The sequence below is a fragment of the Eurypyga helias genome, unplaced genomic scaffold (assembly GCF_000690775.1).
Source record: "Eurypyga helias isolate BGI_N326 unplaced genomic scaffold, ASM69077v1 scaffold8863, whole genome shotgun sequence".
Taxonomy (NCBI): domain Eukaryota; kingdom Metazoa; phylum Chordata; class Aves; order Eurypygiformes; family Eurypygidae; genus Eurypyga; species Eurypyga helias.
The window spans coordinates 1-59,767 of NW_010241930.1; the positions used below are offsets into that span (position 1 = coordinate 1).

Consider the following 59,767-nt stretch of genomic DNA (forward strand, 5'->3'; position numbering starts at 1 on the left):
TTCTATAATTCTATGATTCTATTTCCTATTTTTCTGCCTTCCTGCCCAAGGACTGGATCAACCATTTGGCTACAGAGCTGTATTGACCCCATCATGTTCAACTGATTCCTGAAGACTCCAGGACACTCCTTCACAATCACTACTTTGCAAGATACAGCCCCAGACCCTTTAAGCGTTGCCCATTTTCTTAATTCACAGATGAAATACTTAACATCTGGCTCTTCTGGAATGAAAACAGTTACACTTCATTTATCAAACGGTAACTCAGCAATTCTCTGTCACTACCTTGTCCTCTTCATTATTTTACAATCCCTAATTAGTTTTTTTCCAAAAATATTTGACAGGAAACTAGAGCCTAAATAAACTACGTTTGGAGAACTGTAAAGTTGAAGAGTTTGCAATGTAAATTTTCCAAACCTGCCACACTCATTATGAATGCAGAACTCCAGCCACTCTGCCTATACCTATATTATAAAATACAGGAGCATCAGGGACTTTTCAGACCAGCCAGCAAAGCCTTATTACCTTTATTTCACACTGCACTTGACTCCAGATTTCTTCTGCACCCTGACAAGGTGTCCAGAAGTCCAAGGACAGAATATTATTCTGTGTCTGCTTCAATTCAAAGTATCTATAGTGATGCTGGGGCTACCTTACCAGAATCACATCTTCATAGCATGAAATTGAGGGTATATGTTGAATTCAATTGATATGTGGCTTAAAAATACACAATGGCTTCTGCATGTGCAAGGCTTCCTGGCATAGTCCTCAAGAACTACCCAGACGAGGATATCCAAATCTGGTCTGTCCATCTGGGAAGTTTCTCTGACTTGATATTACAATGTCAGTCTCAGTTATAATGGTGAAAGCCAGAACTTCCCAATATCTAGGGCTATTCATGGGGTGTATATCAGGAAGAACTAAAGCCCAAAGGTTGCTGCTGACTACAGGCAATTTAATACAGCTATATCAGTTTCAAGTGAAATATTACTTTTTTTTTTTGGAAAAAGACATTATTAGAAACAGTGAACACAAGACTTCTTGAAAATAAAGTTTATGAAGTTGGGAATGAATTCTTTCCATGAAAAACTAAGGAATATAAGGGTTTGCTTGAGCAACCTAAAGCTAATTGTGCTTTGATGAATTGGGAAATTTGCAATAAATTAGGGGGAATAAATAATACTACGCATTGTAACCTTTGCTCACAGACATGGCAGTAATACAACCGATAAAGACTCTTGGCTGAAAAACTCAGGACTAGTTAGCTTTTCATGCCCCTCTGAGAGGTCTCATGTCAAGCTGCCAGCTCAGGCTGAATATGGGTAAACTGGAATTCCTCACTCACCACCTATTCTAAATCCTCCATCTGTTCATCACGAACCTTGTGGCCACCACCACCATCTAGGTGTACAACATGGGTGTCACCTCTGAGACTGGATGTTCTCTATCTTCACACTTGGACTGCAGCTGTATTTTATCTTTTTGTTTCCAGGTAACGACCCGAGTAGCACTGCCTTCCTTACCCTTTGTACAGATTCTGAGCTTCTCACTGAGGAAGTTACAGAAACATTAATGAATCTAGCTTTGAAAAAATCAAACAAACAAAACCAAACAAACCATTTTCTAGTTTGCACCAAGACATAAGGCTCCTGACAAACTCATTTATCTCGCCCATCACTTTGAATTGTCGTCTCTGCTGCATGCATTAGAAGCTACTTTTCATCTTCCTACGTGATGTATCCTCGTCCCATGCAGCAGCCATCTACCATCAAATGTCAGATTCCAACCTGGATCAGTGCATTTGCCACTCTTTGCTGTGCACACACCAAACGTTCAAGCCAGCACATCTTCTGCATCATCTTCTTGGTCGGAACAAGCAAACAGCAGACTAACTTCATCACTCACTGTCACTTAATTCTTAAAATTCTTCTGTGCTATGAAGCTACAGAAAAAATTGGGTGATTTTACGGGCTTCCTTATTTCTTTTTCCTCCAATTGGTCCCCTCCACTGGAGGAGGGGGGGGGGGGATTTGTGAGAGCAGCTTCGTGGTGTTTTGCTACCTGGAATTAAACCACGACATTTATATACTGAGACCACTTCCTCACAAGCTAAACAACACTATCTCCATTTTACTCTCCTGTTTTATTTTATCAAATCTTGTCATTGGTCTTCTATATATATTGTAAAATCTATTGGGCTATCATTAACTTCTGTTCTGCTTTTGTGTATTACCAGTAATATACAAAAATATACAGAGAGGTCCTGGATCTTGACTAATGCTCTTACATTGAAAAGCACAAGTAACAGGATTTTTTTCCCTTTTCCATGGGAAAAAAAAAAAAAAGAGCCCAAGTGCTTCACCACCACCAAAATTAACCTAGTGAAATTAATGGGTCTCACTTCCCAGCTGTTTGTATTGCAGTAATTCTGCATGGAGACTGCTTGCTTCCAGCAGTTTTATCACCTTCTGCAGTAAAATTAACACATGGAGATCTCTGAAGAGTCTTATTTCTTTTCCTGTTGTCTCAATTCCTTACCATCAAAAATGACAATCCTGTCAGCACATCACCACATGCAAAGACTGACCTGTGCCAGTACACAGCCTGAAATCTTGCATTAGTACAATTTCCCCAGGCTGAATACCAGCCTCTTCCCTACCTACCTAACCTGCCAGTGTTAGCAACCCTATGCAAACATTAATTGTGTGATTTTTGCATTTTTCTTTCTTTTTAGTCTTATTCTTTATTATCATCATCATTATAATTATCATAATCTCTTATTCTATTAGCATTATTGAAATTCATATTATGTAAAATTAGAGGCATACAATTCTTAGGCAGAGCTCCTAGCTGTGGAATTAATTCCAAATTGATAAAACAGAATAGGAAAATTTTTAACCACTCTGGTCTATTCCAGATTTCAGAGTCATTCAGCAGTTGAAGCCTGCAGCAAACCACCTATTTGACACACATTCTCAGAGCTCTGAAGAATAGCTGAGGATCCTTCTAAAAGGCCAATACATTACATTTCTATCCATGTGCATATTAACTAACATAAATGTTTACAGAGACATGGAAGAGTGTCTCACCTAGGAAAAATCCTCCTCATATCTTGTCTCCTGTAACTAAGTGACATGGAGGAAAGGGTGTAACTTCTGCCAATAAATATCTAAAGAGAATAATCTAATATCACTGAGAATGGAACTGAATTATCCAGGGTGATATAATGAGGAGTAAGAAGCTCTTGGTTTAAAAGGAAGAAAACCATCCTGATGGTGAAATTTTGTCACTGTGGAACAGTAGATACAGATGAACATGAAAGCCCTGGCTGCAGCTTAGTCGTAAACTGGACACCACAGCCACATGTACAAGCTCCGTACTCACAGCCCTAAAAACATGACTGGTACCTGATTAAATTTTTCAGTTTTTAGAGTCTGATATTCCTTTCAAGAATTTCTCTTCATTTCATGATTTTTCTCTAGTTCTTCTACCAATGCAACATCTACCCCCGGCTGTATCCTATTTTAGTTTAAATCCTTTGAGCATATTCCAAAACTTTCCAGTGAGGCAAATGTTACAAGGCCAGAAGAAGGATTTGATCCTAATTTCAGTCCATTTTATGTTTATTGCCCGCACTTTTTAAGGACCCTTAGCTATCTTCTCTTGTCTGGCACCTACTTTTACAGTACACACAGATACGTGATTTGCACTTCCACAGCTGAGCAGTTTCCATGCTCATTTTCAGAAATAGAACACAGAAAAAAGAAACAAATCTCAAATTTCAGTCCACCTCTTGCTTACCCTATTCTCTCTCCACTGAATATATTTTTTAAACATTTTAACTTCCATCCCAGCAGCAGAAATGACAGGACCTTGTCATCCTCATCAAATCTACTACTGGTGCCTTTAAGGTCACCATCACTGACAAAAGAACTACTGTAACCTAAATGTTCAGAGAAACCAAGATGCCAGGAAGAATCACTTCATGTACAAATAAAAAATAATACAGTTTTTCACATGGCAAGGAGCATTTTCTTAGCTTTGTATACTAATAAACATTTAGATATAGATGCATCTATAAACTATAAACATATTTCTCTGCATCTGTTTATATTTCTGAAAATCCTTTCTTCCTACAAGCATCTGACTCCATCTTTTTCTCCCACGTGCAATAACTTTTTAAAAAAGAACGTTGAAATAATAGATGAATGAAAATATATATTACTAATAATGCTGAAAGTCGCAATTTAGCATGTGCTTTTGTGAGATGAAGGTATAGTTTAAAAATTAAGCCGATGATTGCTTTGCTAAACTGAGGTTTACACAACCTTGAAGTTAAAGTCAGGAAGCTGGAATAATGCAAAACCTCAAGGAAGGGAAGAAATATAAAAACCCCAAACTGAAATTCATAAAATGGGTTCAGTTGCCTCAAGCCAGGTGTTTTTGTCTGGTTGAGCTGGAGGACGATCTGCAAGCGCTACCAAGTGTGCAGTCAGGCTCCCTGAAATGGGCCTTGTTTGGAGAAAATGAGAACTTAGGTCTTCAAGAGATTTTCTAGGAACCCTATAGCAGTGCTGCCTACAAGTGTATCAGACAGGGGGAGAACAAGCATCATTGCCTTGGGGGAGAGGACCAGGGACACAAACCAGAGGAAATCAAACATTATTTATACCACTGCTCGCTGAAAAACTTTTTGCTGTTAGTGGTATCAAAGAACTAAATGAGCACTGACACCTCACTGTGTGGGGCATGAGAAATGAACAGAAACAAAACACAAAGTCCCTGCTTAAACTTCAGAAATCCTGTCTTCTGTAGGCAACACATAGCTCAAAAGCACCCAAGTTGGCGTAGGACTTCATGAAGAAAAGAATAGGCAATTAGAATGGAAAATAATGGATAATGTCTTATTAAAAAATATTTCCACACAGTCCTGGTGTTCCCAGATTATTATTTGTTCCTATCCAGACTTACCCTATTATTCTAGAGGTTTTACATTCTTTCTTTGCAAAGTGACAGGTCAGTGATGTCAGAGATGTCCACAGGTACAGGTTCTACCCAAGTTCGATACCACAGGACAAGTCTGTCAAGCGGCAGTGGCAGAAACACCATCTAAAGTGGAGATCCTGTTCACGAGTAATTAATTTTCATGCAATTTTCTTCAACCATAGATTAATTCCAACTCAAACAGTTACGTTACATGATCCTAAAGTTCTCATAATGTTTCATCTAGACAGCTCACATCCTGTCCTACAAAGCTGCGCAGCACTGCTGCAGCCTTCCACAGCTGCTGCATTTCACATCAGAGCAGGCTCAGCCCAACGTGTAGGTGACCTGACAAATATAAGCAGCTTTAGTTCAGAAAGCACTTTTAAGTCTTTGAGGGAGAAAAATATGAATGAATGCTCATTTTCAAGAGGAACGTGAAAGAAGTGCACAGCACACAACTACAACAACTCATCTTGCATTATATAATGGCATAAGAACATAATATTGCCCAAAATCTAACACTCACAAAACCATGAAACCTGTGAGGAGCTGCACTATTCTCTGTAATGACAAGTAAGAGAAAACCCACAATGTTCTTAAGATTCTTCAGTGCAGTTCTTAAGATGCTTCAATTATCAAGTTTCTGTTTATTAACCTTTGTACCAAAATGTACATGCTACGTGGTTGCAATGTCCCAATCTTTACAAATACTTACAAAATTTAATATCAATTAATGAAGATGGGATTGTTCATATATCCTTCCTTTGTGTAATATCTCAGAACACTTAATTAAGTGACCTTTTTTTCCCTAGTATCTGCTGTGGAATTATATTTGCTCACCTTTCCCTTGAAATACATATTTATGTAGCTGTATTGCATGTTAGATTGCCTTGAGCAAAGTACCAGAAGTCAGATTCCCGTTTATACTAAGGTCTTTTAAGCCTCTCAGGAGGCATATAAGAACATACACTTCATTTAAAAAGTAATGTATTCTTACCCTCAGATCCTTTTACAGCAGTACAACTGTGTGTAAAATGTCTCTAGCATATAGTTCAATCTGGCCATAGAATTAGAAAAAAATAATTATATAAGGCTTGTGGGATTAGGAGTTGCTTTGTTTTATAGGAGAGAGTCATTTGATTGCAAACTTCATGGCTTACTCATCATCTTCTCACTAACAGAGCTAGTAAATTTATTTGCTAAATCAGATTTTTTTCATTATTAGAGATCAAAATTAATAAAATCTTACACTGCAAGCTCCTACATTTAGCAAGAGGCACGTGTTTCATTTAGTACTTCCAGTTCTAACATGCTTGAACAGGCAGCAACACAATGGAGTAGCAACTCTCCACGCGGTTGTGCAAACTACACGAGCAGAGTCATTTCATGCCAGTATCTCCTACCTCAACAGAACCACATCTATGCTGCCTGAAAGCCTTGCGCGCTGCTTGCAACAATTCATGTACTGTGCTGTGTAGTAAGACACTGATGTATGGGCAATCCAAGAATTTTAAATGTCCCCACAGGATATCAAATACTATCCAGACCGTTTGTAAATACTTTCCCAGCGCTCTGCAGAAAATGAGCCAGTTCTTTTCAAATCTCCTTAAATGACATTTTTGTCTTATCAAAAAATCTATGTTCCTGTTTAATAAAATCATCTGGGCAACTTAGTGTTTCATCAGTACTGCATGCTTATGCCTTCATTAATAAATTCTCTTTGAGCGTTAAGATTACCCCCAGTAGGGACAGCTGGGAAACTGCAATATAAAGTCAAGCAGCACATTTAATGAGCAATGAACTTCTGGAAACTTAGTCCAAAATGATACATCATTGTGTCAGACACTCTTAAGCAATATGCAGCTTGGTCTCCCTCTTTAGAAACATGAAACCCCCTGAAACCGCTACCACAAATTGTGAACCTTTTAAATTACTGCCAAGCCACCTGCTTTTCTCCAGGAAACTTCATAAAACTCTCCAAATTAGTAATGTCATTAAGTAAAGCTTACAGAACTGTTGTTATTCTGAAGGAGTATTAGCTGTTTAGTTTAAGGAAACCGATGGGGATTTTTATCATGGAAAGAACTGTCATGAATACTGTAAAATCTATTACAAATGAAACGCTTTGAAATATTCGTAAATATACTATTCTTTCAGGTTTTAGTCTTTCTGGGAGAAAACCATACAACCAGATTCTCAGGATTAAACTCATATAACGAAGAAGTGCAGTTCAGGAGAGGGCATGAGGAAGATTCTCAAACAGTCTATGTGTCTTCAGATGGTATTAAGAGCTGTATAAATCAATGTCCAATTTTGCATTCTTGAATAGCACTAGAAGAAACAGTGCTCAGATCGAAGAGAGAGCCTGATTTCCCCTGTCCATTCTCCTTTTTGAATGGTTCCACACAGAGCGGGCGAGGATGGATTATAGGAATGCCTTCTGTCGAGGAGTCGGCCAAAACCGTACCATCTCATCTTGGAGTAATTTATCCAATCAGATGATTTAGAGGACAGTTCAGTGGCACCATTTTTGGAAGGCAAAAGCAGAGGGGAAGGAATATAAATCAAAGGTGACTGGCAGGTAAAGGATATATGCAGCAATCAGCCAAACCATGTGCACACTGGCACAAATTCAACAAGATCATTTATAAAAATTTTAAGTCAGGAGTATACAAAAGGGGGTCTGGTGCTAACTAAATCCACAGATAGATTACACGCCACTGAAATAAACACTTCCAGATGCTGGCATACAAAAACCTTTTACAGAAAGAAATGTTTTCTTTCATAAATCTGAAAGGAGGAACCTTGGGTTGGGGGTTGGGAGAGAAGGGAACAAGATTTCCAAACTGAGATTTGACTTCCTACTGGTTTTATAGAATAATAACTCATATTTTTCAAACGCCCAGTGTTAACACTGTAGAATGATAAATAACTACAGACAATAGCTTGAAGTATAGACAAAGACGTCCTAAGTATATAGCTGTTTAATGAAATAAAATGCCTTTTTTGCTTTAAGAAACATTAAAAATGTCAATTTGACATTTTCTATATCAGATAGTGAATGCATAACTGAAGGAAATGTTTTCAAATGCCTTTTGACATACATATACTCCACTTCTGAAAACTGATTAATAATGAAATCCTGACTTTACAAAATCAGTATCAATTGATTTTTGAATATCACTAAGGGCATTATAAAATATACAGAACTCTAAATATCAGAGATTTTTATTTTGTTTCTATGTACTTAATTTCTTTCAGAAAGAGCATTCAAAATTTTTTATCATTGAAGTACTTCAAAAAAATCAGATGTAAAGTATCCACATGGTATATATTGAAGAAATTATTGAAGATTGTGTTCCAGAACTACTTCTCACTACTATTTTATTCTGAAATATGCAGAAAGAAATTTCTTTCAGTGAAGATGCTGATCAAATAGGAAGCTGAACTTTTCTTGAGGTTTAAGACATCTAAAACAAAAATTGCTTTTCAAAATGTTCTGTTGTGGTGATCTCCAAAAACATCACACTGCTGCACTATCCTTTACATTGTCAAAGGTTCCCTCTCTTCTTTCTACCCCCACAGTTTGCTATTTTAGTCTCACACAGGCTCAACTTTGCCAGGTCTTCAGCTACTATTCCTCAAATTCTGTTTTCTAGAGGAAATCAGTAGGGTCAATATGATCTTTATTAAATTGAAATTACTAAAGGTTTGTGTCAAACTTCAGTATTTTTTGCAACAGAAATGGACTTTAGCATTCACATAAAAGCTGAGCTCAATCAGGATTGATACTGAGAACTTGAAGAACATCAGAAATGAGAGATCTTGTCTAAATTTTCTGTTTGATTATAAAACTCTATTATTTACATGCACACGTAACATGTTGAAGTCTACATGGACTACTTGCATTAATTGTTTAAGAACCTATAAGACTATAGGCAGGGCTGTCTAAGGCCCAAATAACGCAAGTCTCTGCCAAAGAGCAGTTACACGTTCTTTGTGCAGAGAATGTCACAAGCAGCATCATACACATGGTTTTGTAAATATGCATTGTTTTCTGATGCTTAGGAAATTTTATGGGACTGAAATGTTTAACAAGAGAAGGTTTAGACTAGCAAGTCTTTTCATACTGAAATTACTGAGAGCCTGAAGCAGCATTCTCCCCAGAAAGTAACTTCCCAAACAAAAGTTGGTTATACCCTCTGTTCACTCAATATGCGCCATTTACACACGCATATGCTGCTGAATAATGGCCACTGTCTTCCAGAGGTCTGTGCAGTATTAGGATTTATATTTATAAACTCAGTTTATCTTTAACTAAAGACCTAAAACATTTAATTTCAGAAATGGCCTAAACTAGAGTGGAGAAAGAATCTGTCCTGGAATCAATTTTTTTACTCTTTCATGTGTAGCCTTCCACTGTTGCAGCTGACCACTTTGGTTTTAATTTCAGAGTAAAGGATGCTATCCGTACTTCTTACTAGAGTTCTCTCATGGTCACAAGTACTACTTACAACTGTTTGTACCACGGTTTCAGGTAATCACTGTATATTGATCACAGAAGAAATATTTAAAGAATTATTTAGTGTTGGCTACTCCAACTGTTAGAAATACAATCAATTCACTTAAATAGTTTCTTTAGAGACATTATGCTTCTATTCCTGGTAAGAAATACCCATCTGATATTTTTGTGAACACCTTGGCATACTCGATATTATTATTTAGAATAATACGCGGATGAATGTTGAGTTTATACCTATAGGCCCAGTCAATAATGCGTATCATTTTCACTGTACACTTTACAGAGATGAGGTTATTAGATTAATCTAAGTGTAATATATCATTATCACTTTAGTTTTTTGGCCAGTCTGTGGTAAGATGAAACTGTGAATCTGTGAATGTCTCACTTAAATGCACAGAAAAATAGATTCAGTACAGTATGTGGAATTACATTATCCCTCATGATGAAGAGTTACATATTTCCCATTCCTGTCTTGCAAAATTATATGGTGTGAGTTTTAAAATAAATTATCTATATCTCTGCTCCATGAAATTCTGGGCCATGCTTTAAAGTAGGTAATAGTGAGTGCCACTCAGTACTGTCAGGAGAGAATATATGGACAAAATGTATGTCTAGACTACCTTAGACATGATACAATGCAGAAGAATCTAGAGTACACTTGCTGCTTTCCATTGTGGCTTGCACTCGGAGACAAAACCTAAATGCTCTAATTATGTTAGTCATTTTGACATAGCTATTAAGGTCAAAATAAATGCAAACGGATCATTTTCACTAGTTTAATGTTAGTTCTCATTTACCATATGATTATAAAATTTTCAAAGTGCTCTTTTTGTCCAAACCAACATCCATCAAATGCTGCTAAAGAATAAATTACACAGCTTAACTCTTCTCCCAAAACTGCCTTATTAGGAACATGTATCACCAAATCAGATGGAAGAGAGGGCCAATAGTGATGAAACAGCAAAAAAGTGATAGATGTCAGAAAATCACTGTTCATGCTTTACAAATACATATTAACCATCCTAAGAAAATAGGGCCAAAAGAATATGTACTTTTAAAATAAAGTATTTTCCTATATTTGCTTTTTAAACAGAAATAAAATCTGAATTCTCTGTATGGGACTGAGTTTTTCAACAGCAAAACATAAAACTTGTACTTACATTCAGGTTCTCCATTATAGAAGTAACACTAGTATTTTGAAATGTGCTACAAAACAGAAGGTCTGTACATGATTTCATTCAGAAATCTGGTCATTTTGGAGAGAAAGCATGCTTGCATCTCGCAACTAGAACTGATGAGATTCATTCCCAGTTTCTCCAAGGTTCAACCAGTCAAACCCAGGGAAATTCAGTGAAATCAAAATTGAAACCTGAATCACATCAGTACAGCTCAGCATTAGCAGGTTTGTAGCATGCATGGCTCAAACTGCAGCAGAATGCACTTCCAGCTCTTGGGAACATTGTGAATATAGGTCAGCCAAGGTCAACACATTATCAAAGCTGAAAGAATGAAGCTAGCTAGTCCTGTCAGGATTAAGACCCTGGACTTTATGGTGGAGAACCTAGGAACTGAATCTCCACATTGGGCATAACGTCCAAATTCCTTTTTATATACCCAGACACCTGGACTCAGGGAATATCCGTTGCCCTGTAACATGCTTTGGTTTCCTCACTACAAGAATCAGTCAGCATGACCCGCCAGCTGGCACGCATGTCCATGAGCCACAGGTTCTGGAATGAATTCTGTAAGGCAACGGTTTCTCACAGGCAGTAAGCATCCTGGGATGCAAATTCAAAGAAATTTTGCTTTGTTTCTGCTCTTCCCTTTCCCTCTATGATACCACATCCTGGTGTCATAGATCTAAGATACAGTATGCTGCAATTCTTTCAGAGAAAATTGCCCATGACAGCATGTCAGATATTAGCCCATTCATAGCAAGAGAATGTTTCAATGGACGTTACCAGCAAAAAGTTTACAGTTTGAGATGTCCATAACAAAGGTGTTATAAAAATGCGAGTGACATGGCAATTATAATTGCTACTAGTGCTGTTCACCTCCATTATTGGCTTAGTGCTTGAAAATACCCAGTATCCCTATATTGGTAAAAAACATCCATCTAACAAAACTAACAGTTACCTAACAGTCTTGAAATATTTATTTATTCACTTAGAACTATTTATATTGATTCTCAGATAGTGACATAACTGGATCTAGTCTAAACGGCCACCAGCCCACTACAACTGCATTTAAGAAACACACCTCAATACTTTTGGGAAACCTTTTCACACAAGGAAGCAAAGCACATCAGGACACTAACCCAGTAAGTGTAGTCTTAGATTCATACCCAGTTAAACACCAGATAATGAGTACAAATGACTCTTGGTGTATGCAGGAGTAGCTCCTTCCTGAAGTACTGAGAAGCAGTCAAGTGGATTCTTAGCTCATTATTTTTTGCATTAGCCAAGCTGCCACAAAATCCCTTTATTTCCCTCTACCTGGGAGTCTGAAAAGAATGAGAAAAGATGGGTAGATGGGAAAATATGAAAAAAAACCAAAACAACAAAAACCCCCAAATCCATTTACCTTCTCCTTCTTCAAGGCGTTACTTCCATGAATATTCAAGCGTCATGACTCCAATGACACAACTCTCTATCCTGACAGACAAGCATACCTTGGGGTTTTCATTCAGTAACAATCACCACTGAATCTTAATTTGGTAAAAATGTAGATGGAGCACTGAGTATCCCTCTGCAATCTATATTAAAAAAGATTTCCAAACAAACATACTTCAGTAATGAAGAGGTCTGGTGGCAGGTGTCTAACCAAACAGGCAGGAGATACATTAACAATCCAATGGCAGATTGTATATAATCAGGTATGGACATTTCCCCAGATCCCAGCAATACGAGCTGTTTGACGTACACTGTTTCTTTTCTAGGTAATGCAAAATCTTGATATAACTTTAGACAGAAGTCTGAGCTATTCTCTATAGTGCCTGAGGGGAAAAAATACACTAGAAGGATCTGAACCCTTCCCCACTCTGTTTGAGGCCACTAAAAGGCTTACTTTTACGGATCGATGTAATAACCAACAGCCTGGCAGTTGTCAAGGGCTGAGACAGACTTGAGGAACAAAAAAGGTCAGTCTAATGAGTAGAAAAAATAAACTCACTTCCTACAATCCATTGGAGCAGTAATGTGTAAGAGATGGAGATAATCAATGAGAACCTAAAGGAACACAAAGCGAGGTCTGCATCAGACAGTTTCACCAGAGGAACATATCTGAGATGGATTGTGCATATGAACTACTTCTTTCTTTGAGAGAGTACTTATTTCTTTCTAAAATGGGAAGATTGACTTAACACATTCCTGGTATGAAACCAACCTATGGGATCCATTCACTCTGTCTCCTCCATCAACCTTCAACAGGAGACTGATGGTTCTGAGGGAAGAACTCTGGCTGCCTATGGGTGAACCTCATGTTGAATGCATCCATCCCAAAGTCAGTCCCCTATCCATGGAAGTTTCTTGATGCAAACACCCCTTTGCTACCAAGACAAGATTAGAGCCAATACCTACATGTGTAAAGTTCTCATGGCGCTGTGAGCTGGTGTACCTGGAGAAGGAAGGTAGGGTTTTTCACATTTTTGGAGTGTCATGTTGAATCTGGAGAAAACTAAGATGGTTTCCCAGCTGGAAATCTACTCAAATATCTGTATTTTCATCTGTCTACAACTATGTATGGGTCTTGCCACTACTGAGAGTGAGATTCCAGACAGTGTAGAAATTTGCTTTAGTCTAAGAACTGAGAAGTTCTGGCTCACCAGAGGTGAGAAACGATAAGAAGGTGAGAAAATAAAGATTAAAAACTAAACCACACTGTAACTTTTTAAAAAGAAAGAAGACAACTGGCAAAATATGTATTTTAATATCAAGGCCAGTTAGAATATTCTTGTCTGGTTTTGGTTTAAAATTGAATTATCTGCATGGGATTTTTCATATAGAGACCACTGACTCACCCCACCTGGAGTGCTGCGTCCAGCTGTGGAGACCTCAACATAAGAAGGATACTGACCAGTTGGAGCAAGTCCAGAGGAGGCCACGAAGATGCTCAGAGGGCTGGAGCCCCTCTGCTATGATGAAAGGCTGAGAGAGTTGGGCTTGTTCAGCCTGGAGAAGAGAAGGCTCCGGGGAGACCTTATTGCAGCCTTCCAGTACCTGAAGGGGCTACAAGGAAGCTGGGGGGGACTTTTTACAAGGGCCTGTAGTGACAGGACAAGGGGTAACGGGTTTAAATTGAAAGCGGGGAGATTTAAACTAGGTATCGGGAAGAAATTCCTCCTGGAGAGGGTGGGGAGGCACTGGCACAGGTTGCCCAGAGAAGCTGTGGATGCCCCATCCCTGGAAGTGTTCAAGGCCAGGCTGGATGAGCCTCGGAGCAATCTGCTCTAGTGTAAGGTGTCCCTGCCCGTGGCAGGGGGGTTGGAACTAGATGATCTTTAAAGTCCCTTCCAACCCAAACCATTCTATGAATCTATGATTTTATAGTAACTCACAATTTTAAATGATGAAATATTATCAGATATTTTGCAAGTGCAGTTTTTATTAATTTCTCCAGATGTACTGCTGATTTAAGATACATGATAAAGTCTTTAAAAACCCAATGTTGTTATATGATAAACATTCAAAATGATACACAGTGAATTTTGGGGACATTTCTGAATGCCTCACACTAGGCAGCATGGCAAAAAGCCAAAAGGCAAGTCTAGCTAAATAAAAAATAATCTCCCAAGAAAAAAGAAAATGTTTGCTTTCTGCCTCATATGACCAGCTAGAATTATCTATTATTAAAGATTGAAACTACTTAAATTATTTAAAATGAAAAAATTGTCCAGATCTGTCCATTAGTCCTCACTAATTTACAGCAAGGGTGAAATTCTTCTGTAAATTCTCCTACTGCTCAATAGTCACACATCCAAAACCAATTCTGAATAGCACAGGACTATGAAATTAAAATAATTTATTAAATCCCAATAGCTGTACTGTACTGAAGTTCACATACTATCACTTTGGAAGACTGGAAAGTGTTTAAAGTGATTCCTTTTTCTTATCCCAATCTTTTCTCAATGGTCGGCACTCAAGGGCAGTAATGTGCTCTTGTTTTCAAAAAAACTGTCGTTGAATACTTTGGATAATGTATTTTGCTTGTTATTCCCAGTGTGAGATTTCCTGTGTGCTCCTGATAGATGCCATGTTATTTGGGATAGACAAGTGCACAGATAGGTTTTTAGGATTGACTCTCCATTCTTCCTGTACAAGTACCATAAACTTACACTATAGCATTTTGGCATTAACACTCTTGCAGTTTTTTCTTCTTCTTGTAAGGATGTAGAACTATCTCTTTTTCTTAAAGTTCAGCCTAATCTATACATTTTAGGGACTGAACATGTTATGTAGCTTGCAAAAATGTTTTTTTCCTCAGTGACCTATACACATTGCTTTCCACACTTCTGTGGTACGACTGCTAACATGAATGGCAAACTGCCATCAGAAAACAGCGTTAAAACATCTGGACATGCAGAAAAATCCTTCCTCCTGTCCTACAGCAGACTCTGCGAGCGCACCTATGGACTATAAATCACATCTGATGTAGAAGAATGGTCAACAGCCTTAAGAGAAATAGAAGAGACGATGTGCAAATGTATATTCCAAAGTTCTCTACATGACCTTTAGGTTAGTTTTAAGGGTGGAAACGGCTGAAAACATGACTTCACTGAATATAATGAGAGATACACATTCAGTATTTCTATCTCTGCCGTTTTTTAAGTGTCACTACAGAATCATAAGAAGCACATTGAGCAAAGCCACCTTTCCTCCTGGTTTTGTCATCCTGTGCAGGAGGTCATGCAGATACACAAAGAAACTATTGTGAAGGAAAGGGCAGAAGAGAAAGCAAAGTTATTCACAAGAAGTGTTGGCGCAGTACTGTTCAAAATGCTTAGAGAGAGTACTTTTAATACAACAGTATGAGAGTCTGGCAATATGAAAAGCTTGGGTTGAAGAAAGTATCAATCTACCTACACACTTTCTGCATCTGTAAGGAAGTTACAAGAAGTTTGGTGTACTTTCTTTTGGACGACTCATAGCAGTGTTCATCCCCAAACTTGACAATAAGGGCACTGTCAGGAAAAGTGGGCAGATTGGCAGACCTAAATGCATCATTCTCTGTAATATCTCTCAAAATGCTTTTCCTGACCTTTCTCATTTAAAAAAGAATCGTGTTACAGCTCTACAACATCTGTATGCCTCAAGAAGATGACCCAAGATTACCTTTCTCTTTCTTGGCTTGTTTAGAGGGAAAAAGATCTGCTCATCTCAACAACCACACTGGCAGTAGGTAATGTCAACAAATTAAATGTTTCAGTTAGTTGTATGTTTGGAAAGTTCACAGGATTGCAGGACATAAAAAAAAAAAAAAAAGAAAAATTTAAAAAATAAACCCAGAGTATTTTATTCTATCTTGTGGTTGCCAAGAAACTTCAAACTTCAGTTAATAATTAACCAAACCATCTTTAGTGAGGGTCAGGGAAGGAAGACTTACCTCTCTCTAATCACTCATGTGAGCTCTTTACTTCTTTATAATACAATTAAACACATTCTCTCGTTTCAGAAGCTACTGCCTTAGCCACAGCCTTACTGCCTTAGTGTTATTAGCCACAGCTCTTAGAATACTTCTTCTAAAGACAATTCTCTATTTTGGAGTAGATTAATTTCCTCCAAATTCGGAATAATTTTCCTTTCCTACAATCCCTCCAAAATGGACAATTTTGTCCTGATTTTTAGGAGCTGGTTTTGGGGTTTTTGTTTTCTTTACGCTATAATGATTTCTTTGACATTCACTCTTTTCTAAATGTAGATATTTTGCAAGCAAGGATATATGCCACATAAAACAGCAGATCAGAAGAAAATGACCCCCATTTATGACACTGGAGACAGACTACTTTCACATTTTTATCAGCTGAGAAAATTAAATAAAGAATTCGTTTGGCTGCTCTGAACAATGGCTTTGCAATTTGCATAGGAAAAATGATGGCGAAACCTCATAACCCATCAGTGTTTTACCACAAGCTCAGTTCTATTACATTTTAGTGGAGGTTCAAAGTTGTCTATAGAAACCATTCTCTTCTTTCTCCAACCATAAATGTGTCACTTGAGAGTTCAGCTTCCAAGAGGAGCAGTATCTGACACACAACTAATTTTAGAATATAAAGTGCTCCTCACCATATTGGAATACATATAATTTAAAATAACTGTAAACCTAAACTTTGCAAAAACAGAAAATTCAAGCACTAACAAAAAAGCATGATTTGTAATTGAAAGAAAATAATATTTAAAAGAAAAAAAAAACTTTTTTGTCTTTCCAAAAAGGGACAGAAATTACTAAGTTTTATTTCCCAAGAGAATTATGCCACTTTTATAAAGAAAATTACAGTCACCACAAATTGCTCTCAACAATTCCAAAGCTTCTTCATTTGACCACTTGAAAATCAAAGTTCTTTAAGATTATAAATATAACTTTTTATAACTCTGTTATTACGTACTGTGAATGGGGAAAGGGGGCCAATCTTGTGGCCGTAGCGTCGAATGGCCTCTCTGATGTGGCTGGGCTGGATGGCATCACTTTGAGCCTCTATACCACAGGCTGCAGTGCTCTGCAACAGAAAAACACATAAATTGTTACTAAATCAAAAACACACAACAGACCTACAGTGCATAAAGTATGAAAATAAACCTTTATAAAATGGACCATTTTTTTTTCCTGAGGATACACATCATTGCTGCCACAGACTACATTAGAGAAAAAAAGCTATTAACAAATCAAAAAGGACTTTTACATGAACTTTGCTTAAGAGACCCAAAGAACACCATATTTGTCCTCTTAAATCTTTCACCTAGTGCTGCTGTATGGTGCAATTGAAAAGAGCAGAAAATGTTCAAACTAAAATGAAAGGGTCATACAAGTTATACTGCAATAACTACAGTAACTATTTTTAAAATGTTTCAGGCTCTCATTATGATGTCAAGGGGTGGGGAAAATATTTAACAAGTACCCAAAGTGGAAGGCAATTTGACACCAAAATCACCATTGAGTAATATCAGATTGAAATGTGAAGATGAAACATATGACATAATGGTATTAGAGGGATGCAAAAATGTTTTAATTACCTCAAACTGGAAAATTTTCAAATTTCAAATGCTTTTTTGGGTTAAGAACCCTAAATAGGAAAACTAAGAAATCACTGCTACTGGTCTGTTGATTTTACTAGAAATAGTCCCAGGATTTTAAACGAAAAAGTTACTTTTTCTCCTTGCTAGTCAAACTGAAATGTTGGCTTAGGCTCCATCTAGACACAGCTGCCTGCCAGAACGCAGATGACTTATCAGAATGATGACTGCTTGGTCATAAATTCATGAAAACGGTATTAACGAATGTACTAAGGATGACAAAACCTTAAATTATGCACTGAAATTTAATGTACACACAGACCTGACGCCTCATGCATTCACACTATATACTAATGCTTTCAAACTTGGGATATTTTTTACAAAATGTTTTATTTTCAACAGTGCTGAGTCCACTGGAGCCTGTGTGTGTACACAGGGAATTATTCATAATATGATGGCAGATTCTTCCCTCGCTGATTGACGTTCATAAAGGGAATATGAAACTCAAATATTTTCAGCTGGACTGGGCCTTCCAGGACTAAGAATAACATCCTTCACAAGTTAACTCGTTTGTCTCAATGACTCAGTTATAGCCAGTCTATACCCAACCAAACTGGATGTCAGGCAAACATTTAATTAAAACATTGTAGAATATAATTATTTCAAAAGGCATTAAGTCAAATATTAAGAATTTAAGAATTGAAAATAAAATCACAACACCAGTGAAATACAATGTACCAAAACCTACATCTCCAGGTAAATTCTTGTTCCTAGGATTTCTAATGGAAATTAGCCACAGAAACAAAACATAAGCAAATGTAATATAAAAGGAAGAGGAAAAAGCAGAAGTCTCCAGAGACTTCACAGGATTCCCTAAAGGCTTTCTAAGTGGAGCATAGTAAGGGCAGAGAAGAAGTTGAACGCATTAGGAGTACCTACAGCACTGATGACACTGCAAGGAGAAAACACAACTTTTTATATCTGTCACTGTAAAAATCGCTAGTGGAACTCTATGAAAAATAGGTGGTAGGAAAACAACACGGATGAGAAAATCACAAGTCACTCACTGCTGCTTTGCAGCAAAATGAGTACTGCAAGGCCTAAGTGACTAACACCGTGCTTCCTAGCCAGGTTACTTAATCAAATCTATTTCCCTCGTGGTTTTAAGGTACATATATTCCTCTCAGATAGAATACAAAGGCTCAACAACAGAAAACAGGAATTGCAATATTTACATTTCACACTCTGAATATGAGAAATCCATATTTTATGCAAAGTAAACCAATATGTAGATTGAATGCAACCAACTGGCATAAAAAGGTCAGGCAAAGTTGTTATAGGCAAAGAAAGCCATTGCCTAAGGCTGCTGAGACCAGGAAAATCACAACCAACTCTTTGCCTCCTTTGTTTGTGCTCTGACCCTCAAAACCTACGCTAGCTGTCACTGTCAGAAAAGGGGATGATTATTTGGGATGGTGTCTACTGCTGCAGCTGTAGAGGAACTGCTCATAGAAGGAGCAGTTTTTACCTCAACAAAATTCAGTTTGCAGGCATTACTGAGTAGCTTTAGCCTAGTTCTGATAGAAAGAACACCAAACCAAACATTTAGCCCTACAATAACATTGGTAATTAACATGTGATATAGGTTAAAATTAATATTTAAAATGAGACACATTATTTCCTGAAGATGTTTTGGTTTATTTTTCTTTTTTCTTTTTTTTTTTCAGTCTTGTGCACCAGATACCTTTTTTCTTTTCCTTTGTTTGGATTTGGTAGAGTCCTGTCCAATTCCACCATTCCCCAGGGCTCCTGATGGGGTTTTCCCAAGATGTTGCTGTCCTGCTGATGCTGGGGGTGTGGGTGTAGGAGGTGGTGTGTTTTCAGGAGAGTCAAGACTGGTCTTCACACTTGCAGATTGCCCTAAGAGGTGTGGCTATAAAAGCAAGGTGTCAAACAGCCATTAGATAGTCAAATCACAAAAGAATTTTATTGCCTACTTAGATTTACTGTTAGCAGAGGTGCAATACAAAATTAAATTTGCTCGTTCTAGAGGCCACAGCAATGCATGCAAAACAGCACTTACTGCACTTGCCACTGCTGACAACTTTAATCTCCAAATCTGAAACAGAGAGAGCCTTCAACACAGACAGAAGGAATTCCCACCCCAGAAAAGAGGATTTCCATTTCTCTACGCTGCTAAGAATGTAACATTTGGAGCTATAATGGTGTTTTCCATCTAAATCCATAACTTCAGTGTTCATAAACAGCGTAACAGCAGTTATCTTTATCAATCTGATATATCAATACTAGATTCAATAGCATGCGCTTTGAAAGCAACAAACTACCAAATACATGTAAAAGTAAAATATAAAATTGAGTAATACGTGAAAAAGCAAGATTTACCTCCGTAGAGTTGTGGTACTGTATGAAGGTGGCGGATATGGCATGACTGAACGGGTCACCAGCTTTGGGAGTCATGTCCTGCTTAACCAAAAGAGCCAAGTCCACCAACTGGAGGGGCAAAAACAGCCGATAAAGAGGTAGGTTTACTGACACGGCACTTACTACAAATGCCATCGTAACACTGAAGAGAGAGAGGAGCTGTGGGTTGAGGCAGGTTATTCTTATTGTTTCTCAGTTGAAAAGAAAATTATTCAGAGATATTTCAGCCTAAGGAACCTTTCTTTTCCACTTCTGTAAATATATGGAGAAATCTATCTACCCAAGAGGGCTCGGCTTGGCACTAAGGTAACGTTTTGTTTTCCAGGAAATCCTGCTTTTTAATCCAATTGTGCAATGGGGTTGAATGAGCCTCAGCGCGCTGCCAAAGGTCACATAGCGAAGTATGTGGTTTTAGTTTGGACTTGAATAAAGTTCGTGCTGGACGCCACTCTCCTCTGCAACCATTATAAACCATTTCTGTTTGTGTATCAGATGGATGAATACGGTCTAGTACCCATCTGTCACACAGTAAATTGAAAGACAGACAGGAATACAGTTAGCTTGGGTAGGTGAAGGGGCTACAAGGAAGCTGGGGGGAACTGTTTACAAGGGCCTGCAGTGACAGGACAAGGGGTAACGGGTTTAAACTGAAAGTGGGGAGGTTTAGATTAGATATCAGGAAGAAGTTCTTCCTGGAGAGGGTGGGGAGGCACTGGGACAGGTTGTCCAGAGAAGCTGTGGATGCCCCATCCCTGGAAGTGTTCAAGGCCAGGCTGGATGAGGCTTGGAGCAACCTGGTCTAGTGGAAGGTGTCCCTGCCCATGGCAGGGGGGTTGGAACTAGATGATCTTTAAGGTCCCTTCCAACCCAAACCATTCTATGATTCTAAGTAGTGACTGCATGCTTTTGAAGGGGCTTACAACACAGCCACCTTAGGCTGAAGTACGTCCAAGAGTAATTAATCATTTTAACAAGAGTTCAGTCAGCATACTCCCTTACCTGTGCCACAGTCTCATACGCTAAGTATGCCAAAATCTCCATTGCAACTGCATTTGGCTTTATTTCCATACTGCTACAATCCAACCAGTCACGAAACTTGGACGCTTTCTTTGCTGTTGGTTAAAATCATGAAGGGAAAAGGAAAAGTTAACAGCAGGTAGGCCAAAATAATGCCTTTATCCCAGTCAGAAAATACTGCAAATGTGAAACATGGAGTGTGAATGGGATTTGATTGGCCAAGGAAGGAATTAGTAAAGTGGAATCTGTGGTGAAAAGACTGTTATTTCATACACAACATTTTGGAGACCCATAAGCAGCATGAAGTAGAGAAAAACACATAGTTAAGTAATCAGACAGTTTTCAGAAAAAGGAAGGGTATACCTCAGAGGACCATAGACAGGACAAACCTGATTTTGAAGATGTTATTGTAAAAGAAATAATACGATTGCATCACACCTTTGAGGAGTAAGAGTAAGCACTAGAAGGAATCAACACAAATCTGAGTCTAGATAAAATGACAGAACTGTATTAACAATAGTGAAGACAAATGAAGGAGGACAGAACTGGGAAGTCCTTGTGTTAACCACACAGGGACCAGGTGCTGACAAGCCAGCCAACATGATTTGTAGATGAGTGCTTTTAAAATGTGCTTTGAATGTAAAGAAATAAGGATAGATGTAGATCTGCAAATGATCAACATTCATATGAGAATTTCACACTGCTAATGGATGAGATCACTTCAGAGAAAGTACAGGGAAAAATATGGGACAAAGAAACATGATTATTTGCTGATAGAGTAAAAGGAGGAAAAAAAGGATCATCTTACTTAGGTCCGTGTTGGACAAGGTGATCACAGACAGCTGTAGAGACTTGGACAGAAAGGAGCTAGTAATACAGAGTTCTTAATGAGGGTTGTTTGTGAAGATAGGACAACCAAAACAAAGTAAATACAAAGCGGGAGAATAATTTGAAAGAGCTCTTTCAAAGAGTTCTTCAACAAGGACTAAAAAGCTAAAGAGAAGTCCAGTATTAAATAGAAACCAGGTGGAAATAAGGGTTATTTTGTAGGGAATGAAAAAACTGCACAGGATTGCTGAAGACAAAAATAAAATTAAAAAAGCAAGAGAAAAAGTTTGAAGGTGACAACAAAATGTTCCCTAGAATTTACATTTGTAATCCTGCAGTACCTGATCTTTTGATGAAGTCTTTAAAACTGCACAGAAAAATGTGGAGCTGTAATTATGAATATATATTGTTTAAACAGGTTTCTTGAAGTCTCTTCCAGGTTTATTCTCTTGTGACACATTTTTCATGGGTTTATATGACAGTAAAAAAGAGTTTACTGCTTTAAACATAGTAATATATTCAATTTTTATTAAAACATAAGGTAAAAAATAGCCCATGCATTAGTTTTGAACAAATATTCTGCATGGCCTTTAGTATGTTCTACCTAGTTGAGTTCATATTATGCAACAGAATTTGTGCATGAGTCTGTCTCGGTATTATTTTCTAAGCACTGTAGTTCTCTTATTCTTACTTTCTACATCAAATGTCAGTGAAAAAGAACTGTATAGACGTGGTCATTTAAAAACACTGTGAAAATACCACTGAGATATTTTTATAGATCACAATTCCCTGGTCAGCAACATTCATTTTTATTTCGCAATTTTAAGATTTCTATTTGTTCTGTCTCCAGATGATAATTTTGGGGTTTAAAAAATGACTTTATCACAAACCTCTCATTTGCTGAAGTCACCCTAATCTGAAGTATCATTTATCTAATGGCTCACAGATGTGTGATGCCAAATTATAAATAAGCTTAAAAAACATACTGAATTAGGAAGAGAAATGCTTACAAAACATGTTTTCCTACATTTGCTGACATTCGCTGATACAGAACAGTATTTCAAATGTGTCATTTATTTGCCATAAATGAGTCACTCTTTCTTCGAATTTAAAAGGAATAGAGATAAAAAGAATAGAGACCAAGATAAGGTCTCTCATTTAAAGACACCATTGTGTTCAAGTCTGTGTTGTAGGATCATGTGCTGTTTTGTCATAATTTTTACTGACTCCTTCACCTCACTTTCTCTGACATTTAACCTAAAAACTTAGTCATCATTTAACCGCTTCTGTAATGATGTTTTGCTACATGATCAAGCCCATTAATTTACAGCTCATTATAGCTGTGGCCCACAAGTACTTCTAGTAAGCTGGTTTTCAGTGCTAGTAAAGCCCTAATTCTGTCATCATGTTATTAGTGTTGGAATGGCGTATTCTGATGAATTTGGCTAATGCTGAATAAATTCCACAGCAGGAGCTCACAGCTTAAAATAGAAAAGACTCTTTAGTAAGTTCTTTGTGTCTCTAAGGATAGGGAAATAAAAGCAAAACTTACTGCTCTTCTCTAATTTTAGATGCATTCCAAAAAACCTGTAACCATGAAACTTTACTCGTATGCTGACTGTAACACCACCATGACAGACATCAGGCAAGTATGGGTGTTAACCCATTAACTCTTCACCAGTTCTGCCTTTGCAGTCATCCCCACCAGCACAGTATTTGAGCATATAGAGAATTTGGTAAATATTCAAATAAAATACGCTGCCTGACGGCCTGAAACTATGCTAAATTAACTGTTCCCAGGAGTTATGCAGACAAAGAATTTGAAGTTTTATTACTGTAGATGAAACAAAGCTGCTTTTAAAACATGAGGTTCTGCTGTGCTCTCTATTAAATGAAATAATAATTGAACATCTTAACACAGGACAGCCATTATAATACTTACAAAAACTCAATTGCCGACTTTCACAAAACTCTGCATACTGGGCCGAGTCCATCATTCGTGTTTGTCTTTCTGCTCTCTGACAAAAGAGTGGAAGTACATGATGTACCTTATTCCAACAAGAATTTCAATCTACAACAGAAATTATAGCAGCAAAGCACCCCTGCCACAACCTTCAAGTAACCCTGCCAAATTAAACATGCACTGAACAAGTTAAGATGCAGAAATATAAACCACAGATTGGTCATTAGTCTCGTGACTTAATATTCCCAGAGAAGCGTGTCTATTCTTATTTTAAAAATCCGCTCGCACACTGCTCACCTATGACAGTGCTGAGGGCTGAGTTCGGAAAGGCGCTGAGCACTCTTGCCCTGACTGAGGTGCACACTGAAACTCGAGCACGTGAGTAGTCTGCCTACACGTTTAGAGATGACCAGGCAAGTAAAACATTCTCCTGGACTGAGGCCAGCGTGTTCTGCAGTGAGCAGAACTGAACCCAGGTGCTTTTAAAATGGGAGCGTTAGCAGTAGTGAAAAGAATAAATTCCATTACATTGAGGATGTACCAGACAGAAGGGAGCACTGAAGTATCCCTTCCCACACAGATGTTCATTATACTGTAATAATTAAGTGGTAAATATGTCTGTTTATCTTTTTTTTTTCCCCCACTGTTAAACTTTTCTTAATTTTTTATACTGCTGAACACCTAAAGGATAAAAAAGGAAATTAGGTTGAATTAGATTCGACTCAATAAAAATGGCTTAAAATGTTCACTACTGGATTTAAGATTGTGTTTCACACCAAGTCCAGTGTAAACCAAAAGATTGTATCTCAAAAAAGTCCCAGTACGAAGCCATAAACGCACAACCTCCCCTCCATGTATATACTGTGTCATAACTGAATTGTGCTTCAAGGTTAGGTGTGAGCATGTGTTTGAGCTTTGTTTGCTTCAACGGAGCAAGGTTGATCTTCACAAGGCAGGGATCTGGTCTCTAGAAGAGGTTAAATCCTTCACATATTGCAGACAGAAAGCAGTAGTTAGGTTAAAGAGAACAATTATCCTCTTCAAAAACAGATTGTTTACTCAAGTCTCTCAAACAAGGAAATTAGATCATCTTAAACACCAAGGGAAGGAATATAACTATCTTCCACACAGTAACTCAATGAATAAATAATTACACCTGGTAAGAAGAGAACTGTAACTAAGGATACAAAAGTCTATCAGGAGTGACTTTACTTCTGCAGTGAGTCCAAACCATTCACAGTGAATAAAGACATTAAAGACAAAAGCAAAAAACACACACATACAAACAAATTTTGAATCCCTGAGCACTTTTACATCTGATGAAATTGAAATTGCAGAGTTCTTTAATCAGATTTAATGGAAAACAAAAGGGCTTTGATAAGAGTATTTGGAGGCAGAGTATACACTCAGCATTTGGTCTTGGCAGTTTCTCATAGAAGGAAAAATAACCCCCAAAACAGTACTTCAAACACACCGTTTCTTTCCTCTGTTCTCTGCCTTTTAGGTCACTCTTCCATATGACAGTCCAATTCATCAATTATTAGATCTTGCTGACAATCAACGTGTTCAATTTAATTGTGAACTGAACTTCTAATTGCCCAGGAACATACCTGGAAATTCCTTCTTTCTTTTCTTGTATGTCCAGTTAATAATTTCTACTGTATTTGGACTTTTAGTCATCAGGAAAGAAAATGTTCTACTTCAGCATTTTTCAGTTCTACGCATGCTACTGGCATCTTGCCTGCATTTTGTGGGGCTGCCATAACAGATAAGTAAAAATGTTCAGTCAATCTATTCCATCAAGACATTAAGTAAGTCTAGATTGATTTCGTATCCTTTAAAAATAATTTTCACAATACATGCCATAACTTCAGCCCTGACCAAACATAATCGTAACAGAGATCTGGTTTGCCTCTGAATTAATTCAGATGTACTTTCAAAGACAGAAGGCACCACCAGGATCACCTAATCTGAACTTCTGCATAGCACAGGACACTTCTCACATAATACATTTTAGAAATGGCAGACCCAGAATTTCTTGTGTAATATTACTATATGTTTTACAAAGACAACTAATTTGGATTAAGAGATAACTTCTTCAAAAAATTTAAAATGCTAACTTTTCACGCAATACGGTTTAAATTCTTCAGTCATTTGTGTCTTTGTTTGCCAGCCAGAAATTACTAGTTGGGTTTTCCAGGTAATATTGAAATAATTTAACTTTAGGTACGTAATCAAACAGAATGAGCTTCTCTATGACGGAATTTTATTGAGATCCTACATGGAAATGTGCAGGTTCGCAGAACTGTTGTTTGACATCCCTCTCCAACAACCCTCCCTCTAGAAGTCTCTAGGCCCAACCTTCACCTCAAAAGAGGACTATTGCCAACACCAGATGAAGTCAGCTATGGCTTTCTCTAGCTAAATCTTGAAAACATGGAACTGAAAAATTCAAAAATGGATTAAGTGTTCCAGATTTGGCTCAACAGCATCAAGTAGAAGCACATGAAAAATTCCTTCAGTCTGCCAGCCACATCTGTGCAAAACTGTGAGTTTTGCTTTAAAATTATGAGACCAAACTGTTGGTTCTTCCCAGAAGTGCTGCTACCCAGACAGTTGGTACCCAGTCTGTACTGATGCATTGGGGTTGCATTGTCCCAGATGCAGAAACTCAGTGAATTTTCTCTGGGTTCAGTTCTCAAGGTTTTCAAGACCTGTCTGGACTGAAGCTCTTTCAACCAGGTGCCGTTCACTTTTAATTTGCTATCTTGATGTATCTTTGCTCACATTCTTGTCCATATGTCGATGAAGATATTGAACAATATGGGTCTCAGTAACAATTCCTGGTGTATTCCGTTCTTACTTGTTGCCACTTATATGTCAAGCCGTTGTCTATTACCCTTCACATCCAGCAGTCCCAGGGACTTAAAACCCATTGCAACAACAAGGAATGCACTGGAAAGCAAAATGACATGAAATGCTAACAGGAAGAGGTATGCTTCTAAGTCCTACCTGAGCTGGCAAATTAAAAAGGTATCTAGAAATCTGAAAAGGATACTTTTACAGGCATCCCATAACGTTAATACGGAGATATTAACCGCATGAACAGATTCATCCCAAGAGCAGTTATGTTAAATTAAATGATTCAGCAATGGCTACCCTCAGGAAATACACTATAAAACTCCCTGAGAATGCATGTGGTCAAAGGCTAGTCAATATGCCTCACAAAATGTTCACCATCAAACCACTGCAAGTTTCTTGAAAGAGAAATAAAAAAATACTAATCAAAGGTTTATTACAAAAAAAGGTGTTGCTGAGAGATTTTTCCAATAGGGACTTCATTTCTATCTACAAATTGCCTCCAGGAGTTGTCTAAACACTGGACTTAATTTTGTTCTTATATACTAAATTAATACTTGCACTTACTTTTTCTTTGTATGAATATTTTTAACGTCGTAAAATTACCTACATATTTGTGAAATAAAATTGCTTTCTCCCTTCAGTTCTCCACTGTAAAAGAAGTCTTTCTTAAAGGTAGATTCTAGAGTGATGATCTAAACAACCAAATAAAGTAGCTTTTATCATAAGTAACTGGATTGTATTTTTTCCCAACACACTAACAAAAATACCCCAAATAATGGCATGGAAACTTGCAGTTCAAGGGATAAAGACAGCCGTTCCATCACTCCTACCAGTTTTAGAATAGTCTATAAATAATCAGCAAATGCAGGGAAATAAGCAGATGGATAGCATAGGTATATCATCGTTAAGGGAACAGCAAAGCAGAAGACAACAGCAGATCATCTTTCCTCTTGACTTCTCAAGAGTATAAATAGTAAATGTTTTCTCTTAAAATATCTCTGCTTTGGAAAAATGTAATGTTCCCTTATCTCCACATTTCTAAGGTATATTTTAAAAATTCAAATTGAATCAATAATATGACATAAAAAGGGCAAAGAAAGAGTGAGCACATTATTGTGAACACAGTGTTGCTCCAGGCCAGAAGAGCATTCAGTGTTGGGGAAGCCACACAAAGTTTGTGAAAATGCTATAACCTGTAAGTAATGCTTTAAGTCCACAGAATACCCACTTGCTCGTTTGCACAGTCTTCATTTTTCAACTATTTTTTCATCAATAAATGACACAGGATGTTTTAACTAAGAAACATCATCCATTTTATACAAGCGAAACTTTCTGTTCTTGGAAGGAGTAGCGAGTCACTCCAACAGTCCTCTTTCATCAGTATAAAAGCAAGCTTGCTGGGAATCTTTCCTACCTGAAGAAACATTGAAAATCCTAATGATACACCACCCTGAAGCAATCACAGCTTGAAACCAGATACAATAAATTACATCAATGACACCGTCACTGGCTTATCAAAATAATTAAAAATATATAGGCTTTGCTCCCTCTGTAGTAGTACTAGTCACTCTAAGCAGTTCAGAAGCCGAGTTATGTGGCGTACAGCAGAGTTAAAATACTTTGCATGCTTTCCTTGGAACATGCTGAAGGATGCAGTAGATAGGACCTGGCAGAGTAAATGCATGCTTAGTCTTCCAAAAATGTGTTGCATTGTATCTTTCTTTTAGCATGAAGACCTAAAAAGGAAGACTAAAAATGGAAAGGAAAGAAAACATAAAAAGTTGCATGTTGTCACCTACCATCCAGGGTGAAAAATAATCTTATTTTGATTCATATTTTAAAGCTTTCACACATGACATACAAAGCTCTTTGTGTGGGGGAAAGGCAAGAGGCCAAACGTTAACTTGCTTACCGACTATTCTGTGTTGGAAGGGAATGTGCCGAGTAGCTGCCTAGCTGGAACATTTGGAAAATGTATGCAGCAAGGCTGGACACCCTTGTGTTTGGCAACACTGTTAACGATGAAGATGTTGGCATCCCAAATTGTGTGCATATTCATTTTGTGGCCCGATTTCCTTTGCTGAAGACCTCTTCACTGTGTACCTATTACGGCTTCAAAGGAGCCATGTGACTACCCTAGAGAAAAATCAAAGTTCCCCTGAAATAGCTGATACTCCTAAAAGAATTGGGAAATTTTTTTGTGTTATTATTATTTAGACTAGAGTAACAGCGTGCTGTATGCTGCACCTGACAGGTCCCAGGTTGTAGGTCAAAAATTACCTAGATTTAAAAGGAAAAAAAAAATCCTTTGAGCAAAAAGCACAAGGTAGCTCAATATTGAAGATCTTATAAAATATGCTGGAAAACACATTTTTAGTCTTCTGTATCTTGAAATTATCTGAGGATTATCACTATCTGAAGATTTTTGTTACATAAAGGAAAAATGTACTTACTGTTCTGAGAATCACTTGAATTGGTAAGCAAAGAAAAAAAGGGTTTCAAGAGTAAGCATTTTCAAAGATTAAGCTTACTCAGAGTTTTATACAGAAAATAAAAATGCCACTTGGGGAAAGATCAATAGCTTTTGTAACGTAATACTTGATTTGGCTATAACGTACAGACATACAGAGAATTCTTATCATTTCTGCCCACCTCTTACAGAACATACCACACATTCTGCAGTAACCATTAATCTGAACAAGTCTGCATAGCAAACTTGAGGCCTTTGATGTAATAGTAGGTTTAAGTGCTCATGTTTAGTACAAAGTTCCGAATACCTTCATTATTAGAAGAAAACACGTGGTCTTTTTCTGGCAGACCAAGATGATCCCAATAGCAATGTATTTGCAGATCTATAAGTAGCAAAAAAAAAGTTTTGCTTTTTTTTTCTACAAGATTATTAACCCCTTTCTCCCCATTCCTAAACAAAGTAAAAAAAGGAAATAGCTACTTCATCCTAAACTAGGTGTTTAAAATAAATCAGATGAATCACATCCATGGGTTTATTGAAGTTCATCAACTGTGGGCATCAGCATTAGAGCTCTAGGGACACTGGCTTAGTTCTACATGTCCCGAGTACAGACATCCTCAGCAGAGCAAGATGAATCCTGCTGCGATGAGTGATGAGTGAAGAACACCATCGCCAATAGGGCAACTTCCATTTTAGGGCCAAGCAAAAGCAAAGACTAAAGAATTACTCAGTAAATTTGGTTCCTGCTCTGATCTCAAAGCAATGCAAGTATATACAAAGCTGGCTTTATACACCAGGTGTGTGTTAACTCCATTCATCTTCCTCAAAGTATGTAAAATGTAATCTAACAAAGTATGTGCAGATAAGTAGGGGAAGGGACCTGGCAACAATATTTAATATTATGTAAAAATTTCAAGGGAATTATGCAGAAAGAAAGCAAATTAAATTGCACAGACAATAACAAAATAAATGGATTAATTCCCAGCAGTCATGATCTCATTGCTTAAGGAATAAACAAAACTGACCTCCTGATAGGGACTCACTGCCCCTGTAATTCTTTCCCCTGAACATATGCAAAATCTACAAGTACTGTATTTATTTGAACCGGTTCCATATCATATCCAAATTCCTTGTCTAAAGTTATTACTGCTAGCCTGAAATGTGGAGCTGGAACCTTCAAATGAAACATTTCCATTTCATAGAATACCTTTGATTTCTACAGGAAAATATTTTCTTCCTGCTGTAATAATCACCATGAATTTTGTAAAACTATGTGTTAAATTTATGGCTATCTTCTACCAGTGCTTTCCAAAAAGCATAAAAGAATTTTGGATAAAATGTGCTACCAAACTTAAACAGTTATGTGGGATTTATTAATACATCAAGACAACTGACCTTCCTTGAATTTTCAGGCTGAGGACACTGAAACACCTTTCTGTGGCTGTACATCAAAAACTTTACATACCAGGTTAATATTGGGATACTGTCATGTTTTCTGGACAACATTATTCTGAAGAATTATCCTGAATCTGTATCAATTCACAGATGAGGTGAATATAAACACCTTTAGCACCTCACAATTAAAACTTTGGACCAGTAAAAGAGGCTTCACTCATTTTCTGGGAGATAAAAGCAGCAGAGCAATTCCTTTTGCATAACGAGGTTTTACTCTCTGATTTGCAGTCAAAATCAGCCATTGCATTCTGTTTAAGAATAATACAAAAATTACAAAGGCTCACTTGTAAAGAGAAGGAAAATACTGTAAGCCATGAGAAATTTTTAAAATACTTCTTAGCTTTATGACTAGAGGTATGGATAGATGGATAAATATAAGGACAGACAGCTTAGAAATGTGCATTTGCTCAATATTTTTATTGGATTCTATGCAAATTTCTTGGAGTAACTATATTATGTGCCATCTCAAAAAATCCTCAAGTAACTCTCATCCCACTGTTATTTACAAATAGAATCATAGAATCACAGAATGGTTTGGGTTGGAAGGGACCTTAAAGACCATCTAGTTCCAACCCCCTGCCATGGGCAGGGACACCTTCCACTAGACCAGGTTGCTCCAAGCCTCATCCAGACTGGCCTTGGATACTTCCAGGGATGGGGCATCCACAGCTTCTCTGGGCAACCTGTCCCAGTGCCTCAACACCCCCTCCATGAAGAACTTCTTCCTGATATCTAATCTAAACCTCCCCACTTTCAATTTAAACCCATTACCCCTTGTCCTGTCGCTTTCTCTAGATCCTCCCACATGGCGATTAGAAATACAACTTAGTTTGTATATGTAAAGGTATTTTGGAATGAAAACACACCAGTATGACTCTAGAGAGAACTCCAGCTGCTGCTAGGCTTGCTGAGTTCCTTCACAGAGTCATTACAACATTGTCTGGTGGGCTAGGACTCACCCCAAAAACACTGGGTGTTCTAGTGTAATCTAGTCACCCTTTATGATCAATGGGAAAAGAGAGGCACTTCAATGGGCTGAAGGCACCTACTCCAAGGGAAGTAAGAGAATGTGTCACCTCTGGACGCCCCCTCCTCCCTGCAGACACAGGAATGCAGGTGACCGATCGAAACAGTTGTTCGGTTGCCAGCTGAGAACGTCACCCTTTAGCCACACAAACACGTTGTTAATGTTAACTGGGGGATTACAGACTATGGGATACACCTAGCATGAGACGCTGATCTCCTTTTTGAAAGGAAGGCCACTAATTCATTAATTCATGTAACTTATTAACTACAAAAATAAGTAAAACCATTTAGCTCAGCCATTTTCCCTGACAAATCCAAAACTGGCAACTTTTATGGTGAATTTGGGTAAGAAGTGTATGTCTATAAGGGAAGCATTAAAATTAATTAATTAAAAATGAATAAAATTAAAATACATGTACATAGATATGCTCCTCCTTAGCATGTGACTGGAGCATGCACAGTTACTTGAATTAACTCTTCCTTTTAAAAAAAGTTTTTCTGTCCATTATAATCAAAGAACAATAGAGTGGTATTCAAAAATGTATTCTTGTTTCCTTAACACCAGAAGTGTGCGTACAGACATTTCATATTCAACTTGTGGCATTTATGCCACTGAGTCTAATTCTGTGGTCAGATTTTTATTCTTTTGGAATAGCCTTTCTAATTTGATAATTGCAAGCATGGAACTCCAGATAAAAATCACATCAGGAAATTAAGGGAATAAGTGAGTCACATATTGAGTTTGAAAGGAAATGCTTCCATCAGAAAAACAGTGACCACTAGGCATTAAATATAATCTGCATGTCTTTTTATAAAGCCGGAGTAACTTTCTCTTTAAGCTCAAAATAATATGAGATGTTTCTTTCAGTCTCCCAGGCTGAATTTGGCTGCCTGCCGCCTCTTGAACAGCCCAAGCTTCTTGACCAGAAGAAGAACAGGACTTCAAAATTCCTGTGTGTGCTCTGCTAGTAATTTGCCATCTGAGCATGACCGAGAGCAAACGAAGGCTGAGTTAATCACATTTTAAGTCTCATTTCACAATTGTTGCACTAAACCAGTGTAAAGTTTGTGCTCGGTGATGCCATGATGCACACTTGCTGTGTATAACCAGCTGTCTCAGGCTGGGGGAGAAAAAAGCAAAATCAAAACTACACAGGCCCAGGTATAAGGAATAAGAAGACCCCAAAAATCACTGTCTGAATTGAAAGGGTTTGAACAAAAGCATTAAACTATTTCTTTTTACTGGGACGTACTTCATGACGCTGATGACAAAATTTGGCCCAGCGTGAATATTTCATTAGTCAAATGCTAATGACTGTACAATACTAGTTATTTATTTAACTATGCAAAAATAGTATGCTACTATTCATAGAACCATAGAATGGTTTGGGTTGGAAGGGACCTTAAAGATCATCTAGTTCCAACCCCCCTGCCATGGGCAGGGACACCTTCCACTAGACCAGGTTGCTCCAAGCCTCATCCAGCCTGGCCTTGGACACTTCCAGGGGTGGGGCATCCACAGCTTCTCTGGGCAACCTGTTCCAGTGCCTCACTACCCTGTCCAGAAAGAATTTCTTCCTGATATATAATCTAAGTCTCCCCGCTTTCAATTTAAACCTGTTACCCCTTGTCCTGTCACTACAGGCCCTTGTAAAAAGTCCCCCCCAGCTTCCTTGTAGCCCCTTCAGGCACTGGAAGGCTGCAATAAGGTCTCCCCGGAGCCTTCTCTTCTCCAGGCTGAACAAGCCCAACTCTCTCAGCCTTTCATCACAGCAGAGGGGCTCCAGCCCTCTGAGCATCTCCGTGGCCTCCTCTGGACTCGCTCCGACAGGTCTGTGTCCTTCTGATGCTGGTAACCCCAGATGTGGACACAGAAATGCATGGGGGGGGTCTCACAAGAGTGGGACTTAATGTTTCTTAATTTGTTTAAATATAAGCACGTTTATCTTCATAGCAGCCTTGTGAGCATTGCTCCACTACTCACATGAGAAACAGAGCCATAATTATTTTCTCAGAAGCAGTCTGTTTAATTGGGAAATGCTTCTCTTCTTTCTCTACTTTCTCTTTTCTCTTTCTAATTTTAGAAAGGAAAAGGAAAATGAAAATGTGAAGATTCCAGGATTCAGCAGAACGATTTAACATTTGGAATTTAGTAAATTTGAATCATCAGCTAATTTGGCTAATTTGGAACAATTTATTTAGTTAGTCCCTTACAGCATGCCTATTGATAAATATACCACAAAATTATGAAGTGTTTACATAAAACTAAAGAAACATATGCTGTCATTAATTCAAAACAATCATCACCATCCAAAGCCACTATGGGAACTCTCTTATTAAAAACCCCAGTTTCCTTCCCTGGAGAAAACAGGAAAATGACAGAAAATATGTTTCTGAATTACATAAAACTTTTATAATTCTTAAATCACATTTTGAGTAAGAAGTAGAATTGAATTTCTTAGATGAAACTTCCCTCATACATCACTTAAAAGCAGAAAACTAAAAAATTTCATTTGTGAACAAATTTTGCAAGATTTTGTTAGTTCGGTTGAGATTGGAGGAATACTTCAGTATTTTCAAGGCTGAAAGTCAAAGTGAAACTTACTGACTTGAGAAAATCTACACAAGCATTTGCTGGCAGCTTTTAGTAACTGAAATGTAGATGCTCTGTACTAGTGAAACCGCAATTTCTTAACACTGACTTTCTAATGAATTGTATCTTAAATAATCTCAGCCATTTCACGGCAAAACAAGTTTTTTTTCAGGAGCCTCGTCGAGTCATCAGAGCCTACATTGGCTTCAGCAGAAGAAACAGGTCTTACGTATCCTGGTCTCTTGCCCTGCAGCACTGATTGTCGCACAGCACCCCTTAGACCCTTCATGCATTTCTAAAAAAATCAGGTACCATTACAATAGTGTTGATGGGAATTTCTGCTTTTTTAAATGCTTAGATGAAGGGAAACAGAGCAAAGAGCATCTACTGTATATGGATTCATTACCATAAGCTTTACTGATAGTTTATCCTGTTTCCTAATGAAAGCAAAAAAAACCCACCGTGTCTCTATTAAAAAGCAATCAGATTTGGTATCCTGGTGACACTTTAAAGAGCACATTATGTGGGAAAACAAAATAAACATTTACCCTGGCAAATGAAAGTGAATTTGGGTTTTGACATACTTGGCAGGAAGGTAGAATTATATTCACGTCAAGTATGCAGAAAAACTAATATAATATTTAAATATTTGCTTAAGTAATATAGAATTTAAAACAACACATTAGAAGAACCATTTTTTGTGAAATATTTTTAAGGTTTTTGGTATAGGACATGCCATGAAACTAATATGTTCAGCTGAAGTTTCAGACTTCTACAGCCTTTGTTACACATGCCCTTCACTTCTTGAGTGCTAGAGTCTTCATCTTCTACTGACAAGTCTTTATTTATATTTCCAATACAAAGGCAGTGCTGATACTGATGTCTTAAACTGATAATGAACATACACAGCTCTCCAAAGAATGAACCCTTGAGAATCTGAATTTTACAAATATTGATATAATGAGCTAATGTTCACACTATCCCAGCTAAATCCTACAGCACTTTTCTACTCTCAGACATTACATGTGTGCAATTATTTTAAAACCCCTTTATCTGCAACAAGACATAATTCAGTGAAGACAGACCTTCATATCGCTCAGAGAGTATCTACAAGCTGTTTCTCAACTATATTCAATAATCTAGCACTAATTCATAGATTGAGCTGGATACCGGACGCTAGTTTTAGTTCCAAAAGTATTTTGATGCACTGTCTAAATATGCAGATATCGGGCTTTCCTTTTTCAGTATAAACCTGAGTTAAGATTACTTGCATGTACCCCCAAAAAATAAAATTTACCAGTGCATCGGAATTATAAATGATTTTGAGGCTTGAGGTACAATATTCTGAATTATTAAGAGTATTTTAAAACATTTATTTTAAGAAAAACATTTGCTTAATTTTATCTCATTTGGAGAGATATGCAGGATCAGAAGATATTTTGAAAAATTTCTAAAATGCCATAATGATACTATAATAATTCAAAGCAACACCACCAGACTTCACTGTAACTGTACATTGCAGAAATGTGTCATCTTAAAATCACTTGAAAAGAATTCATTTAATTTTAACCTGATTAATAAATTAAATTATGACCTATTAAACTAACTGCTTATATTTTCAATTTTAGATCAGCAGAGCTCCTCTAGTCCCATCGTAAGAGATAAGCCACTGTTTATTTCAAATCAGCAATTAAAAGTGATGTAAAGAGTATTCAGACTGTAAGACATTAACAAAAAGGGTTAGCTTGGGGAATTTGACTTTCAATCTTCACAATTTGTAATGTTCAATTCACAAATTTTTATGCTGCATTAATAATAGCCTGTAGTGATAGGACAAGGGGTAATGGTTATAAATTGAAATCAGGGAGGTTTAGATTAGATGTCAGGAAGAAATTCTTCACAGAGAGGGTGGGGAGGCACTGGAACAGGTTGCCCAGAGAAGCTGTGGATGCCCCATCCCTGGAAGTGTCCAAGGCCAGGCTGGATGAGGCTTGGAGCAACCTGGTCTAGTGGAAGGTGTCCCTGCCCATGGCAGGGGGGTTGGAACTAGATGATCTTTAAGGTCCCTTCCAACCCTAACCATTCTATGATTCTATGATTCTATAATAGCTTTTGAACATACAGTATTCATTCATCCGGCCTGTTAAAGAAATAAATTTAGCAACGGACTATTCCCTGTGTGCATTCTTAAAATTCCTTGCAATGCAAACAAAAGTTGTCAGCACAGCTCAATTCAACATGCAAAATTTTCAGTCACTTATAAAAGATGAAAACAGATAACATTTTTAAATATAGAAAGAATTTTTGTTTTCTTTTAATTTGATTCTACAGTTGTCCCAATGATTTTAAAGGGCAGAAAGCTTTGAATTCCAGACCTTAGAAGAGATATCCTAGAATCCTACTACCAGGATAACCTGAAAAGAAAGCCATGGCTTTAATTCCTGCTCAAAATCAATTATAATGATATTGAACATATGCCAGGTTGTTGTTCTTATTGCTGGACACTGACAGCTCTGTAAATTTGACCACAAAATTAAAATAATGTATTTTTGGAAAAGTCAAATCTTGTTCATATTTCTAAGGATTTCTCTCATCCTATTTGGATTTTCTTGGAGGTTCAGACTGACTGAAATGTCAGGGGTAGTGTTTTTTTGGGAGGTGAAGGCGTGGCAAGGTGAACCAATGATCTATGGAAAAAAATAAAAGAAAAATCACATAGTCCTTCTGACAGAATAATGGAAAATTGTCTTCAGTTCAAAATATTATCATATTTGGGCTGTCAAGAGCAATACCTTGAACAGCAGGATTTTGAAGCACAGCTTTGAATGTTGAAATTTATGTAGTATCAAAGGTGCTTATATTGTAGCGACACTAACAGCCACAGTTGGGCATCGATCACTTGGCTGCGCTGGGAGAAGTTGTCGTAGATTCTCACGCCGTTGGAGAAAATTTACTCACCACTGGCAGTTGCTTGACTTCCTCAGGGCTTCTGGGTTTTTTTCCTCACATTTTTAGAGTCAGGTCTATCATTTCTCAAAGACGCCAATGTCTCCTCAGCATTTTTGTCTCTTTCTTTCAAATACAATTCAGGGTAACCCGGTTAGCAGACACAGCAGCCACCTCATTGATACATTTCTTTGCATACTGGAACTAGAAATCAGACCTCCAGACTTGGGGTACATCAAGAGTTAACTCCCATTTTAAGAAGGGTGTGATTAGTAGCTGGAAATCTGCCTGAGTTTGGTACATCTGAGGACGCTATTACAATTTTCAGATATAAAATAATTAGCTGATGATATGAGCTGACAGCTAATACATCTACAGTAAACATAAAAAAAATTCTTTCCAAGCGGATGTAGAGAATGTGTTCCGTTTCTGAGCTGTTTGATATGGTCTGTGTAAGGAGCTAGGACTCGATACCAGATGCTCTATGTTCTACAAGCTTTTTCTGCAGATGTCTGCAGCCTGAGAAAATCAACAGTGCTTTGAATCACACTCCTAGTAAAAGCATCTTCTTGTCAGAGTCACTGTATGATATAGGATATGAATCCCACACAAGTGGATGAACTGATCTTAAATACTACCATCTGACAATGGTAGAAAAAACTTGTAGTAGGTCTGACAAAGTCCTGGAAATGGCTGTTAGCCTTGGGAAATAAAATCCAGCCCTCTGACAGAGACTACCCGTCCCTCTTTCGTTTGATCAAATGAAACCAAATTTACTGATTGCTTCCGAAGTTCCAGAGGCAAAGTTGCAGCAGCATTTCACACTGCTACCAAAGAGTCCATATCTTTGCCCCTCACGTGAGCTACTCAAAAGAAGAGTCTGGAAAAAATGTTTACGACTTATTTGAGAATATATGCATCTTAATGTATGTTTTGTATTACCACTTTACTTTAAAAGCAACAGGAAGAAAGCAATCTCTTTTAGAACACCAAAAATATAGTGTATGTGATACAGACACCATTACACCAAAGAAATTCTAAAAGCCTGCCACTACCTGCCTACCAAAAGAGCTACATCTTACGTCATAAATCCACATGTTCACCAGAGAAGAATACTTTTTTACTCAGAAATAAGCCTGTGCCCCCATCCCCTTGATAAAGTTCTTACTGAATTCACATAAATCAACTTCTAAAATGTATTCTTTATGCAAAAATCAGTATTTTTTTCCTAGTGACAGTATTATGGTGTTGTCTTCCTTAAAAATTTAGGTCTAGTTGCCGATGTACTTTCTCAAGCCAAAGTGGCTAATTTTTGCCATGTTAAATGTGAGCTCCAGATTATTAAAAGGGTCAAAGGCTGATCTCAAGAATATCTCTAAGATTAAACTCGGCACGTGCGCTCCGTGAGGACTTTATCTGAGGTGGCTATCTGAAAATGAGCACTGTTAACGCTTTCCCTGAGTAACCAAATCGAAATAACCTTTTCTGATCCATTTAGAGAAAGTGTGTAACTGTCTAGATATCCTCAGTTTTAATTAAAGATGTAGAGCAAAATGGAAGAAAATAGAGGAGACTAAATTTAAAGTTCAAGGGGCAAAACACAAAAATGGAAACATGCCACCTCGTGTAGAGTTAATGAACTATGCCTGTTTATTACCCACGCTGTTCTCTTAGGACCATCGTGGGTCCGTTTTCTACTAGATTGGGTGAGGATGCTTCTCCCATTTTGCAACATGTCGAGCATAATTATATTACTTTACCATTTCAACAGACACTTAAGATGCTTAAATCTTCCTGCTTCTGATTCCATAGCTGCAACACATGTGTGAAGCTATCACCAAGTGCAATTTTGCACAGCAACCAGATCATATTCTTACGGAAGAATACAGCAAGCAACATTATAGATAAAATAAACCACAACGGCTGAGACAAAATGAAAGACAGAAAACCCTGTTCCTTGTATACATAAAACGTCTATTCCAGGAAATACCAGCAGTTACCGATTACAGAAAGTGCAGAAGCTGGAAAGTCCAATTATATGCTACCTAGATTTTTAAACAGTTTTTAGAAATCTGAGACAGTTTATCATCTATGTGTTTTACAAAAGCTCTTCTATTTCAACCCCCCCTGCCATTTTAATATCTGAAATGGGAAATTTCAGTGCAGGATCACAGAATTGTAAAATAATTCACACCAGAAATAGTTTGGGACCTTTCCAGAGATCAACTCTCAGAGTTGATCTGAGAGATCAACTTTCCAGAATTCAACCCTCTGCTCAAAAGAGGTTCAGTTAGATCAAGTGGCTCAGGACCCTGACCAGTCAACTTTGGAATATCTCCAAACTTGGAGCTTCCTCAACTTCTCTGGCCAACCAGTTTCAGCCTTTAATCAGAATTTTTATTTTTTCCTATTATAAATCAGCCCAAATTCTGTCCTTTACCATGCACATTTAAGCAGGGTCTGGCTCCATCTCCTCTGTATCCTGCCATTAGTCACTTGTAGACAGCAATAAATTTCCCTTTAGACTCCTCTTTTTCAGACAGAACAAGTTCTAGTCTCCCAGCCTTTTGTCATATGTCAGGAGCTCCAGCCCCCTAAACTTCTTGGTGACTCTTTGCCAGACTCACTTAAGTATGTCAAAGTCCTTCTTGTACTTCGGAGCAGAAAATTGGTCACAAATCCCAGATCCAGCCTCACAAGTGCCAAATAACGGGGAAGCATTATTTCCCTTGACCTGCTGTCTGACCTCTTTTATCACAGTCCAGTATGTGGTTGGCCCAAAAGCTGTACTGTTACATGGGATTACTGCATCCCACATTTGCTTTTGTCGCACTTCATGAGGTCCCCATCAGCCCATTTCTCCAGTCTATCAACAAGGTCCCTCTGAACGGGCAGGCCTGCTTTCCAGAGATTTGTCTGCTCTGGTATCATGACTCAGTATTTATTTGCCACGCTGTGAATTGCTGCTTTGATTTAGTTTATAAGATTCAACAGTAACCATGTCTGAATTTAATGCAAGAAAAGAAAGAAATGCTTCAAGAAAATGCAGTACAAGGGGAGGCAACTCCCCTGGTTAAGAGATGTCCTATGCTCACTTGAATTCCTTGCATGTTAATTTACATGGAAAGCTGATGAAACTATGGTCACAGTAACATGCAAACTTTGTATTCTCCACTGTACTTGTGTTCTTATTCTTACTCTCAGTAGTAAGATGATATCTCCTCTAAAAACCTGCCATAGTGTCCTATTTTAGGGATATTCTGTCAAGTGACAAGTGTAGTTCTATCAGAATTATCTTTGAAACTAAAAATGCTGCTATTTGTAATAATTCAATCAGAAACAAAGTTTTTACTATTAGATTACATTAATGACCTTCACCTTACGCAACATATCATTTGGCTGTCCTAACGACATCTGAGCTCTAGTGTGAATGTAGGTGGAAAGGCCTGGCCTCTGATGCCTTTGCAAATGGGAACAAAATAAGGCAACAGTCATACTTAGCAACGAGGTAGAACGTGCCAGGCTAGCTTTTAGACTGGAACTTACTCAAAGGGAGCTGAAAATACATAGATAGGGACTACTGGGTGAATCAAGTGATTTTCGATTTTTCACTTAAGTGCCTGTGACAAAGGTTCACAGAATCCTGTCTGATTCCAATCAAATCTCATGGGCAATATAGAGCAGAAGCTAGCAGAATGATCTCTTTGCTTGAGGGGAAAAATTGCACTAGTCCTGTCTAATCCTGTGGTCAGAAGAAAAAAGGAAAACAAAACCTCCATCCCAGAATGAAAGGAGAAAAGCAAAGATCAAATATACGTAAGGAAGGACAGAACAAATCTCCACTTAGCACAGGCTCCAACAGTAGGTAGCCACAAAGGCTTAGAGAATAACAGAACTACAAGACAAGCTTATAATAATTATTTTCCTGAATAGTTGTACAGCACTCGGTGATCTGTGGCTCAAGCACTTTCTGAACCAAATGCAACGTCTTTGTATTCCACAGCCTTCAACAGATGATTTTTTTCCCCATTAAGTTATGCAATTCTATAGATCTGAGATCATTTTGGCTAGATTTAGCTGGACTGCAGCCTGAAAATTACTTGCAGTGCTCCTCTATATGGTCTGTATGCTACAAACTGTGATGGAGAGCCTATGCTGACACATGGCTTGCTCACTCTGCTATCAGAGGGTAAATGCCAATTTGAAAGAAAGGGATTCTTAGTAATTGTGTAGAAGGTATTTGCAGGGCTAACCCAAGAGCCTGATTAAAACTAGGCTTTGGTTCCAAGCATTCTTATTCCCTTAGTGAATATACAGAGTGAGGAGAAGAAAAAAGGGGCTTCTCTACTATACCTATTATGTCTAGAAAGAGCAGATAAATGAACCTTCAGATAAATTAAGTTGGTACGGACTTAGGATGAGAGGCATGCATCAGCCTCCTATGGATGAAGCAGGAAAAAATTATGTCCTTAATATCGGTTTATGAATGTTCTCACCTATCTGTTAAATCCAGGACCTGTCAAATCTCAGAACACTCTCTTCTGGAGTAGTTGAAATAGAACACCATCAAACCCCTTTCTATTTCATGCCATAGGGACCTTACTCTATTGTCTTCATTTATTGGAAGATCTTATTTTCTTCCACAGAAAGGTTTTTGTGATATGAAACCTTAAATGGAAGAAGAGAGAAATTCAGGAGCGCGCACACTGAAGTTTGGTCAAACAGTGGCTGATGCCCCACGGTGCTCCTGCACCACAGAGCTTTGCAGGTGGGAGCGAGAGAAGCGGGCGATTGTGAAGCTTTCGGCCAAAAACACAGGGTCTCTGTGCTGAGGTTTCACTCTCACTCTGCACAACCATGTCAGAAAATCTCGTCCTTGCAATGGGTGAGAAGTGGGAATGTCAGGGAGTAACCCTGTGTTTGAAATTTTAATACCATTTTCATTCATATTACAACTCCATGGATTTTTCTTCTGAGTTTTGTGAATCCTGTGCAAAACAGTCTCAAATATGGTTTTACGGAAGTGACTAATTCTTTCAGGACAGCTTGAGATGCTAATACTGTTCTCAGTATAGGCCTGGTTAACATCTCACCCTAAGAAATAAACCGTTGCCATTTTTTATTCATTCAGAAAGGACTTAAACACTAGGCTAATGGACTTAAAAGATTAGTAATATGTGACATCAGAGTTCAAAGACCTGAAACAATAACTTTTCACCCCAAAGCATCTGATTACATTCTGTTCTGTAGAAAAGATTTGCATGATGACACCTCTACACAACCTCAGAAACACAAGTCATTATCAGCACTGATTTGTTTAATTAATTTAAAGTATAATAGCAGTGTTAATACCAACAGGACCTTTGTCAGTCTTCGGCATCATTCCTTGTTCCCAATTCTCCAAAGTTTACCTAAACAATAATTGTGTTGTGAGTACCAACATGTGGTGACTAGTATATCTAAGCAACAAACACGCTGAACGCAGGATCACAAATAAACACAGTATTAAAATACACTTAGAAGGAGAATGTTTCTCTAGCCTTACATTTGGCTCCTAATCAAATGCTCTGTGGAAATACTGTTTATATGAATGCGTGTCTACATTTGGTTATAGATATAAATAATATATATATAAAGTTTCCTTCCAAAAGTTAAGTTGAAACACAGTCATTTGTGTGTCAAAAATACAAAATACAACAGCCCTGAATCTTCCTCGGAGAAAGTAAACAGTGGCAAAAAAATAAAGAACTAAAAGACAGAAAAGCAAATAACACCTTGTTCTCCCAGAAAAATAAAACACCTAAATTTGCAGTATGAGCAATGTTAACTGAAATGCTTTAAAACCAACAATACTTTACCAGGACTGAAGACCCAAACAAACAGCACTCTTTACGTAACCATAGCAACCAGCCCTGATAGTCTCAGATTTGTAGCAGTGTGAAAAGTCTATTGATATTACTGGCTATAACAAGAAATCTTTTCCACTTGATAGCTTTTTTCCCATTCCAATGAGAATGACACAATATTAACAGACATATAGATAATAATGAAAAACTCTGTTTTCTGTTTACTTTTAACCAATTCAACCATTACCCAAGAGAAAAAGTGTTTTCCCAGTATCCCAAACATTCCCCAGCAATGTGTAATCAGAAAACCATGAACACCAACGAGCTTATTTTTATAATGAATAATGGTTACCAACACCTTGATGCCCAGACAGCTTCTTTACAGCTGAGACACTACTACTTGTGCTATCTTTGCACCCACCTGGAAACACCAGACTGATGCAGTGAAACTAATTCCCTCTATATTTCCATTCCTAACTTGGGTAAAGTATGTTTTGCAGTATCGAAAAAAAACATTGCCTAGTTTTTTCCAAAACATTGCCTAGTTTTTTCCATTGCCAAAGTTTTTTCCAGGGTTGATGTTTCATCTACGTTCTTTTTAATCTTTGCATCTACGTATATCAAAAGAATTAGACAGTATATAGGGAGATGGTGTTGACCTTATAGTCTACTAGAGAACATCATCACATTCTTTTTTTCATATCAAGGTCCCACTGCACACACAGAACTTCAGTCCCCAAAAAGAACCACCCCAGAGGCACCAGAAGTACTTTTCCTGACATCTGATGAATTACACTCAAAAGTGGCTTAAATGCTTTTGGGGGTGGGGGAAAAAAAAGTAAAAGGCAAAGAAAAAGCACTTTTCTCTCTGATCTAAGAAATGAACTTCCCCCTGTATTGTTCCTCTCTCATTTCTGAGTAGAGAAGCTGGCCTAAGTGACTGGGATTTTTAAACTTTTAGGCAGGTACAGTTACGTGAAATTCAGCCCAACTTGTAGTAGCGATGAACCCAGCTCTCAAAGCAGCTGAAAGGAGATCCTAATTTTTTTCATCACTGTCCCAGGAATCTGTTGAACATCCCCACTCCTATCTGAGTACATTAGCTAGAGATTTTAAATCCTTTTCCAAATTCAAGACAACCATCTCTTATTTGGCCTGGACATGCAGGTGAGGAGGACACTCGTTCACACTTAGGGTGACTATTAATTAGTCCATACAAGAATGGACTAATTCTTGTATGACATAAGGTTTTTAATGGTATTGGTTGTCCTTCTGTGTTCCATCACTGGGATCCTTTTACCCACATTTGATCATGTTGGGTAAAGAATAAGGAACCTTATTTGATACCTCCTTTTTCAAAACTTAATGTCTTAAAATGTAAGGCTATACCTTGAGTGGCTGGGATAAATGATATAATATCAGAAAACTGCAATTCTATATGTGGACCAGCACAAGACAAATAGATGATAGATCTGTGAGAGTATATTTTAAGGACAGCACAAAAATGAAACAGGGATTATACTCATTCCCAAGTGAACCTGAGCAACCATACATACTTGTAGGCATATGTAACTCCACTCCTTTGCCAGTTCCCAAAAACTCAAGCCTTTTCCACTTCTAGTAACTTTTGTCTTAGTCTTTCAGTCTCCACTTTCCACATATGGGCAGGATAGAAGCAGAATCGTCACTGACAACATAGGAAAATTCCCTGCAAGACAAGTCTATCCAGAGGAATCTACGGAGCTGTGTAGCTCACTGTGAAGAAGATACAAACATGTATTCAGCTGAAGAGCTCTCTAAACTCCACTACTTATACTGCTTGGATCTCCAGTAATTACATTGTGAGATGAGACAGCTCATGTGCAAAAACCCCAAAATAATTAAACATTCTCATCTGTGGCCAGATCTTACGCCAGGATGAATTCTTTCACAGGGTGTAGCTGTTAAAATTGGAGAGGGGTTAGCGCTTATAAACTGTGGTTCTAAAAATTATTAAATTCTTAGATTTGGGCATAATATTTTGAGATAATGGAAGTCACCACCTAATTAAATGCAAAGATTCTGTCCCAAAATTTAGCTTCTGTCAAAAAGAATCTGAAACCACTACGAAAGTTTAAAATATTTTTTTCTGAAGAAAATAAATTTAGCATAAAAATTACATAGCGAAAAGGATGTGCTCTGAGAACCAATGCCCTGATGCTTAGTAACACAAAACTTCTTAGTTTGTCTTCTGGCATGCAGCTTCTATTAAGTATGTGTTGTCCATACTACAGCACTAAGCTTTCCATATGGGCTTTACATCACATTCCAGTTTGTTATCGATACACCCTGCAAGAACAGATAGTCCATGAAGAGTAATGACCCCACACAGCCCATAAACTGGAATAATTTTCACCAGTGAAATGAACCCGTAGTACTAAAAGGCCTCAGAGCTCTTTCTAAATCATTTCCTGCTTATTTTCTTTGTGCATCTTTTCCAAATTAGTACTATGAATTTGACTACTTCAACACCATCTTTCAGATATTCCCTTAAGAGAAGAGCTGATAGTTTTTTTTCTTTATTATCCCATCAAAGTTTAGCTGTCTCAGCTAAAAGACACCAGGTCCAAGAGCTAGCTCCAGCATGGAGAAGCATGTGCCTGTGCTCCTGCCCTCTGGGCCTTCCAAAAGAAGTGGTCACATCCAAACCATGCCATTGAGAGACCTCCTGGCCCAGGCTGACTCCCAGACTGTTCCCAAGAATTACTCTGAACAATGTGACCTGCCTCAGGTAAAAGTGTGACCACTCAAAAGTTGATGATCATATTCCAGTTGGAGGGAATCTTTTTGGGCATGGTCTAATTTACTACTATATGCCAAGTCTATCTTGCTTCTGTGACTGAAGCAGAGTTGACTTCCAGAACATGACTCCTTGTATGCCAAGGTGCCTCTAAGTGTTTTTAAGTGTGTTTGATGGACAGAAATTAATTGTATCTGAACACCATCAAAATCAAATAGGAGTCATTTCACCTCATGTGGACACAGGGTATATTCCAAACACACCTACACTTCATTGCTATCTACTATATTTTGCACAGGGCCAATTACATTTCTGTGAGGTTTGTAAAGAAGCATACTACTGAATAGTACAAGGAACATCACATCCATGATGAATCTCCTAGAGTCACAGGATGGTTTGGGTTGGAAGGGACCTTAAAGACCATCTAGTTCCCATCCCCCTGCCATGGGCAGGGACACCTTCCACTAGACCAGGTTGCTCCAAGCCTCATCCAGCCTGGCCTTGAACACTTCCAGGGATGGGGCATCCACAGCTTCTCTGGGCACCCTGTGCCAGTGCCTCAACACCCTCTCCGTGAAGAACTTCTTCCTGATATCTAATCTAAACCTCCCCACTTTCAATTTAAACTCGTTACCTCTTGTCCTATAACATATTGTCCTAGAACAATACACCTGAAAGAAACACAAGCTTCTGCCAACCCCTTTCTGCAGGGATGTAACTTAGTTTTATCATTTTTCTGGCATCTAGCCTGTTTTCAAGGTAGTATATTCTTCCAGGGAAGATATTTTCCCTGCCCTGTTTATTCAAACTTGTACTCTGAAAGCATTATGGTAGCTACTGCAACTGAATTACTGCCATATAACATCTGAGTGTTGGAAATATATCCCTAAACTAGCAGTCAGAGTGACAGATGAATGGTGTTTCTTTTAATCCTATGGGAACAAAAGTGAAGCAGAGTATTCACAGCATGATGCTCTATGCATTCCTTTGTATGTCAGTTCAGATTTCTGATGGCAAGACCTTTTCCTGGTGGGGGAGGTGGAACTATAAAACAAATGAGAAAAAATGGATGTTTACAGACTGAGTAAGAATTCAGCTTTGAAGTGCCACTGAGTTTTTAACACAGCTACACTTGATTTTGCTAAGATGGTAAATTTGATAGTGGTTCTGAAACGAAAATATAGAAGAATTACCATTACCATTCACAAAATCACAGCAGAACCTGCAGCTAGTTTAACTACGGGCAGGTCACCTGAGAGGTGCAGAGTAGAAACATAAGAACACAAACACCCAAACCTGCATCTCTACCCAAACTACAAAATAAGGCAAAATTCCGAGATTTTAAATGAGTGAATTCAGGTTCTCTCCCCACTGACTCAGCCATATCCCACAGGAATCCCAACTCTCTGTTCTAAATGATTTTTAAGAGACAGAGGAAATCAAAACTGCAATCCACATGCAAGGTATTACTTCTTGTGGATTCTGTCATACAACAGACTACAGAAGGAAAAGTGAATTCCCGAGCACCACCAGCTCTGGTTAATCCAGAGCTTAACCTGTACCATAAAAAAGGGGTTGTTAGGTAGACCACCTTTAGATTTTATTCTCAAGAGACTGTCACCTGTTATGAAGACACTTTCTATGATTCTAGGATGATATATAACACATAACATTCTATGATACCACAGAATCACGGAATGGTTTGGGTTGGAAGGGACCTTAAAGATTATCCAGTTCCAACTCCCCTGCCATGGGGCGATATGCTCCTTCACGTGCATAGTTCCATCTATGAACTAGAATCATTTATTCCAACTGTTCTTAGTCTGAAGAGCAGCATTTCACTGGTGTTTGCTGCTACCTTAGAAGGGCAAAACAATAATTGTTATGAAGTGACACAGAGGTGCTATTCCATTTTTTATTTTGTTTTGATTCTGCCAAGACGGTTGGTTTGACACTATTTATTGCTATTACTGAAGTTCTCATAAAAAGTAATGATCATAGAATCACAGAATGGTTTAGGTTGGATGATCTCAATGTATTAATAACATAATCATGTATTATTAAAAAGCAATGTGATTTTGTTTCATAATTTAGTTCTGTACTGAAAGTATTTCACCTTCTACTGCACACTGCTATTATTACTGTTTTAGAGATAGTCCCTTTCCTTCAAATGAAAACCACAGGATACATCAATAACTTCTATATACCATCCTAGAAGGATGTCCTTTATTTTTTTTTAACATCACTGTGTTAGAGGTGTTTTTCAGTGAAAAGCGTAGACCGGTTTGTTCTCCTTTAGTAATGTTTCAAAGTGGCTTGGAGCTTTGCTTACTCATCCATGGTACAAAGATGGAATAGACCATACAGAACAGCCAGCGATCTCATGAAGTCTAAGCTCTGATTTTATAAAATGTTTTAAAAGGAATGAGTATAAACAGTATTTGCTTTTTGTATCATAACTGAAACCATACTGCTAAACAGTCGTATCCTGTTTAGCCCATAATAACATCAGAAATATATGTTTATCATCTGCTCTGGACAACTCCAGCATGATTTTGGCCCAAGGCAAAGGAGAACTGAAATCATTCACAGTTGTCCAAACTGAGATAACCACACATATCTGAGGTAATTGATACCTAAAAGGAACACAGCCTTTAGATCACGGTTTGTGATGTAAGTATACTAATTCCTTAAAGAATGCTGTTAGAATTTTTAAAGTGTCTATTAGATTTCCTCTAAAACCTAGCATGGATTAAACAACCTACTGCACAAAGAAAATGTGATACACGAGATTAGCCCATCCAGGAACAACTCTGCCTTTAGGAGTGGATCACATTTCCTACTATCTTTGATTCCTTTCCACCCACGTCAAAGTGACAACAAAATCGCAAACAAAACAAAGCCAAAAATATATTAAACATTTTGAATGGCACATCTCAAGCCATCTTTCATGTGGTGTCATTAGTTTTAAAAAAATAATATGAAAGAAAATACATAGTACTGACTTCATACCTGTATATAATTCATGGATCTATTATAAAAGAAGTAGATTTTGATTTTTATCTTTTTTTAACAGCGAAACAGATCAAGAGTTCACAAATTATAATAAAGTAGAGCAACAGAGAGTAGAATTACTTTAAATATATATATGGACACTATAGTTCATGAATTATAGTCTAGTGAGAAAAAACAAAACACGTAGTCAGATGAAAGATAAATATTTGATTACAGGAACATATTCCTTGACAGACAAACACAGAGTCAGATTTGTCCTCACCTAGGAGACGGCTACTTCTAGCAATGTGTGTAGTTATTTAAACTGAAAAAGGAATGTATTTTTGTAAGCACATATTTTTATGCTTACAAGCTCAATGGATTTGCCTGCCCTTATGCAAAACATAAAACTTTGTATAAATGAATATGTAGGAGGAGAGGACAAGGAGAAGGAGAAGGAAAGGAAAAGGGAAAAGGAAAAAGGGAAAAGAGAAAAGGGAAAGGGGAAGGGGAAAGGGAAGGGGAAGGGGAAGGGGAAAGGGGAAGGGGAAGAGGAAGGGAAAGGGAAAGGGAAAGGGGAAGGAAGGAAGAGAAAAAGGATGGGAGAAGTGAAAAGGAAAAGGGAAAGGGAAAGGGAAAGGGAAAGGGAAAGGGAAAAGGAAGAAATCACCAGTTTCCAAAACACAAAAAGTAGTTGGCAACAACTGTTCTATGACACTGATTCTTAGCTGGGGAGAAATGGTATTTTTCCTAGACAAATTCTTGGAGAGAAGGGATTCATTATTAGGTTTTGAGTGATTGTAATGGGGAGAAGGGGAAACAGGACTGGGAAAATCCCAGTTCTGAAAAGGGGCTCCATCAAGAAGAAAAAAATGAGAGTTCCAACTAGGGCAGGAGAAAAAACAGGTTATTTTCTAGAATTTTGCACAAAATCCTGGAAGTGAAATGATGCTCTAGTAGTCAAATACTAAATACACAAATATTACTGAATGCATCAGACAGCTCAGCATAGAAAAGCAAAGCAAAGCCACCAGCTTCTACCACTGAAAGGGTATAAAAAGCACTCAAAAAATAGCATGTTTCCAACAGCCAATATGCTATACTACTGACTAAAAAGGGAGGAAATTGGACCAAACACCAGTGTGAATTGTGAGCATTCTCCTGGCACAATTTTGCCTTGGACATCCAGTTGCCCACACAAGACATGAGCAGGAACTGAGCATGAACAGGGGCCGTGGGCTGTGCTCCATGTCTACTAAGTGCAGGGCTACTGAAAAGGCACGGGAGCTCTCTCCACCTACAAAAAATTTTGCCACAGGGACTCAAAGCAGGCCATGTCACCTGCCTTCAGGGCCAGAGAACTGCCCCTGGCCTCGTTCATTGATTAGCAGAGATATGGTCTGTGGATCTTACAAATACTCCAGAGTAAATGACATCCAAGAGGGCATAGGGTTGATAAAATGTATAAGGCATACTTGCTGTGATGTAATATCTTGTGCCAGTATAGCTAAACCTCAGTGAAACCGAGTAAAACTAGTATCAAAAGCAACGAGTATCAAAACCATCATTCTGCAGACTTCCATGCCAACACAGCTATACTGCTTCTTGATCCCAGGCTGGCTTTTTGAGAGTGGTATGTTACTGCATTCTGCAATGCTGACATAATTTTTCATATGTACATAGATCAGAGAATAGGACTTGAAAGCAGGTTTGAGAGAATAGCACATACTGAAGCATGTTTGTACAGAATATCTAATTTTATCTGTAAGCTGTTTTATATAAAAGAGCCCTCAAATATTACTGAAACAATTTCTAATGAGAGGAATAATGAAAAAGAAAAAAAGTACCGCAAAAAATGCATATGAAATGTTTATAAATTGAATTTGCTTTTACAGGAAGAAAATACAAATACATGGCAGACAGAAGGATCCGTAACTATCCTTTCGTACTCTTCCTTCTCAGCATGCGTGCTTAGATATCAGGAAACTTGTGAGGGAATAGGAAGAATATGGAAATAGGATGCCTTTAGACCATCTGGGCAAAAGGAAGAAACATGTAACAAAGATACATGCGGCACAAAAAAGGCATTGGACTAGCATGAGGTATGAAATACTTTGCTGTTTTCTCTGCTGGAGCTGGGTAGCAGTAAAAGAAAAGAATTACCTCCATCCGCTCTTGCTTGATATCATCAATCTCATCATCTTCAAACATGGCTAAGAGCTCTCCAGTCTGGTCAATGGAGTTGAGAAAGTCTTGAGCAAGCTTCTGCCGTTTGTTGGTATTATTACTGTTGAATTTGTCTTCAAAAAAGGTAATCAAAGAACAAACAAGTCATTCGGCTTTTCCAAATATCAACTGATGTCCCTAGGAAGGACATGTTTTAGAATCACATGTACTACACAGGGAAGGCCTGTTCTTACTGTAGGCCTTAGGCAAGTCGTGCTGCCTGAGCAAGGTGATGTCACTGCTGTGTTGCAGTACCACAGCAGGAAAAACCTTCGGTGTTTGCTAGTATAACCTAGGTTTTTTTAGTAATCTAGAGAAACCTAGTCTACTGTTCATTATTTCTCACTGAAGCATCCACAGAGGATAGAGTTTTAGAAGAAACCACCCTTCTTTGTACAAAACCTTCACTTGTACAACAGAATATATAGAGGAAATGCTCCTTCCTGAAAGCACATGAAACATTCCCATTAACTACAGCCTAAAGACAACCATAACACAAACACTAAGATGAAGGTCCACTGCACTACAGTAAAACCTGGAGAACCCTGGTGTGGTGACCTCTGTTGTTCTAAACAGAAGAGCAGCTATAAAGCCATTAGTTTCACAAAACAAAAAAGAATGGCTTCAATTACCAGAGCATGCCAGAAAACGAAGTCTTTAATTCCCTGATGAACTGTTTTTAGGAAACATTTCACGAGCATCTGAATGTCTTACGAAAATTGTTTATTTGTTTTAAATAGTGACAGAGTTGAGTATGAAGAAAATCCAAAGCTGTCAGGTAAGAAGCTATACTGACAGATTTCTTGCACGAAATTATATACTTTCACGCATGGTGAAAATAGAAATGCCACAGGCAAATTAAATCTCAAATGAGTTGATAAAAACTTATCCACAGATTGACTAAATCAAAGCAAGAAGTACAATGTTGACCTAACATAAATGTGGATGCTCGGAGGAACAAAATACAAGGAATTCAGTGAAAGGAAAACAAAACAAAATAAAACAAAACGGCTCTGAGAAAACAAATAAATTAAATATGAAAAGATGTGTATGGGCATTGGTAGATGTTATAAAAGTATGGCAAGATTTAGATTTGCTATAATAAGTTTTAACTTTTACAAAGGAAATGCTAATTATCGTATTATTAGAAATCAACAAAACTTTACAGCAGCATTATATGGCATATATTAATATATTTGTATTACAAACTGCTTTTCCTTTAAATGCCTCGGTTATAAAATCTGTGACTTGCTCATGGAATGGGGAAACAAAAGTTTTTCCCCAAATTTAAACTACAAATTCATAGTATAAAATCTTAAACCACACTGAAAAAAAGCCCCGGTCATATATTAGAATTCAGTGACTTCAGATCATAAATGTTTTTTTTAAACATGTCAAAACCCTTTAATAATAACTTAACAAATGCCCACACTATTGCATGTGGTAGCTGGTACATTTAAATTACACAGACTGAATTCAATTAGCCCTTTAACCAGCACTTCAACAGAGTCTGACATTTTTACTTAGGGAGGTAGATGCAAACATTTACTCCTAAAGTATTTCACATGGAAAACCAGAGATTTTAAACAAAATTAATCTGAAGACAATACTTTTCTGTCTTTATCTATTAAGCAAGATGTTAAGGCTTTGCATTGAGCTGTTCAGTGCATTTATAAAATATTCAGACTCTCCCAAATTAAGTAATGTTTTTCTTCTACCTTCAAGGAGGTCGTCCTCTTCTATTCCTTTGACAATTTTAGATTTATAGTCTCGAAAAAACATGTATTTAAGCAGCCTTCTAAGCTTCTTCTAAGAGAAAAAGAACCATTTATATCATTAGTATTAATATCCCTTAGACCGCCTTTGTAAGACAGAAACATACAAATGTGTAATACGTTACTCAGTAAAAAGAGTTTTTAAAGTGTTCACGATTTTTGATTCTGCAGAAAATCCATACATAGAAAGTACATAAAATTCAGAGCAGTTCTACATTAAATATCATTTCTTTACACTCCTTGGCACTTTGCTTGCCAGCTGTGAGGCAGAAATGGGCTTGACTTTCAGAAAGCAGAAATTCAGAAATCAGGCTTCTTTTGGGCACTCAAAAACCTTTGCTTAGTCTGGAAATTCAAGTCTAAAAATGCATATTGACATGAACTTTGACATCCATATTAATGACTGTTTTCAGAACAGCCTTATAGATCATCTCAGATAAAGAAATTGCAATTGGTTTATATGTTTTAGTGTTTTTTAGTTTTGATAGGGTTTTGGTCATTAGGTTTCACTTATGAAATGAGGAAAGAAAAACAAAGGAGAGAGGAAAGGGGGAGGAAAAGGGGGGAACTAAGGAAGAAAAGGAGTTAAAGGAAGAATAAATAATGTTGATACAAATAGTTGACAATAATTTATAAATTATTTTGAAATTTGAAGAAAGAAAATTAATCTTTGTATGGATTAAAAAAAAAAAATTACCTTTTCTACTTACTACCCAGAGAAAGGAAGACCATCCCTAAATTTAGAGATTTTAGTGAGATAAAGTTCATAAAAAAATACTAGAAAGGAAAATCAAGACAGGGCTTATTGACAGCCTACATGACAAAAATGTAATGGTCACAAAACCATCACAACTACACCTGCCTAACTAGGGGAATATTAGAATTATTTCTTTTTAATTAAAGTAATAAAAAGGATAAGGATCAATATTTAAATCTTTATTTAAAAATTATTTTGAGTTCTAGGGTACATTACACACCCTAAAGCTTAATGAAAAAATATCTATTGATAAGTTAAGTTACAGGAAAAATTGAGAAGTAATTAAAAATTTATACAACTATTGTACAGTGCACAATACAACAGGGTACCAAGCAGCTATAATTATGAATAAAGCCATTCACAATGATGGATGCCTTTCACAGAGGTTAAGCAAGCACTTTAAAACACGATCAGCAGCTTACTATGTAAAGTAAGACATTTCAGTCTGATTACTATACCTTATCTTTACGCATTAAGAACAGGAGATCTTCAGCAGAGATGACTCGAGCTCCTCTCAGCTGAGAAACTTCAGCTGCCTGCTGCAACTAAAATAAATGAATAAATAAGAATGGCTGTTTCTGTGTTAAAAAACTTACTCCCTAGGTTTTGTTTTAAGTAAGTTCAGATAATATTTTGTATGGTCGTGCACAGCAAACACAAGCTGGGACCCTCAAAGGTGTCAGTCACTCGGCTCTTGTTAGCCAAGAAGTGAATAACTATTTTACAAATATCCTGAAAGACTCTTGACAAATCTCAAGAAAAAGCTTTTTTCTGTTTGTATTTAAAATGATTGCTTTTAAAAAGCACTACATATCTTTTTTTTCTTTCCTTGCACCACATTAGCCCAGAAAATGAACATATAATTCTCTCAGGCAATGTAAATATGCCAAATTCTTGCCATAGCACTTTATCTGCAACTGTGGAAGGGTGGCTGATCCCTCTCGAAATATTTTAGAATAACAAATATTAATTTAAAACAGCTTACCAATGCATTTTTGGAAAGAAATTGTACCCCTACTTGACTTACCATTAGTACAAACCAGACGCACATGAAGTCTTTTTAAGGTTAGTCTCTTTTCATTTGAGAGAAAGAAAATTAATTGATAGGAAACACCAACTCTATTAATAAAGTAATTGGAAAAACCTTATTGAGCAGACCAGGCCATTCAGATATGAAAGAGATAAAGATGGGATCGAGCAAAGAATGCCACAAAAATTGATAAGAAGTGGCCAAATGAATGTGAAGCAAAGAACCATCCTTGCCTCCATCGCAACAGTGCATCTGAAGGCCCCAAACTCATTAAACTGTGTTGTAAAGAACAAAAAACTCTTTGTAAGGGACTAAGGAAAACAGCCTTAGATTCACCTTCAGTAGGTGTGGGAACTTGGGCTAGTTTATACACAAATAGATTGTATCAAAACCAGTACAAGGTTAGAAACCAAACTTGTGCAAGCTGGTGCTTATCAAACTACTGGGCTAGGGAGGTCCATCCCAAATCCACAAGAGAAGTCTATGGGATTTGCTAGTCTCACCTTGCTAGCCTTTCTTTCTGGCATAAGATGATACTGTAGAATAATTGGGATAGAAAGGATGCTTCACAGCATGGAATACATCTTTTTCTCTAAATTCAAAAACATCATCCAAAAGACAAAATTTAATCATAATTTCCTTGCTCTTATCCTCGTTAACCATCTGAAGGATGAACTGACAGTGAGCATAACACAGAAGTTATCAAAAGGAGAGACACCTGAAAAAATCCTTGACACTGAAGTTCATACACACCTGTAACAGGATTGATACACAGAAATTTAATTCGTTTTTAAATATCTCTACATTCTTCTTTCAGAAATGCATTAATGCACCTGAAAATAATTTAAAGAAATCCTATCCTTCATACTCACGCTAGCAATGGTTTCACTCAGTATCACTGGCTGAATAAGTATATTATTAATCTGAGCTCCCATGCTGCTATGACTTGAAATAGGCCTATTCAGAAGTTAAAAAGATCAACAAAAACAGTAGCTGTTTCTAATATCCAAAGGAGGAGGCGGGGGGTGGGGGGGAGAAAGATTTTCATTTTGGCAAGTGTTCAGTGGGCAAAGGATTCAGTCCATAAATCATAATACTGGACTGCTATAATTTTTTTCCACACTAATCACATGCATACAAAACATTAACTGTATCTCATATGCACAACACAAAACACACTGCGTGAGAAGTTTCAGATTTTCCCCTCGAAACCCTCTCTTGGCCCTTGCAGTCACAGAGACCAGAGAGATTTCAGGAATTCAGAAGTCACAGTGATATAGTATTACTTGAAAAATGTAAGAATGCGAAAAACGATAGTTCTAGTTTTTTGGCCTAAGTAAAACTGTTTCTTATTCTGATTAGTTTGAGGGCACACAAGCTACTTATATTTCCAACATAAAATATAAAGAGCTGGATAAAAATAAATTTACCAAGAACGAGCCAATATTCATCTCTGGTGTAAATCTATTGCAGTTAATGGATTTATGCCAAGGCTGACACTGGTCCCAGTAAGCTTAAAAGTGTTACAAAACCTGACCTTAGCATGGTGATAACACAACACAGCTTTTCTAAATATCATATAAAACAAGGGTAGAAATATCTGATGTGGAAGTATGATCTAGTTCCCTAAAACCTGTTGGACCATCACTATAATCTTTAAGGTCCCTTCCAACCCAATCCATTCTATGATTCTATGAGACCTTAATTTTCTTACCATAAAATTCACAGACGTTAATTTTTCTGTGTAGCTGAAATACTTCATTTTGCCAAATGATAAACACATGACAACAACATTTAAAGCAAAGACGGTGTGCAAGCTGCTTACAGGAACCTCCCAATGAATCAAGGGAGAGTCAGGAGAGGAGGCCAAATTCACGTCCCATTTGCATCTAAGTAAAACCTGAATAACACTGTTTACTTTAATGGAGTTATTCTGGGCTAAACACAAGATCAAAATCTGGAATAATATTCCCAGTTTTTTACCAAACAATGAGAACTTTATTCTTGTACTGCCTTTACTTTTGCATCTATTTTATTTTAAGGAATGAACACACAGCATTTAATTTCTTTGGCTTAAAGAAAGCGAAACACAAAAATAATTACTTCCTGTACAGTTATAAAATATGGATTATTTATCCAAACAGACCATAATGAGTTCTGCATTGGTACACATGTTTACCTGGGAAACCAGGTTATGCTCAGGTAAATATGTATCCAAGCAATTAAAAAAAAATTACATACCACACAGCCGAGGTTGGGGGAAAGATGTATTTATAGTTTTAACACACACATAATTGACTCATTCAAACCACAACATGAGTGCTTTGCTATAATTAGTATTATAACAAACTGTCTTATTTGACTGTCCCAGACTTGCCATTAATATGCAATAAGCCCTGATTCCTGAATTTCCGGAGCTGATGACCTTGTTGAGTCATTACCGTGGCCACGTTGCATGATGAAGGGGGATTTCAGGAAGCCATACCAAAGAAACGATCCATCTCCAAGCACCCGAGCATCCATCATTGCAGGAAAGAAACTTTCAGTTCTGCAGCCCTGAAGTCAGGAGTTCCTTCACTTCTTGCTGCCATGGAAGCAAGGGGGGGTTGACTTTGCAAGCGGCAGGTCTGCTGCTTGTGATTCCAGATGATTCGAACAGAAATCATCAGGTGTGATATAAATGCTGCAATAACTTTTTGTATATGAGGTTAAGCGATGGACACAGTGGAGACAGGGCAAGAGTTCCCCACCGTCTCCCTTTTCCAAGTCTCGGTGATGTTCAGTGCCAGTCACAGGGTTTGGGGCAGCAGCAGCATTTCCAACATACTCACTGTCTTTTCCTAATTTTTTAAATGATTGAAATTATTTAGTCCACATTACAAAACATTTTGTTTGGGATTATCTTGAAGAACAGCAAACAATCCAAATTAGTTTTTTAAAGAAAAACAGGTTAAATTTCCCAATAGCAGCAAACAGTACTTAAGACCTCTGAATCTGAGCGTATTTTTTATTACAGCCAAATTATGACCCCCTAAAAGTGAAGTTTAAATAACGGAAGTGTTGAAATGACTTTAACTATAGGAGCGCAAATAGCTCTGTTAATAATTAGGAGTTTATGAAAAATAAGTGTATTTTACAATTTTTCACATTACAAAGAAGGCAGTATATACCGTAACTATATTTTAAAGTCTAAGAAGAAATGGCTGGGGAATAATATTTTAAAATGTAATCACTGGTTTAATGACTTTATGAAGTTAGCTTTCTTGGCAGGATGAACTGAAGTATGTTAACAGTCACCTTACGGCTGTTTTCTTTTTGCAACTTCTGCAAATTATAGATTTGTTGAAAGGAGTATTCATTCTCCTAGGACAGAAGCACAGTTGCTTCAATGGTACTGTCTGCCTTTTTTTTTTTTTTTTATAATTATTTTTTCTTCCACTCCCTCCAAAGTCAACAATCCCCAATACTTCTACAAAAATGCCTTGATGGACAAACAGACAGAAAGCTGGAAAACAAACATACTATGTTGTGACATAATCCTTCCAGTTAAACTGCAGGATGGAGTCGAAATGGCAATGTTTGCATGCCTTGAAACTGCTGGAAGCCAAGAATAATGCTTCAGGATCTATGATTTTGTTTTCATTATAGAGGAAAATTAGATCAGAGTTCACCTGGCTGAATTTTTCTCTGAGGCAGGAAGGTTGCTTTGTTATTAAATATGCATTAAAATGTTCTATTTTTTCATCTTCTCTAGATCAAAAGTATGCAACTATAAAAATACTCTGAATTCAGAGTCAGTGCTGAAAATGTATTCCAAAAAGAGCATCCCAATAGTTTTTTTAAAGCAACTAAACTTAAATTTCACTTAAATCTTTCCATACAATATCTCACATATCACTAATGCTGACACCTGAGCTTCAAATCCTAACACACCGGGGAAACACACAGAATTGGTTTCCACACACCGGCACAGGGATGCGCTTTATGCAGTCGCTCCTTTGCGACGCCCAGTTGTAACACATCCTGGGAGGATAATTACGTTATGGGATCCATTAGAGCACTCGAATGACTTAGGATCACCACACAAAGGGTTTAACAGCACGACTAAATCATCACAACTTCTCTAAAACATAAAACTTTCATCTGCAGATTAAAAAGACAATCTATTTTCCTGTTATTAGGTATCTGTTTTCAAATATAAGTATCTTTTACTGAAGACCACTGAATGTAGCACCAAGTGGGATCTTGAGAAGATAAAGCTGTGTGTCCCATTTTGAGGCTGTAGCAGAGCATTTTCCTGCTTGACATACAATGATTTTCAGTCCATACAGATCACGAGAATAAGAAAACTGCGAGAATTAGGCTTGTTCAGCCTGGAGAAGAGAAGGCTCCGGGGAGACCTTATTGCAGCCTTCCAGTACCTGAAGGGGCTACAAGGGTGCTGGGGGGGGCTTTTTACAAGGGTCTGTAGTGACAGGACAAGGGGGAACGGGTTTAAATTGAAAGTGGGGAGGTTTAGATTAGATATCAGGAAGAAGTTCTTCACAGAGAGGGTGGGGAGGCACTGGGACAGGTTGCCCAGAGAAGCTGTGGATGCCCCATCCCTGGAAGTGTCCAAGGCCAGGCTGGCTGAGGCTTGGAGCAACCTCGTCTAGTGGAAGGTGTCCCTGCCCATGGCAGGGGGGTTGGAACTGGATGATCTTTAAGGTCCCTTCCAACCCAAACTATTCCATGATTCTATGAAAACATCAGTTCATACCCCACAGTCCCTGGCATTTACTGAGACCTTGTTTTCAAGTACGCAATTTGTTATGTTTCCTCAAAAAACACCTTTCCCTTTAGTCTCTGAAGCAGGATCAACTGCTTTGTCTTGCCTTCTAGCAGGTGGCAATGGCTTTTGATTTCCACAGTCCAGCCAGCACAAAGAGCTGGAGGTGGACAGAGGGAGTTTGCAGCCAGTTACTAGAAGCCTGAGGAGAATTATCCCAAAAGTATCTCCAGCAATAAGCAGGTTACACAAGGACT

General features: G+C 37.7%; 1 protein-coding gene across 1 annotated transcript; it reads right to left on the reverse strand.

The window, feature by feature from the left end:
* Positions 1 to 17,108: 17,108 nt before the first annotated feature.
* Positions 17,109 to 57,265, reverse strand: SUPT3H (suppressor of Ty 3 homolog (S. cerevisiae); the record flags this gene model as incomplete). The annotated part of the gene is made up of 10 exons (XM_010148908.1): positions 57,228 to 57,265; positions 55,615 to 55,699; positions 54,171 to 54,257; positions 52,899 to 52,989; positions 51,118 to 51,254; positions 23,963 to 24,038; positions 21,175 to 21,287; positions 20,137 to 20,244; positions 19,478 to 19,666; positions 17,109 to 17,219 (listed from the first exon to the last, which is right to left on the reverse strand). Coding segments are annotated over exons 1-10 (1,035 nt in total), but the record flags the coding sequence as incomplete, so codon positions are not given.
* Between the last annotated feature and the right edge of the window lie 2,502 nt (positions 57,266 to 59,767).